Genomic DNA, 71,084 nt, shown 5'->3' with positions numbered 1-71,084 from the left:
CGTCTTTGGTAGATAACTGTTTGTAACGGTTTTCAGTTTCAAACATGTTAGGAATCTATTCTCTTCTGCATCTTTGTTAGATAAATGTCACTAATAGCGATGTTGAATGCGGCGTCCGTCGTAGGTGAGAACTCATGATCTCATCATATTTGAGATGAAGCCATGGAGGTGCAACTAATAAGTGAATATTATGGTTTGCAGCTCATGCATCAGTATTTATGGTCCCATATAGATTCAGAACTATATTAAATCTTAATGTTTTACTAATCAGAGGATTCATAAGTAATTTAAGTTTTCCAAATTATAATTTCTTCAATGACTTTGTGCAGGTGGAAAGAATAGTGCTGATAGATCTCTTCTTATTGATCTTATGTGTTGGGTTTCTCAAAACCCGCCACCTGCGCATCTCTTTCTGATTTCTGGGGATAAAGACTTTGCTGGCATATTGCACCGCTTAAGAATGAATAACTACAACATCCTGCTTGCAACTCCAGGATCAGCTTCTGATGTGCTATGCGCTGCAGCAACTATAATGTGGCACTGGCCATCTTTGCTTAAGGGAGAAGAACTTACTGGAAAGCATTTCAATCATCCTCCAGATGGCCCTGTTGGTTCTTGGTATGGAAATTATAAGGTGCCTCTTGAAAATCCCTTCTCAGCTAGTGAGCAGTCTGCATCTTGTCAAAAAGCAGAAAGCTGTGAATCTCCCCCAATTCCTAAGTCAGTTGCAAGGCAGGTTAGGAAAATATTAAGTTCGCATCCAAAAGGGATGTCCATTACAGATTTTCGTGCGGAGTTGGCTAAAAATAATGTGCAATTGGAGAAATCATTCTATGGACAGAAAAAGTTTTCCCGTTTTCTTCTATCAATACCACACGTACAGCTCAAGCATTTAGGTGAAGGTGTTTATTTTGTGTGTTTGGCTCCCTCAGAGTTTCCCAAACCCCTTGCAAGCAATGATGGGCCATCAAAAACACCTGCTGTTGGGAATGAAGCACCTCAAAAGTTGAATGGTGAGAGTAAAAATACGCCTAGAGATGTAGATAGGACGCCTTCAATGCCCTCATTGCATGAAAGGAGTAGTGCGAAGATTGGGAATATGACTGATGCACAATTGTCTAAGGTTCAACTGCCACAAAAAGACAAGGAAGTTTCACGATTTAAGGCAGATAATGAGATTGTAACGCCTGACGAGATAAGTCTCAATAAATCTGGAAAACCTACTTCATCAGATGACCACTCTGCTCAGAACACATTGGTGGAAAACAATCTTGTTGATGATGAATCTGGAAAATATATAGCTGAGTACAAAAATGAGGGGCCAACTAGAGGGGATGCTGATGAGGTTTGTCAAAGCTCTTATTCTTTGCCAGTTGATGACTTCATGGTTGAGAAGAGGCATGGCGGGAGTGTTGAAACTCATAGCAAAAGTTCAATATTTGGTTGGATTAGAAGTTGGTTTCCATTTTGGAAAAGAAATGCTAAATCTGATGATTTAACCACTAATAAGACCAGCATGGATAGTCACTCTGAGTTTGAGGAGCCCAAGTTATCTCAACTGGACATGGCAGTAAGTCATTCGGAGGAGCCCAAGCTATGTCAACCAGAGATGGCTGTAAGTCATTCGGAGGAGCCCAAGCTATGTCAACCAGACATGGCTATAAGTCATTTGGAAGAGCCCAAGCTATCTCAAGTGGACGAGACTATAAATCATTCTGAGGAGTCCAAGTTATCTGAACAGAACCAGAGTGTTATTCATGCTGAAGAGCCGAAAATATCAGATCAGGCGCCCATGTTATCTGAGCCAAACCAGATTGTTAGTCATTCTGTAGAGACCAAATTATGTGATCGGGACCAGACTGTTTCTCAGTCTGTAGAGGCCAACACATCAGAAGTGAACCAGAATGTTGGTCATTCTGACAAGCCCGAGTTATTTTTTAGAGATTCCTTTTGGAATTACATGGAATCTTTTGTTTTTACCACCCAAGGATCAGTTCTCGTCTCCCTGTCAACAAGCAGGTTGTTACGCATGGTAGTTTTATACAAATATTTTGAAAAATTACCCCTTTTGCTATGGATAACATCTTGTTTTTGTCTCGAAATCTTGATTAGTTCCTCATATAAAATGAAAGTAACAAATCGATTGTATCATGATGTTTTGCTGTTGGAAGTTATGCTTTGATCTTTCTTCTTCATCTTTATTTTTTTTCCCTCCCCTGCCCCCCCCCAAAACGATGATCATCATGTAGGTAATAGCTAATCCTACTTGTTGAAAGAGTAAATTGTAATGCTACTATGTTTGTTTGTCAGGGAGGATTTGGCACAAAAATTACAAAAGGGCGGTCCTGCGGTTCTCGAGTCTCTCACTGAAAAGGATATTCTTCAACTGATTGATTTATTAATAGCAGACAAGAAATGGTTGGAGGTAAGCGGCTCCACAAAATATCCATTTAAGGTGACTCGACCAGTTCAGAAGAACTCATCAATGGGCCTTTCTCATGGTGCGAATGGCCTTCGGTCTCTCTTTTTAAATAGAGCATCACAGTCCAACCTGCAGAAATTACTTGAACATGATGCAGAGAAACACAATCAGAATACTCCTCATACTAGTGTTTTGAAACTTGCCACTGAAAAACTATATGCTGAGAGGTCTAGAAATGATATATTAGTAGACTGCCAAAAAGTTGTGGATGAAATATTGAGAATCCACCCAGAGGGATACAATATTGGTTGTTTCCGAAAACTATTTTATGAGATGTGTGGCTATCATATTAATTTACAGAAGCTCGGTTATAAAAATTTGGCATCCTTATTGCAGACAATGCAGGGAGCTAAATTAGAGTCCACTAATATTTTTCCTTCTGTTCCTGCTGATGTTTGTTATTCTGACCGGGAAACTTCAATCCTCAAAACTCAAGTTACCAGGGCTAGTCATGCAGTCACCTACTCAGATAGTGAATTGTCTGGTTCAGCTCCAAAGGATGATAGCATGGACTCTCCATGGGAAGAATTAGGTCCTATTTCTGCCAAAAATTCTGACCAGAGTGATGTGGAATCAGAATTAAGTAGGAATGCCAAAGAACTGGATAATACCTCAAAGTATCCTGATTATGAACCTGTTGGCTTAGATTATGATCCTTCTGAGTCTGAAGAAGATAGTACCTGTTTAACTCAACCAGAAGAGCAAGGAAAGCGAAGATGTAATGAGCAAGACAGTTCTCTTCTCAAAGTTTTGGATTTCTGGCACTGTAGAAAGGAAGGAGAGAATAGTGCAAAGAATTCAGATAGTGTTGACATCTTTAATAATGATTCTCTGAAAAGGATTTTGAATCCATCGGGCAAGTCATCTCAGGGTGCCCTTTCCAAAATTCCTTCAGGGAACTATAGAGAGAAGCATAGTTCTCGAAAGAGCTATTCATTTGTAGCTGATCCACTTTTATCCCCGAAGGACAAACTGATTGATGGGATGCTTGATGGCTTCAAGAAAACAGATGAGACTAAGATGCAAAATTGAGGAGTTAATGGTGTGAACTAGACCGGATTCTCATCACTCAGGATTACAGTCCCAGACTTTCCTTTTAGCACAAATTGTAGTTTTAGCTGGCCATGGTACTAATAGTTCAATTGAGGATGATTCAAGAAGTTGGTGATTGCAATAGTTGATGGTGCAGCTATGGAAATTCTTTTGGTCGGAACAATTATATTATTATATGCTATTAGTTCTTGAGCTTAGCAATAAGTCACGTAGTTAACCCGGATGTGGTAATTAGGTAAAAAGTGATGAGTCCATTATATATGCAGTATGCTATTGCTGTTGGAATAGATATCTGAGTTTTGATTTCTTGCGTGCTGTCTTGGCATGTGACCATATTATGGTGATGTCCCATACTTTTGAAGGGGCATGAGCCGTACAATGCGATGTTAAGTGTTAACCCATTTTTGTTCCCAAGAATTGTTTACATTAATTTGGAAATTGAGGATGGCTTGACGCTGTCATGATCCAAGTCAAACCCAAGCGCAGCAATAATAGGATTCATTCTTCGTTTTCTAATGATAACAAGCTTGACATGCAACGTGAAGTCAGTTTAAGGACTCCTTCCTTCCGTTTTGGTGGTAGTTTAAGGACTTAATAAATAGTTGTTCATGACTTTCAAAAGTATCAGGCGGGTAAAAACATTTAAACCCCCCCTTAGATTGTCTCAGCCTATATGATAAAACAAACAGCTTTCTTATAAGTTTGCATTTGTGTAATTACCGAAAGCAAAACTGATGGATCTTTGATTAAAGATTAGAGGATATTGTTGCTAAGGTGTGAAAATTACAACTACACTAAATGAACAACTATGCTTAACATACAAATAAATTTTACACATAACATAATCAAATTAAAATCATATTTATATGAAACTTATTTTACATTTTACTGATTTTTTATGTTCAAGAAAAATTTGATGGCTTTTTTCTGTGAATAAATTTGATTTTGTTTCAAAAAAGTTATTTATTCTGTTATAAAAGTTGAACCATTTGGTAGTTAATTATTTATTAAAAACATATATGAAACATTATAAATATACACACAAATATTATAGCTAATTTGTTAATTATTGTTATTATTTTAAAAATATTTTTGGCAACATTAAGCAGTCCTCAACAATAACATCTTTTAATTTGGAAGAAAAGAAAAAGATAAGAGGGGGTTGGGGGGGGGGGGGGAGGTGGAAGCAGCTAAGCATCAATTGCTATAGTAATTAGTACGCATACAATGCTGTACGGGTGTTAAACATAAAAAGTAAAAACATTAACATCTGAGATAGGCATTCTCCCCTCTCCACTCCACATCCTGAAATTGTTCTCAATTCCTTTTCCTGTTTCAAATAGCGGAAATATATTCTTTCCCATTCCCATTCTCCGTAGGGAAAAATTCGTGTTTTTTAAAAATCTAAGCAACTAATTTTATATTTGATAAATAAAAAAGATAATATGTTTGTACTTACAACTTTTAAAAATTATGAACATTTTTGAAAATACTTAAGAAAGATATTTTTTAAAGTTGGATTATGTTTATTAAAATTTAAAAATTTAATATAATTTATATATTAATAAATATTTAAATTTACTCTTATATTTATATTCGGTATAATCTTTTTAAATTTTAAAAGTTATTTTACTAAACACAATTGTTTTTACTTATGCTGATCAAAAATTATTTTTAATTTAATTTTATGAAATATAAGTGCTACAACTTTTAAAAATTTATGTTTTAAAATAATTTTGATAAGCTATTTTCAATAAGTAAAAACTTTATTAAACCAATCCATAGTCCTAGAGAAACCCCACGAAAATTATTCATTTCAATAAAAACCATTAATTCTAGTATAATTAAGATGAAAATGAATTTAATATTTTTGAATTATGTCATATAAAAAAAATAATAAACGTCAAGTACACAAAAAATAACTAAAATATACGATACAATTTTAAAACAAAACAAAAAAAAAACATTATGCATACTAGACAATTCCTATTTAAAATACTTTTTAATCTTTAAGCATTAATATCTTTATCATGAAAAATATTACTATTTGAATTTTATTGTGTAACCTTTTTACTAATTTTTTGCCCCCACTCTCATCCCCATCTCCGAATATCCTCACGAATACCTACGCTTACGGATTTTATTTTCATTGCTATCCCTAATTTGAGTTTTAATTTTATGAGCAATCGTTAAATTCCCCTACACAAACGTTAACCTAAAAATATTGTGAGCTGATTGGTTTAGAAACGACTCAATCCGCCAGAAGGAAAAGTCTGCTATGAGTTTTTCTTAAAATCTGACATTTTAGGTGGCTTAAATTTCTTTTTTTGAAAAGCATTGGGAGCGAAGAGGAAGACTTTTTCATGGTTTGACGTACTTAACAAAACAACAGGAGCAGACAGGCCAATACCACAGAAGATCCAAGCACAGCTCATGTGAACAACCGAATCCTAAAAGACATGTTATGTGTTGCTTGACGTAAAGAAAAGAGCCACGTCGTGCGCATATGTCAACTATGCACTCTTAATAATCTCAACACATTTATTAATTACAGAACCAACTAGGCTCCCACCTACCCAACCCGGTCCCGTGTAAAAACTGTTCATCACTTCTTGAGTCCTTGGCTGATGCTTTCAAAAACAGATGCCTACTATTCATTAACGCAACATACTTGAGACTTCACTCCAAAATTCCCATGGTTTTGTTATTAAATGTATTACTTGAATGATTAAAAACAACCCCTACTCCCCGACCCAAAAACGTTTCCGTTCCATACTACCCTGATTCCTGGCTCAGAAAATCATGTGCGCTTCAAAAAATTGGTTTCGTTAGTTCCCTCTCCAGGAAAAAAATTATTTTGGAATTTCCTTTCTTTCTTTTCGTTGGTTATTATTAAGTAAATAGAAACCACAAGAAAAATAATAGGTTTGGGGATGAAAAATTCACAAGGGGTGAAGCGGGTTTAGGAATTTTCATCCGGCATCACCCCACCCAACAAGGCACAAGCCCCTTCTTTTTCTTAAAACGTTACATGGCTGGCTAGTACCAAGAATCGAACATGGTAATTGGAATCACCATGACCATCACCAGTGCCTTCCCTGAGAACCGCCACTGCCTTTGTTCTTTCCAAAGAAGGCATTCTTGGGTTTTGACTTTGGTAACTCGTGGATGTCCATCACCTGAATCGTTCTTTGCTTTTTCGCTATACACAACCCCACACAACACACCAAACCACCCGTCAGTATATATACGTACTACTAGTACTATGGTAAGAAATTTTTTAAGAAACTATAGAAACGAGAATTCCACCATTTTCAGCCTCTTTGTAGTTCTCTTGAAGCCGCTTCCTTGCCGAAGCAAGCCTCTCCGCGTCAAAATCTCTATCTCTTTGTTCTCTCTGTCTCTGCAATTAATATTCAAAGCAACAACGTGTGAGGAAGAGATTATCAGATTAATAATAACACCCCCATGTCTATGATGCTTTTTCCCCTACGCCCCACATTCATTGCTTTTCTTCGTTTTTTTTTTTAATTTTATTTTCATACTCCGTGATGTTAGCAACAACATTTGGAGGGTTAAGACACTTCCAAAACGGTTATAAAAACATAATAATCACAACCGTACATTTTGGAAGGCGATGGAAGGAGTAGGGACTGAAGGTGGCGGCGTTGGTTTTGGCGGAGCTTCTTTGCGGGGAATCACTTTTGGTTTTGGTTCTGCCTCTGAGGTGTTACGGTCAGACCCAGAACTTCCATCTGTGTCAGCATACAGAAGCAGAAAAGCATTATTGTTCGCCAAAATCCAAAACAACAGAGACACACAAAAAGAAGATTTGAATAAGATGCCCAAGTACTCACTGTGTGGATTTGGCGAGTATGCAAAATCAGGAATCTGCAAAAAACAAATAAAAAGGAATTTCAAAATAGAATATTAATAACGCCAAACAGGGCCTTAAACTTTACCATGACATAAAAAAAAGGTCCAAGAAAGACCTGATGATGCCCGTTTTGGGTGGTTTTCAGCGGTGGAGAGTCCCCATCAGCTGCAAATGTAAATGCAACGCCAACAATTATCATCAAACACTTGGATTTCTAATTCCTTAACTAGGAAAAATCTCCCAAAACATTTGAGTTGAGGTTTGGGTTTACCCATGAGAGAAGCTGCTCCACCCGGTTGATTCAACCTCACCCACTCATCCACAATTTCCTTCCACTTCCTGCAAATAAAACAGCTCAATCAAGTCCACTGCAATTATGATAAGATTAATTCAATTTTGAAAATAAAAACAAAAGTAGTGTTTAATTAACAACCTCACAAGTAGCTTCACCAATCTGCGAACGTCATTGGAGGAATGCTTCCGCAACCGATTCACGTGCCTCCCAATGTCAGTCTCCTGCAAGAAAAACCAAACACCGTTATACAGGAAAATAAAACTAATTCAAAAATAAAAAAAAAGCTAAGTTACCTTTAACGCTTGGAATGTAATATCCATGTCTGCGAGATTTTGCAGCAGCTCCACCAACGATTCTTCAGACTGAGATAATTTTAAGTAAAAACAGAAAAAGAAAAAGGCAAAATAAGCTAAAAATGTATAGAAATTATAACTCATCTAGCATGAAAAAGGCATAAAATAATATTTGAAGAAAAAAAGAACTGATTAATCAGCACCTGGTCAGGTTCTTCGAGCTGCTCTTTAATCTCTAGAATCTTCTTCTGCTCATCATCGAACAAGCCGCCGTAAGGATCCAAATCTTCACGGTCGTCTTCGGCGGCGTCGGCGTCGGCGTGGCCGTTGTCATCATCATCTCCGAGAGACTGCGGCGTTGAGGGAGAAACTGCAGCGGCGGCACCACGGCCACCACGACGTTGCTGGTGGTGGCTGTGTTGTCGCTGAGGGCTAGGGCTAGGGCTGAGGCGTTTCTTGATTTGGTGGCCATTGGACCTCAGGTTACGATCGCCGTCGCAGTTCCGGCACGGCAGAGGAGGTGTTGTGGCAGCGAAGATTCGTTCTATGATTCCATCCCTCCGTCGCCTCAGCTCGTCACCGCAATCCAAGGAGGCGACGGTGATGGCGGTGTCGATGAAGAGCCAAACGTCAACGCCGGCAGTATCCAATATGGATCGGAAATCATCCAAATCCATATTCGGAAACTATAGTTTACTCAGAACCGAAAGAGAAGAAGATTCGTGAAACCGATAATCAATCAGAGAGTGGAGAGGTTGTTCAAGTGGTAGGAGAAGGAGAAGAAAACGGAAACAAAGGCGGAAAGAGAATCTGAGGAAAAAACGGTGGTTCTGTTTCAACAAAACGATAGGGTAGGGTGCGTAGAGAAGTCATGAGATAGATCGAAACGACAAGGGAACAAAAACGGCATAGATCTGAGGGATAGGGTGAGAGATCAGAGGAAAGCGGTGAAGAAAGGGTTAAAGGTTTGGTAGAAATACTTTGAATTGCGATTGATGGAAGGTCAAGTAGAGGATAATGGGTAACATAAACAAACACAAACACACACACTAGCAATCTAGCATACAGAACAGAAGAGGAACCAGTATATTCCAGGAAACAAAAACCCCTCTATTTTTTGCTATTTAATTTGATATTTTTTTTTTCCTCCAAAACAATAACAAGATATATGTACGTACATAAGGGCCCAAGGAGGTGAAGTGGCGAAGAGTAAGAATACAAATACAGATACGAATACGTAATACGTTGGGTGCGTTGCGAAGCTGTTTTCTACTTTTCTATTTGTTTGCTTTGCTGTGGGCAAAGGCAATGCAATTTGCGCAAAGGGAGATGAACGGACCGAAACGAAGGAGAGAGGAAACACTACACTGCACTCTTGAGTATTTTTTAGACTTCAAACTCCGCGCATCAGATTCAACTTCAACTTCAACTCTTTATTTTCTTTCCTTTTTATTTCTTTAAAAAATTACATATATTCCGCGTGGTCTCTACTCTACAGTTGCCACAATAATAATTGCAAGAATATTAGATGTGTGTTTTGTTGCCTAGTGCTTGGTCAGAATAGGTGCGTAGCAAATTTGGCCAGTGACATAGAGCCACGTAAGACTTGCTTCCTCCAATCACCACCTCCGCTCATTAACAAATGACCATCCACTATCTCTATAAGTGGGATTGGGAATGGATAAAGAAATTTATATTTTGTATTTTACCGTTTTTCTGATTATTTTTTAAATAAATAAAATAAATTGATTATTTATTCATATATATCTTTTTAAAAATATTTACACTACCAATGAAATACTAATACTATATTTCGTTCGTTATTATGAATAAGATAAATAATAAAAAATATTACATGTATCTAATTGTTACAGAATTTTTTCGCAAATCAAAATTAAAAGAATTTTATTCGTTGCAAAATACGAATTTTTTATTTTTAATATTGGAGTGGTAGTGGTGTTTTTCTTAAATGTGGGATCGTTTAACTAGAGAAGCAGAAATCAGTGCCAGGGATTTGTGAGAGATACATAAATCGGTGCCAGGAATTTGTGTAGGTACACAAATCGGTGCCAGGGATTTGTGGAGGGTACACAAATCGGTCCCAGGGATTTGTGTTAAAAAAAATTAAAAAATTTTAAGTACAGAAATCGGTGCCAGGGATTTGTGTACTTCCACAGTTTTTAAAAACACCAAAAATTACCATGTTAAAGTATATTACCACTTTTACTTCCATAACAAAAAAAATTAGCCGCAAAATACTTGGGTTGATTTAATATCTAATTTTTAAAACTAAAATTTTTTTGGAGTGTCAGTTTAGTACATCAAAGTATTTTTACTTTGTGAATCATAAAAAAAAGAACCGAATTGATAAATTATATAAAAAGAAACTGACAATACTTAAAGTTGATTTATATAAAACCAAAGTCCATCAAACAAAATAAAAGAGATCTTTATAGAATCTCAAAAGTTTTAACTGAAAATGATGAAATTAATAAAATGCAAACGAAAGAAATTAACTTTGCAATAAAAGTAAATTGCATAATTATAAAATACAAAGTTTGAAAGAAAATACAAAGATGAAAAAAAAATTATAGAAAATTAACTCAAGACAAAGTATCAGAAAGTAACTAAGAAAGTAACTAAGACGTGAGAGTTTGAAAGTTTGTTTGTGAAGAGAATTTTCAACTCTTGTTCATTGGCATCCCGTTAATTTATAGACTAGTTTGTCCAATCATTTGACAACACCTCATTTTTTTCAAATAGTTTGCCAAGTAATTGTCCGCGCCCAATTCACGAGTCAACTATGCCTTCGAACTTGTTTTCGACACTTAGCTTCGACACCTTTCGAGTCATAATCGACTTTGTCTCGTCGACAATCAAATTCAGATCAATCAGATAACAAAATGCCCCTTAGAATCAATAGTTCAAAATCTGACTTCAATGATGAACTTATCGATTCTAATTTCTCGACAAATTTGTAATACATTTCATCAAACTGACCCTTGCAACTAGCACTACCTTGGTAACCGCTCCTTCTGTTATGTCTTTTAAATGCGAGTCCATCACGCACATCTTTCCATTATCTTCGTGCTTTCTCTTTGTTCAAAACTGAAACACCTCATCTTTTCAATTCTTTATAAAAATTCATTTCGACCTCAACTTCACGCTTTTCACAAAGAGAAAAGGGCCTTTCTGATTCCTCTATTTCATCTATTTTCTCCACACAACAATACCCAGTAATGTAAGATATAAGACTCTGAGATGCTAGAGGCAATCCTATAACTTCATATCAAGTATAAGATTCAACTTAAAGCGTAAATAAATTTAAAATCATCACTTTAAAACCATAATGAAATAGGGGAATCTAACTTAGAAAATTTCTAAACTATTCGTTTTACCGCTGTCCCACAGCCTTCGCCAGCCTAACCGCCATGCAATCCCATCGCCACCGCCTTCCAAACCTCCTCAATCACAGTAGAAAACACAATTAATACATACAAGTAAAGCACAAGTAACTATCATGTATATCAAGTAATCCAAGAAGCAATTAAGCATGTTATACAATTAGGAAAACAAAGCAAGTCGGTAAAGCAATCAAACACATAAAAGATGCACATGATGAATACTTGTCCTATTTGGCTCTGATATCACATTGTCGGTTCAACTGCCAACCCGACACATTTCCATAGGAATGTCGCCTTTTGATCACGTATATAGATACGGGAACCCCCATGGATATAGTTCCGGGCACACTCCTGTGATTCGAAAGGATGCGAGCGGGATACTCTGCCACAGACCTCAGATCTCAACGTAAGCGGGATAGGAATGTGTACAAGTCTAAGTATGCTGATTCTCAGTGAAAATAATTTCATTGGGTCTCTTCCTATTTTTGAGAGTAATATGAACCTCAAATATTTACACATAAGCAAGAATAACATCAGTGGACCAATTCCACCAAGTCTAGAAAATTATACAAATCTTGCTGCAATTAACATGTCAATGAACAAACTTACTAGACTCATACCATTTGCACTTGGAAAGCTTGCAAATCTTACGATTTTGGATCTTTCTCACAATAATTTGGAAGGGCCTTTGCCACCACAGCTGTCAAATTGTACAAAAATGGATCATTTTGATGTTGGATTCAATTCCCTAAACGGTTCCTTCCCATTAAGTCTGAGGAACTGGACTGGGATAACCACATTAATTTTAAGAGAGAATCATTTTACAGGTGGTATCCCAAGCTTTTTCTCAGAACTTAGCAAGCTTCGTGAACTACAACTTGGTGGAAATTTAATTGGAGGAACAATTCCTCCATTATTGGGAAAACTGCAGAAGCTGTTCTATGGGTTGAATTTGAGTAGCAATGGATTGACAGGTGTGCTTCCTTTAGAACTTGGGCAACTACAAGAACTGCAAAGTCTGGACATATCACTGAACAATTTGACAGAAAACATAGATGTTCTTACTCAACTACCATTGATTGAGATCAATATTTCATATAATTTCTTGTATGGTCTTGTTCCAATATCCCTCTGCAAGTTTCTGGATTCCTCATCATCTTCTTTCTTGGGCAATCCCCATTTAAATGTCAGTTGTTCTCCTTCTAGTGGCCTGGATTGGACCAATACTTGTAATTTGAAGCCATGTCCCTATCAATTAACTGATCACAAAGGCATCAGCGCATTGGTAATTTTAATGATAGATCTTGGATCCTCACTGTTTGTTTCAGCTATGCTGGTAGCTTTACTTTTGATGTATCTCCGCAAGAAAGAAATGAAGAATTATGTTTATGGTGAAAGAGGAGCAGGAAGGATCAATTTTCTATACAAGGAATAAATGAAGTTCTTCACTAAAAACCAATCAGATTCCCTTCACGACATAGTGATGGGGCTACAGATAACCTAAATGATAAATACATTATTGGCAGAGGAGCTCATGAGATTGCTTATAGAGCTCAACTGGGTTATACAACTTTTGCTGTAAAGAAGTTTGCATTCGAAAGGAACAAGAGGAAGTATTTATATATTATGCGGAAAGAAATTGAAGTGCTAAGAGGGATCAAGCATAGAAACTTGGTCTCTTGTGCAGGCTACTGGATAGGAGAGAACTATGGTATGGTCTTATATAAGTACATGAAGAATGGAAGCCTCCATGATATTTTGCATGAGAAATATCCCCACCACCCTTAAGTTGGAGTATACGGCTTAACATCGTTGTTGGAATTGCACATGGACTAAAATATCTGCATCATGACCACACCACACCTATAGTGTATCGAGACATAAAGCCACATAATATACTTCTTAATGATCAGATGGAGCCTCTTATATCTGATTTTGGTACTTCCCTCTATAGGAACCTTACTGAGCATTCTTATAGTCAATCTCATTCTTGGAAAAAGCTTTCAACATATGTTGTAGGTACTTTTGGTATATCGCACCAGGTACGTAGATCTTTCTCCTAAGCTAGATTAAAGTTTTGGATGTTGATAATTGTTTTTAGTGTTGAGATTAGAGGAAGGATCTTGATGTACTCTGTACTTCTCTCTCTCTAAGTGTTCAAGTGTTTAATTATTTATATAAACTATTAGAACAAAGGAAAAAAAAGAAAAACTTTCTCCTAAATTTTTTAATTGATTTGCATTTTGCACACCACTTTCATAGCTAACAGTAATTTCTGCTTCTCTAACGTGATGATTGATGGATGGAAACATGTCGGTTAAGAATTTCTGATAAAAATAGCGTTGCAAGTACAGCCTTAACTGACAAAATTTTCACTATCAATTTAGAATGTGTCACAATTAATAATAAATAACCGGGAGTAGAATCCGTGTTGTTTCCCTAAGAGTTGACACAGGATACGAATTATTGGTTAGAATTTTTTTCGAGTATTTTTTTGAAATTGGGAACGAAAAAATAAATGGCTAGAAATGAAAGCAATGAATAAATAACAAGGGGTGATATGTGTTCAAAATAAAAGGCCTTGGTCAGGGGAGAGAATTGGAGTTTCTATCCTTGTTGTCTTTCCCAAGTATAATAGTAAATGTTCATTGCTTCCACTTAGTTATCCTCTAACAATTGAAGGAAAGTTAAGTGGGTATCACTAACTCTAGCCCACAAGTCCTAGTCACTTCATGGGGAAGGACTAGAGTTGGTGAGAGTTGAGTTAGCCAGCAATTCTCAATTACAGATCAATACTTGAGTATCACAACTCAAGGAACCCCAATTAATCAACCCCCAAGCCAAGTTGAAAGATCTACTCCATTAACATGAATGTCATTTTCATAAACACATAATAGATATAAATAAAAGACATGATAATTATGAGAAATTAATTAAATTAAAAATTAGCACTAACAATGATTAACCAGAATCAAACACGTACTAAAATTAAACATAAAAATAATTCAATGCATTAATAAAATTAAAAAATAACAAGATCCAAACGTGAATTCAAAGTAATTAAATGGAAAAATAAAAGTAATAAAAGTAATAGAGAAGAAAACTGTAAGAACAATGACTCCAATTGAAGGTAGCAGCAGCTCTCTCTAGATCTAATTCAAAGAAAAATTAAGAATATCAAAAACCCTAGAGCAAAGTAGGTTTTTCTCTCTCTAGAATTCAAAACTAATCAAAAACTAAAATGAAAGTGAAGTGTAGTCAGTCTCAGCTCCTTCCCTACCTCTAGTCTGCATTTTCGGGCTTGAATCTGGGTCCAAATAAGCCCAGAAATTGCCCCCTGCGAGTTCTGTTAAGTGCAGCATGTGACGCTCTGTCACGCGTACGCGTACGCGTCAGTCACGCTTACACGTCGCTGAACGACGCTCCTGGTCACGCGCACGCGTCGGCCATGCATGCGCGTCGCTCCTCGCTTCCCAAGTCTTCAATTTCTTGTGCTCCTTCCACTTTAACATGCTTCATCTTCATCGTTTAAGCCATTTATGCCATGTAAACCTAAAAATAATTAAAAAATACATCACGGCATCGAATGGTAATAACGGAGGATTAAAAATTAGCAATTCTAAGGCCTAGGAAACATATTTTCAATCATACCACAAAATTGGGAAGGAAACTTAAAAACATGCAATTTACATGAATAAGTGTGAGAATAGTTGACAAAACCCACTCAATTCAGTCTAAAATATATCATAAAATAGTGGTTTATCAAATCTCTCGACACTTAAACATTAACATGTCCTTATGCTAAACTCAAGGAAACCAAAAGAGTGAAGAGGAAAAGGTGAGACTTATGCAATGCAACCTATCTATATGAATGCAACTACATGCTAAAATGCTTCTACCTACTTGGTTAAAAGTAAACAAATTCTCCATGAACAAACAACTGGATTCCACTAATTTAAATCTCAAAATAAAGTACAAGTAAACTTGCAAGAAGAAAGCTCATGAAAGCCGGGAACAAAGAATCGAGCATCAAACCCTCCCTGGAAGTGTATACACTCTAATCACTCTAGTGTTTGAAGGTTGATTCTCTCGGTTATCTACTAATCTTGCTTTCCAAGGCTTGATCTTCTTCTAACAATCAACAAAAATTTAATGCACAAATACAAATATCAAGAGGTCTTTTCAAGGGTTGTAATGGGGTTAAGGTCAAGGTAGGAATGTATTTGGTTAAGTGGACTAAAATCCGAATCCTTGATTAACCTAAACTTCCCACCTAACTTAAGACATTCCACGTTATCACAATGTAAAGTCTAGCCACCCATTAACTATTTTTCCACAAATCCATAAACATTGATATCTTTTGAGTATAAATCATATGCGTTAGTTCACTTATTAGGCTTGGGGCATTTTGTCCCCTTTTTATTGCTTTCTCTTTTTCTTTTCTTTTCCTTTCCTTATTATTCATATATATATATATATTTTTTTTTCTTTTTTTTCTTCTTTTTTTCAATGAGTTAATGCATGTGATTAATGTACTAGATGAATGAACAAGTGCCTAACTGTTTTCACATTTTCGATCATATGAGAATATAAAATACCCAATTCCCTAACCAAGTAATTCCCAAATCCAAATCCCCCACACTTAGTTCATATGCATCCTCACTAGTCTAAGCTAACCAAGAATTCAAATTAGAGATATTTTTTTGTTTTTCGCTTAGAGTTAATGATGTGCTAAAATAAAGAATAAATGGGGTACAATAGGCTCAACATTGGGTTGCAATGGAAAATGAAAGGGTAAGGCCATATGGATAAGTGAGCTATAGTGAAACAAGGCCTCAATCAAGTAAGTGCATGTATACATCAAACAATGGAAATATAGAATCAAGCAAGACAAAGATCACAATTTTAGAGAGAACAACACACACCAAAATAAAACATTGGTTGATAAGATGCAACCAATCAAATAGGTTCAAAATCTCACTGGGTTTTGTGTGTTCGAGCTCCAAAACCATGTTCCAAAATAAAATTCTTCAAACAAGTTCAAAAAGTTTTAATTCAAATTAATGAAATGCTTTAAAGCAGCGTCTTGAAAAAGAAATTATCACTTCAACCAAGTAGTACCTAAGTGCAAACAAATAAATACTCATGCAAGTTATCCTATGTAACACAAGAAAAATTAAAGTACTGGTGTTGAGAGAGAGTTGTTACCTTCGGGAGTCAGTTACCGACCTCCCCACACTTAATGCTTGACATGGTCCTCCGTGCCATCAGTGATATGCAAGGTGGGTCTGAAATTGCCACTTCCAATGGCTAAATAATGGGGGAACAGGGGCGCCTCCATGTCCATATCTTGATTGCTCGCCTCGCCATCAATGGAAGTAGAGTCCAAGGTGTCGGGTTCCTCCATAGGTGGGTTAGAACACCCAATGAGCTCCTTCAAGTAGTCATAGCGGCGCTTGTTGCGTCACTCCATCTGCTCTATTCTCCGGCCATGCTGGTCTACCTTCTCGATGAGCTCAAGTAACAACTGGTGGGTGGATAGTGGTGGTGCATGTGGTGTTGATGATGGTAGAGCAGATGATGAAGGGACGTCAAAGGACGGGTCTTCATTCTGGCTCACAGGTGGCGCTGGAGGTCTGATATATTTCCCATTTGGGACATATTCGTCATCCCTAGGAATCATGGTCTTCACATCCCCAGCTAGAGATGAAACTCCTGTCGCAGACACCAAGTCTGTGACCAATGCGGAAAAAGGTAGGTTGCCCGCTATCTGCACCCATCCCATAGCTTGTCGGATCAGTCGTGGCAAGTTGAGAGGTTTCTCTGTGATGATGCACCAGACAAGAACGACCATGTCGGCAGTAAAAGTAGATGCATGAGTGCTCGGAAAGATGTAGTGGGACATGATCTGTGCCCACACTCGAGCCTCCATAGTGAGGTCTTGGGCGGAGATGCTCTTGGGTTAAGTCCAGTATCGCCCATAGATCCAGTCGCTGTCGGGCTGGGCAATGAATCTATGGACGAGGTTCTAGTCAAACTGGAACGTCTGGCGCTCAAGCTGTGCCTCTTGATAACCATCCATCCCATCTGGACTAGGTAAAAGATCAAGTGCTTTCTGAATAGCACCTTCTGAGATAGAGACTTGCTTTTGGCGCACAAAGACTGACTGAAGGGTAGGCAAGTGATAGTTGGCATAGAATTCAACTATCCAAGACAGATTAGCTTCCCGCGGCTGCTTCTTCAAGAATCTCTACTATCTCCTTTCAATTATGGGCACCACAAAATCAAATGAAGTGCTCTGGATGAATGAGGAGGTGCTCATTGTGATAGTTCCTCTTCGCTAAGACGGAGAATACCCGCTCACAATAGCGGTTAGTGAATCATGCGGAGTCCTGTGCAGAAAATTCCTTCTCCGCTTCATCAACTCGGATGGTCCTCTTCACCCGCTTAGTAGGTGGCTTGACCCTTGAAGATGGTTGCACCTTAGCTGGTGCTCTTTTATTTCCCTTCTTCACCGGTGTCTTGTTAGAAGCCTTCTCTTTTCCTCTCTTAATGGCCATCCTGAAAAAGGAAGAAAAAGAAGGAACATAAAACTTAGAAAAATAAACACTGGAAGTAAGAAAGTGCAAGTGATAATGTATGCCAGAGAGAAAGAAAGTATCTTAAATACATAATAGCTACAACATGCACGTAAGACGTCAATAAAAGCATGAAGGCATATTACTAACACTAGATACAAGAGGGATAAAAGCATGCCAGTAAAAATAAGAAGTAAGGTATTCAATCCAAGTATATAGTAGACCCAAAAATAGAATGTCAATTGTCAAAGCACACCTCATAACACGAACAAGCTAAGAAATATAAAAATAATCCACCAAATAAAATTTCAACACCAAAATAAAAATGCAAGAGGAGAAAAGAAATAAAAAAAATTACAAATAACAAAATTAATATGCAAAAAATAATTAAAATATTCGAATGTAAGAAAAAAAAGAATTAAATAGTAGAAGAAAGTAAGAAAAAGAAACCTTGAAAAGAAGATGAAAAGAGGGAGATAAATGGGAGTAAGAAGGAGAGAAGAGGAGTGAGAAGAGAAAAAAGAAAAGGAAAGGAAATTGTGGCTGCTGGAGTTGGTGGTCCGACGATGCTGGAGGAGGGGGAAGAAGAAGAAAGAAGTAAGAAGGAAGGAAGAAGAGAGAAGAATTAGGATTAGAAAAAGAAAATAGGGATTAAAGAAGAAGGGGGGTCTGGGCGGCGCGCTGATTCAATTGGATTCGCGTTGTGACGCGTGCGCGTCATCCACGCATACGCGTGGGTAAGCAGAAATCTCAGTGATGTGTAAGCTTCGGTCACGCGTACGCGTGACTATTCGTCGTGCCAGACGCACGCTTCTAGCATAGTGCCGGCATAAGTCTCGGGTTTTTGTACCAGAGTGTGCCGAAATTACATACGACGCATACGCGTCGCTCACGTACACGTGTGAGATAATGAAATTGCTGGCGATGCATACGCGTGGGGCACGCATACGCGTGGGGTGGGATGTGTGCCAGGCACCCCACCCACACAGTTCCAGCCCAACTCTCAGGAAAATGTACCGGAGAGTGCCAGCATCCATGCGACGCGTGCGCGTCGCTGACGCTTACGCGTGGGATGCTCTCTTTTTTTTATAATACTCAGAACAAAAGGGAAACATGCTGATTTGAAAATTAACAAAGACAACTAAGGAAACAAACGTAAGCAAATAAATAAAATAGAACTTTATAAAGGAAGATCATACCATAGTGGGTTGCCTCCCACATAACACTTTTCTTTAACGTCCTTAAGTTGGATGGTCCATAGGCTCAGTCCTTTTCCTTTGCTGGATCCTTTAAGAGGAAGATCTCCAGCTCCTTGTTGTTCTTCACTTTCGCACCATGATATAGCTTTAAACGGTGGCCATTGACTTTGAAGAAGGTAGGGCTTGAGGGGTGAGTTAAGTGGACAACTCCATACGGTTCTACCTTCTCCACCACGTAGGGGCCATCCCATCTTGACCTCAGTTTGCCCGGCATTAACCTCAACTGTGAGTTGTAGAGAAGGACTTGATCCCCAGCTCTAGACTCTCTTCTCTTGATGTTCTTGTCATGTACCGCCTTCACCTTTTCTTTGTAGAGCCTTGAGTTTTCATATGCTTCTAGCTGAAGGCACTCTAATTCCTCCAGTTGCAATTTTCTTTCAATTCCGGCTCCTCCCAATCCTGAGTTGCATTCCTTCATAGCCCAGTAAGCTTTGTGTTCCACCTCTACCGGAAGGTGACAAGCCTTTCCGTAGACTAGGCGGAACGGACTCATGCCGATGGGTGTCTTGTAAGCTGTCCGATAAGGCCATAGCGCATCTCCAAGCCTAGAGTTCCAGTCCCTTCTATGAGGTTTAACAATCTTCTCGAGTATGCGCTTGATCTCTCTATTAGACACCTCAGCTTGGCCATTTGTTTGGGGATGGTAAGCCGTCACTACTTTGTGAATGATGCCATGTTTCTTCAACAAACCTGTCATTTTCCTGTTACAAAAATATAAGAAACCATTCGAGTTTGGAAATGGACCCATGAAGTCAATACCCCAAACATAAAAAATTTCACAAAACAACATGAGTTGTTGGGGCATCTCATCCCTCTTGGATATGTTTCCAAACCTTTGGCATTGGTGGCAAGAGTCACATAAAAGATGAGCATCCTTAAAAAGTGTGGGCCACCAAAATCCGCAGTCTAAAACTTTTCTTGCTGTTCTTTGAGGACTAAAGTGTCCACCACTCTCAGAAGAGTGGCATGCCTCTAAAATAGACTGGATTTTGGATTGTAAAACACACCTTCTAATTATTTGGTCAGCACCACATCTCCATAAATATGGGTCATCCCATATGTAATACTTGGACTCACTCTTGAGCTTGTCCTTTTGATGTTTAGAAAAATTTGGAGGAAAGGTGCGACTAACCAAATAATTAGCTATGGGTGCATATCAAGGAACCACCTTAGATATTGCTTGCAAGCTATCAAGTGGAAATTCATCATTGATAGGAGTGGAGTCACTTTTAATATGTTCTAGGTGACTCAAGTGGTCCGCCACCAAATTTTGGGAACCACTCCTATCTTTGATCTCTAAATCGAACTCTTGCAATAGTAATATCCAACGGATTAACCTTGGTTTAGACTCTTTCTTAGCTAGCAAGTATTTCAAAGCCGCATGGTCTAAATATACTACCACTTTTGTTCCAAGTAAATAAGCCCAGAATTCTACGTCAAATGCTTCCATGCAGTCTTCACTCAAGTCAAATTCTATGTCTTTCTGCAGCAGACAAGAAAGGGGTAGTGCAACCTTACTGAAGTCCTTGATAAAACGCCGGTAGAAACCTGCATGACCAAGAAAAGAACGGATTTCCTCACAGAGGAGGGGTAAGGTAAACCAAAAATAATATCAACCTTTGTAGGATCAACAGATATACCAATATTATAAATAACATGGCCTAGAACAATACCTTACTTCACCATAAAATGACATTTTTCAAAATTAAGCACAAGATTTGAACTACCACATCTTTCTAATACTCTAGTAAGATTATCCAAACAAAGATAGAAAGAATCACCATAGACACTAAAGTCATCCATAAATACTTCTATACAATGCTAAAAAAGATCTGAAAAGATACTCATCATGCACCTTTGAAATGTAGCTAGTGCATTACATAAACCGAAAGGCATTCTTTTATATGCATACGTTCCAAAGGGGGATGTGAAATCTGGAGCAATATGGATCTGAAAATAACCAGTATAACCATCTAAAAAATAATAGCGTGATTTACCTAACAGGCGATCACGTATTTGATCGATGAAAGGTAGTGGATAGTGATCCTTGCTAGTGGCCAAGTTCAAGTGCCTGTAGTCGATGCACACTCTCCAGGAATTCTGCACCCTTGTGGTCATGAGTTCCCCATTCTTATTCTTCACTATTGTGACACCGGACTTCTTCAGAACCACTTGTACTAGACTAACCCATTCACTATCCGAGATTGGATAGATAATGTCGGCTTTAAGTAGTCGGGTCACTTCCTTCTTCACAACTTCCGGAATTGTGGGGTTCAACCGCCTTTGAGGTTGACGGATAGGCTTGGCTCCCTCCTCTAGAAAAATGCGGTGCTCACAAACTTGAGGGCTTATACCAACTATGTCCGCCAAACTCCACCCAATAGCTTTCTTCTTTCTTCTCAGTATATTAAGCAGTCGTTCATCTTGTTAGGAAGTAAGCTACTTTGCAATGATCACTGGGAGCTTTTGATTATCTTCAAGATAACCATACTTTAGGTAAGGTGGAAGGGACTTCAACTCCATGTTTAGCTCATGGCTTGGCATTTGATCATCCGGAACCACTGGAGGTGGCAAGGTGTCTTCAGTATACTCAGAAGGTTTCTCCACACTTGCACCTTGAACCATGTTCTTCTCATCAACTGTCTCTTGGTGAACTTCAGCCATAGTTTCATCAATAATATCACACTGGAAGATAGAGTGGTCTTCCGGTGGATGTCTCATAGCTTCATCAAGGTTGAAACTCACTGCTCTTCCATCAATCTCAAAGGAATATGTACCCAAGAAGGCATCCAATTTAAACTGAGAAGTCTTCAAAAATGGCCTTCCGAGCAAGATAGATGATGGTCTTCCTGGGTCATTAGGGGGCATCTCTAGACTGTGGAAATCAATAGGAAAAATCGACCTCTTAATGCTCACCAAGACGTCTTTCGCAATGCCAACCACTGAGATTATGCTTTTATCTGCCAACACAAAACGGGCTGCCGACCTTCTCAATGGTGGAAGCTTCAAAGCATCATAAACAGATAATGGCATAATACTGATACAGGCAACTAAGTCACACATGCAATCAACAAACTGTACCCCACCTATAGTGCATATAACCATACAAGGACCGGGATCACCACATTTCTCCGGTATAGCACCCATCAGAGCAAAAATCGAGCTACCCGAAGGAATAGTTTCTAAATCATAGATCTTTTCCTTATTCATGCACAAATCCTTTAGAAACTTAACATACTTAGGAACTTGACGAATAGCGTAAAAAAGGAGAATAGTTACCTCAACCTTTTTGAAGATATCCACCATCTTGGGGTCTAGCTCCACTTGCTTTTTAATCCTCCTAGCTAGGTATGGAAAAAGAATGGGAATAGCTTATTTCAAAACATTGTCTTCCTTAGATACTCCACCCTTTGGTTGAGCAACTTTTTCTTCAACTGCCTCTTGTACCTCATCCTCGTCTTCAACATTTTCTACCTCAACAACTTCTTCATCTTGAATGTCTTCTCTTGAGCTTGGCTCCTCGGGACTCCTCTCTTGCAAGGTAGTATCGGACATCAAAGTGATGGTATTGATTCCACCCTTGGGGTTAGGTAAAGGTTGAGAGGGAAGTACACTAGAGCTTGAAGGTTGAGTGTTGGAGGTAGAGGGTGGGTCCATACGGGATAGAAGAGCTTGGATGGTAGAGGTAAGACCGGTGATGCTAGAGTTAACTGAAGTTTGAAGCTTTTTTTGTGCTTGAAGAATAGAATGGAGTGTTTCGTCTTGGTTGGAGAAAGAAGGAGGGTAGGTAATTTGTGGGACTTGTGGTTGGTTGAATTGAGGTGCTTGGGCTTGCCTTTGGTGAGGTGATTGGTATCTTTGGCCTTGGCTTTGTTGTTGGTATGGAGGGTTTTGTTGATACCAGTTTTGTTGGTAGTTGTTATTCCACCTTTGATTTCCACCATTGTCTCTGCCTCCTTGGTTATAGTTGTCTCTCTATCCTTGGTTGGGATTGTCTTGCCAACCTTGATTGTAGTTACCACCTTGATTATAGTTACCGCCTTATTGATAGTACCTTTGATTCGGACGGTTGTAATAAGCATTGGTAGCCACCAAGGTGTTGTCCTCTTGGAGTTGTGGACATTTACCAGTATAGTGAGAATAGCAAGCGCAAATTCTACATACTCTCTGAGGGACTAACTGTTGACAGTGTTGTTGTGGAGGGGGTGGAGGTTGTTGCTGATTGAGTTGGAGTTGTTTGAGTATATTGGTCATCTCTCCCAAAGTCTTAGTGAGTGCCACAGTCTCACTGCTAGAAGAAACTTCCGCAATAGCCTTGGTATGATTATTCCTTTGCCTTGCATGTTGAGTAGACTCGGCTAAATCGGTGATCAGTTGCCACGCTTCTGTCGCCGTCTTGTACTTTGTCAGAGAGCCATTACTCACAGCATCCAAGAGGGTCTTGTCTCGAGACTTCACGCCTTGGCAGAAGTAGCTAATTAACACCAACTAGTCAATCATGTGATGGGGGCACGAGTCAAGGAGATTCCTAAAGTGTTCCCAATACTCATAGAGAGTCTCTGATTCACCTTGAATGACGTAGGAAATTTCCTTCCTCAATCTATCTGTGACCTCCGGTAGAAAGAACTTGTCCAAGAATTTCCTTCTAAGCAAATCTCAATTAGTAACAACAGCTTTAGGTTGAGTGTAGAACCACTCCTTTGCCTTTTCCTCAAGAGAAAATGGGAAGGCATATAACCAAACAGCAGCCTCATCCGCACCATGCCGCCTAGTAGTTGAACAAGCTGTTTGAAAGTCTCTAAGGTGCTTGATGGGCTCTTGAGCGGGTAAACTATGAAATTTAGGCAGTAGATTAATCAATGTGGTCTTCAGTTCAAAATCAGCAGTTAAAGTCGGATGACGCGCTTGAAGGGGTTGAAGAGTAAAATCCGGAGCTCCCGCTTCCTTGAGAGTGATCCTTCTAGGAGCTGCCATAGTATCTGCACCTAAATCAACAGAAGAGATGTCAATGGACTTAGTAGGAGAGGAGTTAGTTTCTTCCTCAAATGACGCTTCAAACTCTACCTCGAGTAAGGTTGGTGAATTGGGTGAAACCCCTTCACCACCCTCGGAGGCTAACCGACGCCGAGCTCGCCTAATATGTGAAATGATTTTTTCAATTTCAGGATCAAATGCGGCTAGGCTCGGATCTGGTAATGAACGCGTCATTCAATAAAAGAAACATAGAGCTCATGGCAACAAAATATACTAAGAAAAATAAATAATAAATACTACTAATAAACAAAAAAACACAAATAAAAAAATACAATTATGTAAATATAAATATATTTACACCAATCAATAACTTAGCACACATATGCAACTCCCCGGCAATAGCGCCAAAAATTGATGGGTGGAAAAATGCCGGTTAAAAAATTTCTGGTAAAAATAGCATTGCAAGTACAGCCTTAACCAATGAAATTTTGACTATCAATTTAGAATGTGTCACAATTAATAATAAATAATCGGGAGTAGAATCCTAGGTTATTTCCCTAAGAGTTGACATAGGATACAAATTATTGGTTAGGATTTTTTTCGAGTATTTTTTTGAAATTGGGAACAGAAAAATAAATGGCTAGGAATTAAAGCAATGAATAAATAACAAGAGGTGATATGTATTCAAAATAAAAGGCCTTGGTCAGGGGAGAGAATTGGAGTTTCTATCCTTGTTGTCTTTCCCAAGTATAATAGTAAATGTTCATTGCTTCCACTTAGTTATCCTCTAGCAATTGAAGAAAAGTTGATGAGCGGATAATTTATACGCTTTTTGGCATTGTTTTTAGTATGTTTTTAGTACATTTTAGTTAGTTTTTATTATGTTTTTATTAGTTTTTAAATAAAAATCACTTTTCTGGGCTTTACTATGAGTTTGTGTATTTTTCTGTGATTTCAGGTATTTTCTGGCTGAAATTGAGGGACCTGAGCAAAAATCTGATTCAGAGGCTGAAAAAGGACTGCAGATGCTGTTGGATTCTGACCTCCCTGCACTCAAAGTGGACTTTCTGGAGCTACAAAAGCCCAATTGGCGCGCTCTTAATTGCGTTGGAAAGTAGATATCCTGGGCTTTCCAAAAATATATAATAGTCCATATTTTGCCCAAGATTTGATGGCCCAAACTGGCGTTTCAAGTCAGCTCAAGAATTCTGTCGTTTAACTCCAAAACTGGCACAAAAGCTGGAGTTAAACGCCCAAACTGGCACAAAAGCTGGCGTTTAACTCCAAGAAAAGTCTCTACACATGGAAGCTTCAATGCTCAGCTCAAGCACACACCAAGTGGGCCCGGAAGAAGATTTCTGCATTAATTACTGATTTCTATAAACCCTAGGCTACTAGTTCTCTATAAATAGGACCTTTCACTATTGTATTTTTACACATCTTTGGAAGTTTAGTCCCTAGACCTTGGAGGCTGGCCATTCGGCCATGCTTACACCATTATCACTTTTGTATTTTCAACGGTGGAGTTTCTACACACCATAGATTAAGGTGTGGAGCTCTGCTGTTCTTCATGAATTAATACAAAGTACTATTGTTTTTCTATTCAACTCAAGTCTATTTCTTCTCCAAGATATTCATTCATTCTTCAACTTGATGAATGTGATGATCCGTGACACTCATCATCATTCTCACCTATGAACATGTGCCTGACAACCACCTCTGTTCTACTAGCAATGGCTTGAATGCGTATCTCTTGGGTTTCTAATCTAAGATTGGAACCTTCGTGGTATAGGCTAGAATTATTGGCGGCCATTCCTGAGATCCGGAAAGTCTAAACCTTGTATGTGGTATTCCGAGTAGGATCTGGGAAGGGATGACTGTGACGAGCTTCAAACTCGCGATTGTGGGGCGTGTGACAGACGCAAAAGGATCAATGGATCCTATTCCGACGTGATCGAGAACCGACAGCTGATTAGCCGATGTTCTGACAAAGCATCAGGACCATTTTCACTAAGAGGACGGGATGTAGCCATTGACAACGGTGATGCCCAACATAAAGCTTGCCATGGAAAGGAGTATGAATGATTGGAAGAAGGCAATAGGAAAGCAGAGGTTCAAGGGGAACAAAGCATCTTCATACGCTTATCTGAAATCCACCAATGAATTACATAAGTATCTCTATCTTTATTTTATGTTTTATTCATCTTTTAATTATCAATCCTCCATCACCAATTGAATCTGCCTGACTGAGATTTACAAGATGACCATAGCTTGCTTCAAGCCGACAATCTCCGTGGGATCGACCCTTACTCACGTAAGGTTTATTACTTGGACGACCCAGTGCACTTGCTGGTTAGTTGTGCGGAATTGTGACAAAGTGTGATTCACGTTTGAGAGCTCCAAGTCTTTGGCGCCATTGTTAATGATCACAATTTCATGCACCAAGTTTTTGGCGCCGTTGCCGGGGATTGTTCGAGTTTGGACAACTGATGGTTCATCTTGTTGGTTAGATTAGGTATCTTTTCTTCAGAATTTTTAAGAATGAATTCTAGAGTTTCAAGGTGATGTTCCCACCATCACAAAAGCTGATTGATTCTCATCAATTTAGCTATTGAATGTAATGTCCTGCTGAAGCTTGGCCAAACATGTCTAATCCTTTTTAGACTGAAGCTTTAGACTAACATTGCATGATTCCTGGAATTCTTATTAAAAGTTTTGATTCTCTTTATTTTCTTTTCTATATAATTTTCGAAAAAAATACAAAAAAAAATTTTAAAATCATAAAACCAAAAATATTTCATGTTTCTTGTTTGAGTCTAGTATCAATTTTTAAGTTTGGTGTCAATTGCATGTTTTTATTCTTCTTGCATTTTTCGAATTTATACATATTGTTCTTCATTGATCTTCAAGTTGTTCTTGATGATTTCATTGCTCTAATCTTTAAATGCTCTTGTTTTGTGTGTTTTGTTGTTTCTTACATGCATTTTTACATTGTTATAGTCCTTACTATACAAACTTTTAAGTTTGGTGTCTTACATGCATTGTTTATTTGATCTTAGTTGCATTTTTGTTGATTCCCATCATCAAAAATTCAAAAATTTTTAAAACTATGTCTTTTCAAGTCAATAATACAGAGAATTGAATATTCAGAACATTCAGCAGAGGAATCAAATAGAAAAAGCTGGGCGTTCAAAACGCCCAGTGAAGAAAGAAAACTGGCGTTTAACGCCCAAAAAGGTAGAGATTTGGGCGTTAAACACCAGAATGAGCACCATTCTGGGCGTTTAACGCCAGGATGACACTAGAGGGAAGATCTTGTTTTTAATTTACATTTTTTTTCAAGTTCTCATAATTTTTCAAAATTAAATCTTTTTCAAATCATATCTTTTCAATCATATCTCTTTCAAAATCAATTTCTTTCCATTTTATAATTATTTTTACTATTTTCAAAAATCCTTGCTTCAATTCATGATTTACTTCAAAAATTTTCAAGTTGTTACTTGCCTATTAAGAAAGGATCAAATTTTAAATTTTAGAATCATATCTTTTAATTTCTTGTTAGTCAAGTAATCAACTTTAGTTTTAAAACTTTCTCCTTTTAATTTGATTTTCAATCATGTCTTCTCAATCATATCTTTTCAATCACATCTTTTTCAAAATTAATTTTCAATCATATCTTTTTCATTTCTAATTTCAAAATCTCTTTCAAAATCACTTAATTTCTTTCCCAAACTTAATTTTCAAAAATCTCAATCAAATTTTCAAAATTTTCTTTTTATTATTTCAAAATCTTTTATTTTCGAAAATTCTTCCCCTTTTTTCACATCCTTCTATTTAAGGGGCTAACACTCCTCCTCAAGGTGCAATTCAAACCATATTTCTTTAATAAGTTCGAATTCTCTCATCTCTACCTCCTCCTTCTATTCTTCTTTTCCTCTGACACCTCAAGGAATCTCTATACTGTGACATAGAAGATTCCCTACTTTCTTGTTCTCTTCTCTTTCATACGAGCAGGAGCAAAGATAAAAGCATTCTTGTTGAAGCTGATCCTAAACCTGAAAGGACCTTGAAGAGAAAGCTAAGAGAAACCAAAACACAACTCTCTCTAGAGGGCCTAACAAAGCTTTTCAAAGAAGAAGAAACCATGGCAGCCGAAAACAACAACAATGTCAACAATGCAAGGAAGGTGCTTGGTGACTTTACTGCACCTACTCCCGATTTCTATGGGAGAAGCATCTCAATCCCTGCCATTGGAGCAAACAACTTTGAGCTTAAGCCTCAATTAGTTTCTCTAATGCAACAGAACTGCAAGTTTCATGGACTTCCATTGGAAGATCCTCATCAGTTCTTAGCTGAGTTCTTGCAAATTTGTGACACTGTCAAGACCAATGGGGTTGACTCTGAAGTCTACAGACTTATGCTCTTTCCTTTTGCTGTAAGAGACAGAGCTAGGATATGGTTGGATTCACAACCTAAGGAAAGCCTGAACTCTTGGGAAAAGCTAGTCAATGCCTTCTTGGCAAAGTTCTTTCCACCTCAAAAATTGAGTAAGCTTAGAGTAGAAGTCCAAACCTTTAGACAGAAGGAAGGAGAATCCCTCTATGAAGCTTGGAAAAGATACAAGCAATTGATCAGAAGATGCCCTTCTGACATGCTTTCAGAATGGAGCATCATAGGAATCTTCTATGATGGTCTGTCTGAACTATCCAAGATGTCATTGGATAGCTCTGCTAGAGGATCTCTTCATCTGAAGAAGACTCCTGCAGAAGCTCAAGAACTCATTGAAATGGTTGCAAATAACCAATTCATGTATACCTCTGAAAGGAATCCTGTGAATAATGGGACAACTCAGAAGAAAGGAGTTCTTGAGATTGATACTTTGAATGCCATATTGGCTCAGAATAAAATATTGACCCAACAAGTCAATGTGATTTCTCAGAGTCTGTCTGGAATGCAAGCAGCAACAGGCAGTACTAAGGAAGCTTCCTCTGAAGAAGAAGCTTATGATCCTGAGAACCAAGCAATGGAAGAGGTGAATTACATGGGAGAACCCTATGGAAACACCTATAATCCTTTATAGAGAAATCATCCAAATCTCTTATGGAAGGATCAACAGAGACCTCAACAAGGTTTCAACAACAGTAATGGTGGAAGAAATAGGTTTAGCAATGGCAAGCCTTTTCCATCATCTTTTCAGCAACAGACAGAGAATTCTAAGCAAAGCCACTCTGACTTAGCAACCATTGTCTCTGATCTAATCAAAACCACTCAAAGTTTCATGACTGAAACAAGGTCCTCCATTAGAAATTTGGAGGCACAAGTGGGTCAGCTGAGTAAGAAAATTATTGAACTCCCTCCTGGCACTCTCCCTAGTAATACAGAAGTGAATCCAAAAAGAGAGTGCAAGGCCATAACCACATCTCAAATGTCCGAACATGGAGAGGAGGAAGAGGCGGTGATCTCCACTGAGGAAGACCTCAATGGACATCCACTGACCTCCGTGGAGTTCCCTAATGAGGAACCATGGGAATCTGAGGCTCACACTGAGACCATAGAGATTCCATTAAATTTACTTTTGCCATTCATGAGCTCTGATGAGTATTCTTCCTCTGAAGAGGATGAAGATGTCACTGAAGAGCAAGTTGCTAAGTACCTTGGAGCAATCATGAAGCTAAATGCCAAGTTGTTTGGTAATGAGACTTGGGAGGATGAACCTCCATTGCTCATCAAAGAACTGGATGACTTGACTAGGCAGAGATCACCTATGAAGAAACAAGATCCTGGAAAATTCTTAATACCTTGTACCATAGGCACCATGACCTTTGAGAAGGCTCTGTGTGACCTAGGGTCAAGCATAAACCTTATGCCTCTCTCCGTAATAGAGAAGCTAGGGATCATTGAGGTACAAGCTGCTAGAATCTCACTGGAGATGGCAGACAATTCAAAGAAACAAGCTTATGGACTTGTAGAGGATGTCTTGGCAAAGGTTGAAGACCATTACATCTCTGCTGATTTCATAGTCCTAGAAATTGGGAAGTGTATGGATGAATCCATCATCCTTGGCAGACCCTTCCTAGCCATAGTAAAAGCTGTGATTGATGTTGACAGAGGAGAATTGATCATTCAAGTGAATGAAGACTCCCTTGTGTTTAAAGCTCAAGGATATCCCTCTGTAACCATGGAAAGGAAGCATGAAGAGCTTCTCTCAATACAGAGTCAAACAGAGGCCCCACAGTCAAACTCTAAGTTTGGTGTTGGGAGGTTCTAACATTACTCTAAATATCTGTGAGGCTCCATGAGAGCCCACTGTGAAGCTATTGACATTAAAGAAGCGCTTATTGGGAGGCAACCCAATCGTTACTATTCTATGATAATTTTCTATTTTCTATTGTTATTTTATATTTTCTGTAGGTTGATGATCATGTAAAGTCACAAAAACAATTGAAAAAGTAAAAACAAAGTGAAAAACAGAACACCCTGGAAGAGATAGTTACTGGCATTTAAACGCCAGTAAAGGTAGCAGAATGGGCGTTAAACGCCCAGTCTGGCACCATTCTGGGCGTTTAACGCCAGAAAAGGGCACCAGACTGGCGTTTAACGCCAGGAATGGGCAAGAAGCTGGCGTTAAACGCCAGAAATGGGCAGCAGCCTGGCGTTTAACGCCAGGATTGGCAGAAAAGGGGCATTTTACACGCCACATGGTGCAGGGATGAGAAATCCTTGACACTTCAGGATCTGTGAACCCCACAGGATCCCCACCTACCCCACCACTCTCTCTCTTCTTCACCCATTCACCAATCACCTCAATACCTCTTCCCCAAAAACCCCTCACCTATCAAATCCCACCATTCTCTTCACCACTCACATCCATCCTTCATAAAACCCCACCTACCTCACCATTCAAATTCAAACCACTTTCCCTCCCAAACCCACCCATAATGGCCAAACCATACCTCCCCTCTCACTCCTATATAAACCCATCTTCACTCCTTCATTTTCACACAACCTAAACACCACTTCTCCCCCTTGGCCGAATCACAAAGCCCACTCCATCTCCTCTATTTCTTCTTCTTCTACTCTCGTCTTTCTTCTTTTGCTCGAGGACGAGCAACCTTCTAAGTTTGGTGTGGTAAAAGCTAAAGCTTTTTATTTTTCCATAACCATTTATGGCACCAAAGGCCGGAGAAACCTCTAGAAAGAGGAAAGGGAAGGCAAAAGCTTCCACCTCCGAGTCATGGGAGATGGAGAGATTCCTCTCAAAGGTGCATCAAGACCACTTCTATGAAGTTGTGGCTAAGAAGAAGGTGATCCCCGAGGTCCCTTTTAAGCTCAAAAAGGGCGAATATCCGGAGATCCGACATGAGATCCGAAGAAGAGGTTGGGAAGTTCTCACCAATCCCATTCAACAAGTCGGAATCTTAATGGTTCAAGAGTTCTATGCCAATGCATGGATCACCAAGAACCATGATCAAAGTGTGAACCCAGACCCTAAGAATTGGCTTACAATGGTCCGAGGGAAATATTTAGATTTTAGTCCGGAAAATGTAAGGTTGGCATTCAACTTGCCCATGATGCAAGGAGATGCACACCCATACACTAGAAGGGTCAACTTTGATCAAAGGTTGGACCAAGTCCTCATGGACATCTGTGAAGAGGGCGCTCAATGGAAGAGATATTCAAGAGGGAAGCCGGTTCAACTAAAAAGGCATGAGCTCAAGCCCATGGCTAGGGGATGGTTGGAGTTCATCCAACGCTCAATCATTCCTACTAGTAACCGATCTGAAGTTACTATAGACCGGGCTATCATGATTCATAGCATCATGATTAGAGAGGAAGTAGAAGTTCATGAGGTTATATCCCAAGAACTCTATAAGGTGGCGAACAAGTCCTCTCCTTTGGCAAGGTTAGCCTTCCCTCATCTCATTTGTCACCTTTGCAATTCGGTTGGAATTGACATAGAGGGAGACATTCTCATTGATGAAGGCAAACCCATCACTAAGAAAAGGATGGAGAAAACAAGAGAACCTCATCAAGAGCATGAGGAAATTCCTCATCATGAAATCTCTGAGATACCTCAAGGGATGCATCTTCCTCCACAAAACTATTGGGAGCAAATCAACACCTCCCTAGGAGAATTAAGTTCCAACATGGGACAACTAAGGGTGGAGCACCAAGAGCATTCCACCCTCCTCCATGAAATTAGAGAAGATCAAAGAACCATGAGAGAGGAGCAACAAAGGCAAGGAAGAGACATTGAGGAGTTCAAGCACTCCATAAGATCTTCAAGAGGAAGAACAAGCCGCCATCACTAAGGTGGACCCGTTCTTTAACTTCCTTGTTCTTTATTTTCCTGTTTTTCGAAAATTGTGCTTATGTTTATTTATGTTTATTTCTTTATTACATGATCATTAGTGTCTAAGTATCTATGCCTTAAAGCTATGAAAATGAATCCATCACCTTTCTTAAATGAAAAATATTTTTAATTGAAAAAGAAAAAGAAGTGCATGAATTTCAAATTTTAAAACAGTTTAATTATTTTGATGTGGTGGCAAGACTATTGTCTTTCTAAATGAATGCTTGAACAGTGCATATTTTTGAATTTGATTGTTTATGAATCTTAAAATTGTTGTCTCTTGAAAGAATGATAGAAAAGGAGAAATGTTATCTGATGATCTGAAAAATCATAAAATTGATTCTTGAAGCAAGAAAAAGCAGTGAAAAGCTTGCAAAAAAAAAAGAAAAAAAAAGAAGAGAAAAAAAAAGAAAGAAAAAGAAAAGCAAGCAGAAAAAGCCAATACCCCTTTAAACCAAAAGGCAAGGGTGATAAAAAAGAATCCAAGGCTTTGAGCATCAGTGGATAGGAGGGCCCACAGGAATAAAATCCTGGTCTAAGCGGCTAAACCAAGCTGTCCCTAACCATGTGCTTGTGGCGTGAAGGTGTCAAGTGAAAACTTGAGACTGAGCGGTTAAAGTCGAGGTCCAAAGCAAAAAAGAAGAGTGTGCTTAAGAACCCTGGACACCTCTAATTGGGGACTCTAGCAAAGCTGAGTCACAATCTGAAAAGGTTCACCCAGTTATGTGTTTGTGGCATTTATGTATCCGGTGGTAATACTGGAAAACAAAGTGCTTTGGGCCACGGCAAAGACTCATAAAGTAGCTGTGTTCAAGAATCAACATACTTAACTAGGAGAATCAATAACACTATCTGGATTCTGAGTTCTTATAGATGCCAATCATTCTGAACTTCAAGGAATAAAGTGAGATGCCAAAATTGTTCAGAAGCAAAAAGCTAAAAGCCCCGCTCATCTAATTAATACTGATCTTCATAGATGTTTTTGGGATTCATTGTATATTCTCTTTTTTTTATCCTATATTAATTTCAGTTGCTTGGGGACAAGCAACAATTTAAGTTTGGTGTTGTGATGAGCGGATAATTTATACGCTTTTTGGCATTATTTTTAGTATATTTTTAGTACATTTTAGTTAGTTTTTATTATGTTTTTATTAGTTTTTAAATAAAAATCACTTTTCTAGGATTTACTATGAGTTTGTGTGTTTTTCTATGATTTCACGTATTTTCTGGCTGAAATTAAGGGACCTGAGCAAAAATCTGATTCAGAGGCTGAAAAAGGACTGCAGATGCTGTTGGATTCTGACCTTCCTGCACTCAAAGTGGATTTTCTGGAGCTACAAAAGCCCAATTGGTGCGCTCTCAATTGTGTTGGAAAGTAGACATCCTGGGCTTTCCAGCAATATATAATAGTCCATACTTTGCCCAAGATTTGATGGCCCAAACCGGTGTTCCAAGTCAGCTCAAGAATTCTGGCGTTTAACTCCAAAACTGGCACAAAAGCTGGAGTTAAACGCCCAAACTGGCACAAAAGCTGGCGTTTAACTCCAAGAAAAGTCTCTACACATGGAAGTTTCAATGCTCAGCCCAAGCACACACCAAGTGGGCCCGTAAGAAGATTTCTGCATTAATTACTGATTTCTGTAAACCCTAGGCTACTCGTTCTCTATAAATAGGACCTTTCACTATTGTATTTTTACACATCTTTGGACGTTTAGTCCCTAGACCTTGGAGGCTGGCCATTTGGCCATGCTTACACCATTATCACTTTTGTATTTTCAACGGTGGAGTTTCTACACACCATAGATTAAGGTGTGGAGCTCTACTGTTCTTCATGAATTAATACAAAGTACTATTGTTTTTCTATTCAACTCAAGTGTATTTCTTCTCCAAGATATTCATTCGTTCTTTAACTTGATGAATGTGATTATCCGTGACACTCATCATCATTCTCACCTATGAACATGTGCCTGACAACCACCTCTGTTCTACTAGCAATGGCTTGAATGCGTATCTCTTCGGTTTCTAATCTAAGATTGGAACCTTCGTGGTATAGGCTAGAATTATTGGTGGCCATTCCTGAGATCCAGAAAGTCTAAACCTTGTCTGTGGTATTCCGAGTAGGATTTGGGAAGGGATGACTGTGACGAGCTTCAAACTCGCGATTGTGGGGCGTGTGACAGACGCAAAAGGATCAATGGATCCTATTCCGACATGATCGAGAACCGACAGCTGATTAGCCGATGTTGTGACAGAGCATCAGGACCATTTTCACTGAGAGGACGGGATGTAGCCATTGACAACGGTGATGCCCAACATAAAGCTTGCCATGGAAAGGAGTATGAATGATTGGAAGAAGGCAATAGGAAAACAGAGGTTCAAGAGGAACAAAGCATCTTCATACGCTTATCTGAAATCCACCAATGAATTACATAAGTATCTCTATCTTTATTTTATGTTTATTTTCATCACCTTAAACTCCATAACCATTTAAATCCGCCTGACTGAGATTTACAAGATGACCATAGCTTGCTTCAAGCCGACAATCTCCGTGGGATCAACCCTTACTCACGTAAGGTTTATTACTTGGACGACCCAGTGCACTTGCTGGTTAGTTGTGCGGAATTGTGACAAAGTGTGATTCACGTTTGAGAGCTCCAAGTCTTTGGCGCCATTGTTGATGATCACAATTTTGTGCATCAAAAGTCAAGTGGGTATCACTAACTCTAGCCCACAAGTCCTAGTCACTTCATGGGGAAGGACTAGAGTTGGTGAGAGTTGAGTTAGCCAGCAATTCCCAATTACAGATCAATACTTGAGTATCACAACTCAAGGGACCCTAATTAATCAACCCCCAAGCCAAGTTGGAAGATCTACTCCATTAACATGAATGTCATTTTCATAAACACATAATAGATGTAAATAAAAGACATGATAATTATGAGAAATTAATTAAATCAAAATTGGCACTAACAATGATTAACCAGAATCAAACATGTACTAAAATTAAACATAAAAATAATTCAATGCATTAATAAAATTCAAAAATAACAAGATCCAAACGTGAATTCAAAGCAATTAAATGGAAAAACAAAAGTAACAGAAGTAATAGAGAAGAAAACTGTAAGAACAATGACTCCAATTGAAGGTAGCAACAGCTCTCTCTAGATCCAATTCAAAGAAAAATTAAGAATATTAAAAATCCTAGAGAAAAGTAGGTGTTTCTTTCTCTAGAATTCAAACCTAATAAAAAACTAAAGTGAAAGTGAAGTGTAGTCAGTCTCAGCTCCTTCCCTGCCTCTAGTCTACGTTTTCGGTCTTGAATCTGGGTCCAAATCAGCCCATAAATCCCCTCTAGCGAGTTCTGTTAAGTGCAGCACGTGACGCTCTATCACGCGTACGCGTCACTGAACCTTGCACCTGGCCACGCGTACGCGTCACTGAACGACGCTCCTGGTCACGCGCACGTGTCGGCCATGCGTGCATGGCGCTCCTCGCTTTCCAAGTCTTCAATTTCTTGTGCTCTTTCCACTTTAACATGCTTCATCTTCATCCTTTAAGCCATTTATGTCCTGTAAACCTGAAAACACTTAACAAACACATCACGGCATCGAATGGTAATAAAGGAGGATTAAAAATTAGCAATTTTAAGGCCTAGGAAACATGTTTTCAATCATACCACAAAATTGGGAAGGAAACTTAAAAATATGCAATTTACATGTATAAGTGTGAGAATAGTTGACAAAAACCCACTCAATTCAGTCCAAAATATATCATAAAATAGTGGTTTATCAATGATACATGCATAGTATCTCTATAACATGGCTATGTTGTCCCCTGATACAGAGAATGCATATGTAATAGTGCAGAGCTGAAAGTCTGATGTGTACAGCCATGGGGCAATTCTGCTTGAGTTACTAACAAGAAAGAGAGTGGATATTGAGGAGGAAAGTAATGTGACCAGTTTAGTTAGTTGGGTTAGATTTATCTGGTTAGAAATAGGCAAAATTGACGAGATTGTTGATCCAGACATTGCAAATGCATTTCCCAATTCAAGAGTATTAGCAAGGCAAGTCACTGAGGTGCTTTTATTGGCATTAAGATGCACCAAGAGGAAGCCTTGTGAGAGACCAACCATGAAAGACATTACTAGCTTCTATCAGAAAAACATATTCAGGTTAAGTTGTGATGATGTGGATATGGTTAATGAAGATGTTGTTGATGTGGCACCACAACCATACAGTGTTCCATTTTTCAGTACTAATCCAGTTTCTGACGCTTAGAGTGACTCCTATCTGCATGGTAAAACTAGTGAGGATCAGAGGATGCAATGCTAAGACATAACAAATTTGCATTATATGTGGAGAATGAACCTCAAGATTCTAATGGTTTTATCTGGTGGTGGCAAGATCTTAGTCAATTTGAAGATTCTTTGGTTGATTGGAATGTGATGGCTACAACTAAAACTGTTGTTGATGGATTCATAGTTAAATTAACAGGCAATGGTAAGATATATACTGAATAGGTAGTAGTAACTGCTCTTTTTGTTCATAAAGTAACTTTTACTTGACCTTATTTGATCTTCCTTCCAACTGTGGCTGGACCAATAATTACTCAATCCTTCAACTGGTTTTTTTCTCTCTTGTTAGATTCAGTATATGTACCAGTAGAAATTCTTAAAATCACAGCTCATGTCCTGCTTTATAGCAGCTATAAAGGACTCTTCATCTTGTGTTATTGTGTGTAACAATGAAGTAAATGGTTGACGAGTCATGGGAAGAAAATTCTATTAACGCATGTTAAAATTTAGTCTTAATATGAAATATAAATACTAATATTTTTTTCTTACAGATTTTAGATTAATTTACCAATTTAATCTCTCACAAGTTACAGGTACTATCTTGGCAAAGCTAAATATAAAATAAAAATATCCTTTCTTGCTGAGATCTGACATATAATTACTATGATAATTAATCTGTCATCTTTTTAATTATTATATCTACATTCTTGATTAAGCTTGAGCAAGTAGAGTGTAACTATATTTTGGATTTAGTTAATAATTTCTCTGAAAACTACAAATTTTAATTTTTTTTAAAGCATTTATTGTATAAGAACTATAACATGTTTTCAAAATAAATAATTTTAACTAGAACCCTTAGGACATTTGTAAGCAAAACTCATATTTTTTATGAGTACATTCAATGTACTTATTAGATGTGGTTTGGAAATATATATTAAGTTAGAATAGAATGATTTCTTTTTTTTATTATTTTAAATATAACTTTACTGCATAAAATCTTGATTCAGTTGGAACTTACTACCAATGGTATCTCACTATTCCCCACCATGATGATGTCAGATGAGATAACATTTTCATCTAATTTACTAATTGCTTTAACTCATCCAAGTCAATCTTAAACTACACCACTCTAGGGAGATAACATTCTCACTAATTGCTTAGTTTTTCTTTCTAGCAAGAACAATGCAGCTTATTATGTTCTTCTTGTAAGTTAGCTAGTTGTGTTGAGCTTGTTAACTTGTCTCTATGAGTGTCATCACACTCCTCTTGTTGATTCTTTGCTTTTTTGCCTTATTATTACTTTCTGGTTCTGCTCTTGTCTCTGATGGGATAACTCTGCTGTCATTGTTGTCACACTGGACCTTTGTTCCTCCCATTATCAACTCCACCTGGAATCCATCTGATTCCATTCCATGCTCATGGGTTGGAGTCCATTGTAACCATGAGCACAATGTGCTCTCCTTTAACCTTACTGACCATGGGATTCTCGGTCAATTTGGACCTGAGATAAGACAATTGCATCACTTGCAGACTCTTGTATTGGCCAATAATGGTTTCTTAGGAACGGTACCTTCAGAGCTAATTAACTGTAGTTTGCTTCAGCTCTTAGACCTTTCTAATAATAACTTTAGCGGACAGATACCATATAGCTTCAAGAAGTTGCAAAATCTGCAGTATATGAGCTTGTCATTCAATTTTTTGAGTGGTGAGATTCCAGATTCCTTGTTTCAAATTCCTCAACTGCAAGAAGTGAACCTTCACTCTAACCATCTCAATGGTCCTATCCTAACCAGCATAGACAACTTGACTGAGCTATTGAGGTTGGATCTACATAGTAATAGGTTGACAGGTATTATTCCTTCATCCATTGGTAATTGCATGAAATTAGAGGATTTGGTTTCGAATGAGAACAAGCTCGAAGGTGAACTACCATTGGTGATGGTTAATCTCAAGCAACTGAAAAATATCTCACTGTTTGACAATTAATTATCTGGATTTATACCTCAAAGCTTGGGAATTAATAGCAGCCTAGTGAAGCTTGACCTTACAATGAATTATTTCACTGGTAATATCCCACCCAATCTCTGCCTTAGAAAATAATTACGTGTTCTGAATATGGGATTCAATAAACTTTAAGGTAGCATACCTTCTGAGGTAGGAAGATGTGAAACTCTAAGCATGTTAATTCTCAGTGAGAATCATTTAACCGGCTCTCTTTCAGAGTTCGCGAGTAATCTGAACCTCAAGATTATGGACGTGAGCAAGAACAGAATTAGTGGAACTATACCATCAAGTTTGGAGAAGTGCACTAATCTTATCGAAAAAATTTGTCAATGAACAAATTTATTGGCCTCATACCATCATAGCTTGGAAACAATTCATAGCTTGGAAACAATTCATAGCTTGTATCAGTTTAATTAAATACTTACATTTAATGTTATCCTTCCTACCTTTAGGTAGAAGATAAGCAAACTTCATTCAATGTTAAGAAAATTGATGTGCGCCCATTAACCCACCTGCCAAAGCAGCCGAATGGATTTAGCACAAATATTTTTTTATGAATTAAACTTTTAAATCTAATCTACCTTAAATGGAGCTCGGTACACGATGAATTAATCTTTTGATTTATCGAACTGGAGATAAATTGTGGTTAACGAAAAAATATCTAATCTGCCTTTTTAAAATAAGGCTTTTATTTTTTGTCAAGGAATAAGGTTTAAATGGACCGATTCAAAATCAGGGTAAGGAATGCTAAGTTGGTGTTTTATATCTACGTTATACAACTTATAATTCATTACTATGCCAAAAGTAATTACTCACTTAATCATCCTATGTTTGGAATTCGCTACTTAAATCGAACATCAAAGTGTGTTTGGATTATATTTTGCAAACAAAAATTTGCATAAAATTGATTTTGTAAACTTAAGTTTGATGAAAAGTAAGTTTGTGTTAACGTGTTTTATGTTTGGCAATTTTTATATTAAAATGGATTATAGTAAATTTCTCACCTAATTTTTTAATGGTAATCAGCCTTCCCCAACGTGAACGCAAAAGCTAGAATTTTTAGCTTGGCGTGAACGTATTTTCAGAGGTAAAAGCACTTCGGGGTTCAGAATTCAAAAGATTGCTAAACATAGAGATGAAACGTTCAAGACACTCAAACAGACTTCTCTCTTTCTCAATGTGAATCCCAAACATACCTTTTTTTGTGAAGAAATACAAGGTGTCAATGTATTACGTATACGGAAAAAAATGGAAACCGATTAAACTTTATTCAAATAGAATAAATAAATAGATAGAAATACCAGATCATTCAGCAAAGTTTCCTCTTGGACAAAGATACTATATGTATTCACAAGAATATCAACCTTTCGTCAACACTTGAATAAAATTTGTTGAAGGGAAAAGAAACCTTGTACTTAAGAGTTATACCCAGGTTTATTAATCAATGGTTACAAATATATATAGAGGCCTAAAAGATTCAGTTTTTTGTTATCTTTTTATCACTTAATTTTGAATATTTTAAAAATTCTTATCTTATCTGTGCAATAGAAAAGATTAATTCAAATCAAGATTAAATTCAATTTAATTTTTGAATTTGAATTTTAAATCTAATTTTAAATTTATTATCAAGATATATATATATATATATATATAAAATAAACACAAAACAACTATGAGTTTTGTGTAAGAAGATTTATATATATATAAAAAATCAGTTCAATCCTCTTACAAATTAAATGCAGCTCAACTCAACCAACCAAGATGCATTGATAGTTTGATTAAATTATTAATGTTTTATGTATTGTTATTAAATTATGAATATTTTATCTACTATTTTTATCTACTGGCTTCTGAATCTTAAGGTTTTGAATCTTGCATATAACAGCCTGGAAAGTGCTTTGCAAAATCAGTTGTCAAATTATACTAAAATGGATAGTTTTGATGTTGGATTCAATTCCCTCAAAGGATCATTCCTATCAAGTTTGCGGAGTTAGACGGGTTTAACAACATTGATTTTAAGAGAGAATCATTTTACAGGGGGTTTTCCAACTTTTCTTTTAGAATTTAACAAGCTTCACGAGGTACAGCTTGGTGGAAATTTATTTGGTGGAAAAATTCCTCTCTCATTATGAAAGTTGAAGAATCTGATCTATGGATTGAATCTGAGTGCTAATGGATTGACAGATGAAATTCTATTTGAAATTGGGAAGCTAAAAGTACTGTCTAGTCTGGATTTATCCTCAAACAATTTGACAGGAAGTATGGATGTTCTTGGTGAACTTTCGTTAGACAACTTGAATGTTTCATACAATTTCTTGCATGGTCATGTACCAGAAACTCTGATGAATTTATTAAATTCCTCGCCCTCTTCATTCCTGGGCAATCCCTATCTCTGTGTCAGTTTTTCAGCTTCTCATAGCTCAAATCGCACCAAAACTAGTTACTTGAAGCCATGTGTCTACAAATCAACTTATCATTTAGGAATCAATATAAGTGCAATGGTGATGATGGAAGCCTTCATGATATTTTGCATAGGAACATTCTATCACCACCCTTAATCTGGGATGTTCGGCTTAAGATAGCTGATGAAATTGCACAGGGACTAAAATACATGCATTATGATTATGATCCGCCGATAGTGCACTGAGACATCAAACCACATAATATTCTCTTTGATGTTGAGATGGAGCTTCATATTTCAGATTTTGGTACTGCCAACATCAGGAACCTAGCTGAGGATTCTTATACTCATTCTGATTTCCCTTGGCAAAAGCTTTCAGCACGTATAGCTGGTACTACTGGCTATATGGCACTAGGTAACTAAACCTTTTTCTACACCTACTATCAATTTGTATGCCATGCTGCCAACACTGCCTAATGCTTGCTATAATGTAGGGATACTTTTTGTTTGTTACAGCTTGAAAGAATAGTTAATGTAAAATAATATCTTCCTAACATCGTTGCATCATCCATTCTTACAGAGTGTGCATATGCAACAGTGCCAAGCAGAACTTTTGACGTATATAGCTATGGAGTAGTGTTGCTTGAGCTAATAACCGGAAAAAGAGCATTAGTTTATGAAAATAAACATATAGTGAGTTGGGTTAGATCTGTCTCGGATGATAAAACAAACAAAATTGACAAGATTGTTGTTTCATACCTTGCAGCTTCATTTCCCAATTCAGCAGTGTTGGAAAGCCAAGTAACTGCATTGCTTTCATTGGAATTGAGATGCACATAGAGAGATCAACGCAATCGACCAATGATGATAGATGTGGTCAACTTCTACAGAAAAAGCATATTCAAGTAGAGGTGTGATCATATAGATAATGATAATAATGATAGTGCTGAAGTTGCTGTAGATGTAGCACCACAATCACCATTCAATAATGAACCAGATATTAGTACTAATCCAGTTTTCAACACTCAGGGTGAGGGAGACTCCTATGTGCTTGAATAAAGTAATGAACCACAAGATGTCTATGCTTTAGATGATTTGAGGCTTGTGTCTACACCTAAAATTGGTGTTAATGGACTCATAATTAAGGTAATAGGCAATGGTAAGTTACATGTTGAATAAGTTGCAGTGAAAACTGCACTGGTTGTTCCTAAAGTGACCTACACTTGGCCTTATTTGAAGTTCTTTCCAACAGTGATGGGACCAATAGTTACAATACTTTTCAACTGGTTTTTCCTCTCTTCATGGGTTCAATATATGTACCAGAAGAGTTCCTTAAAATTACACCTCAATTTCTTCTTTATAGCACCTATCAAGGACTGATGGTCTTGATTGCATAACACTGGATGATTGGTGTGGAAATGCTTTACATGGCTTCTTTTTTCTGGTATTGGCTTTACATGGCTTGTCTACACCACTCTTTAGCTCTCATTTTTTTACCGAGCCTTTTCTTCTTGGGCTTCACTTCTGGACAGGAGCATTTGCATTAATCGAAACTTGGGCTTAAACCCCAGAACAAGCCCAATTTTGGTCCATTGTTAAACTCGAGCTTTTTGAGTTTTGAGCCATTGGACTCTCGAGAATTTGTTGTTCAGTTTTAGTAGTTTTTGAAGGGCTACGGGTAAGAATTTCATTTTATTTACTTGCTCATGATGTGTTTGATGAAATGCCTGAACTACATGTACTTTGCAAATTAGTTTATTGTGTGGAATATTGTTTTAGTGAGATCATGGTTGCTACTTACACTAATGGTTCCTTGCTCTTATCATTCCTTAATCTCTTGATTTCTAGTTTTGTTGTTTGAATATGTTCATGAATTTTTTCAATGTAATTGAATAAGTGGATTGAAGGTTGATTCCTTGTTTACCTATTTGGGTAATGTTCATAAGCTAGGTGACATGTTATATTCATATTTGAGATTTTTATAGTTTGATACATTTTATCTGCTATGTCACGCTCATTGTACTACTCTTCATGGTTTTAAATTTTAGTGTATCAATGTTGTTATGCACTTGAGATGCTTCATTTTGTTATGCATAAATGTTGCTTTTATGTATAATTTTAGATTTAGTGGTGTATCCTTTATGTTTATTACTCCTAAATCCTAATAATTAATTTGCAACCAAGAATGTTAATGACCTGTTTGCAATCAAGACATTGGTTTCTCCTTTCATTATGCGAGGCATTGCTTTTAGTCATTCCTTTCATTTTTGTTAAACTAATTTGTGTGCTTAATTTTCTATCTGCCATTAGATAACTAAAGAATGACTATTTTGAAGCGGCGTGCTGAGAATATTCATATCATTGAAACACATTACGGCAAACGTTGTGGATAAAAACCATGGTCATATTGTAGCAACATCCTCCACAGCGGAGCACTCTATTAAACATACATTATTTTAATTGAGTCTTTAATTTTTGTTTTCTTCTTCTTCAATTTTTTCGAAAAAATTAAAACCTTTTCAAACATATTTTTCTTCTCTTTGTTAAATCTATGTTCTTGTTAAAACTTTGATTTTTGCAAGAGTATAATTTTGATTAAAGTCCTTTATTTTTCTTCTTCAAATTTTTTGAAAATTTCAAAACCCTTTTCAAAAATATTTTTCTTTTCTTTGTTTAATCCTTGTTTCTTGAATGTGTCTATGTTCTTGGTAATTTCATGTCCTATGAGTCTTTCTTTGTAAAAATTTTCAAAAATATTTTCTTTGGTTTAATCTTGTGTCATCTTTAAGTTTGGTGTTTTTGTGTTTGTGTTCTTTTAATTTTCGAAAGTTGTGATTTGGTTTTCTAAAAATTTTAAGTTTGGTGTTCTTGTTATATTCTTGTGTTCTTTGAGTCTTTAAATTTTGTTCTTGGTGTTCTTGTGTTTTTCAAAGTGTTCTTGAATCTTGTATGTGTCTTGATCTTAAAATTTTTAAGTTTGGTGTCCCTTGGTGTTTCCCTCCAAATTTTCGAAAAACAAGAGTGCTAGATCTAAAAATTTTAAGTCTTGTGTCTTTTTTGTATTTTTCTCTTTCATCAAAAAATTTAAAAAAATATATCTTTTCTAACCATAATTTTCGAAAATTACATATAAAATTTAGATTTCAATTTTAAAATTTTATCTTATCATATCTTAGTTATCAAGTTTTCAAAAATCAATTTTTTTTCAAAATTAAAAATCATATCTTTTTCAAAAATCTTTTCTTTTTCAAAACTGATCATATCTTTTTCAAAATTTAAAAATCTTATCTTATCTTTTTCAAAATTCAAATTTTTAAATCATATCTTTTTTAAAATCAAATTTCAAAATCTTATCTTTTTAAAATCAATTCTAAATCTTTTTAATTGCATATCTTATCTTTTTATAATTTCAAATTCTAATTTCAAAATCTTTTCTTATCTTACTTTTTATCTTATTTTAAATTTAATATCTTTTTCTTATCTTATTTTTTGTTTTCTACTTTTTATTTTTATTTTTATCTTTTCTTAATTAATATCTTATCTTCTCTCTCATCTTTTTCAAAACCTCCTAACTAACTCTTCCCTCCTTAATTTTCGAAAATATCTCTCCTTCTTCTCTCTCTTCTTTTTCAAAACTTCCTAACTAACTCTCATCTCTCTCAATTTTTGAAAATTCATCTCTCTTCTATTTTTCGAAATTTACATTTAAAATTTAAATTCTTTTTAAATTATTAACATAATTTTCGAAAACTTAATTTAATTAATTAATTAAATAAAAATAAAAATATTTTAATTCTTATTTACTCTTTCTATTTATACTACTCTTCATCTCACATCTATGTTATTCTAACTCTACTTCCTTCTCTTGGTCTACCTCAACTTCTTTATCTTCTTTCCTTTCTCTTCACATTTCACTTGGAGCTTCTTGCCAATTGGCACAGAAAGCTTTCTTGTGATTTCTCTTCCATCTTCACTTCTTCTATCTACTTTTATTTTTTTTATCTACTATATCCAAGGTATTTTTTCTTTACTTATTTTATTTATTTATTTTTATTTTTATTTTTATTTTTTATCTTCTTCTTATTTCTCTACTTCTGACTTTAAGGAGGAGCTTCTTGCCTATTAGCGTGGTCTCTTCTTCTTTCTTTCTTTTCTTCTTGTTTATAACCAGGAACAGGGATAAAGAATCCCTCTTGATTCCTGATCCTGAACCTGAGAAGACTCTGAGGAGGTATTTACAACAAGCTAAAGCACAACACTCCGGAAGAGACCTTTCAGAAAGTTTTGAACAAGAACAAGGAGACATGGCCGAACCACAAGAGGAGCCTAGAAAGGTCCTTGGTGACTTCACCATGCCTACCTTTGACTTTTATGGCAAAAGCATTGTTGTACCTGCCATTGGAGCTAACAATTTTGAGCTTAAGCCTCAGTTAGTCTCTCTTCTGCAGCAGAACTGCAAATTCCATGGACTTCCACTGGAAGATCCACATCAGTTCTTAGCAGAGTTCTTACATATCTGTGATACTATAAAGACTAATGGAGTTGATCCTGAAGTTTATAAGTTGATGCTTTTCCCCTTTGCTTTAAGAGACAGAGCTAAGTTTTGGTTGGATGCCCAACCAAGAGAGAGTCTTGGCTCTTGGGAAAAGCTTGTAAATGCTTTTCTGGCTAAGTTCTTTCCTCCTCAAAGGATGAACAAGATTAGAGTGGAAGTTCAAACTTTCAGACAAAGAGAAGGTGAATAACTCTATGAAGCTTGGGAAAAATACAAACAACTGATCAGGAGATGTCCTCCTGACATGCTCTCAGAATGGTCCATCATAGGCGTGTTCTATGATGGCTTGTCTGAGATATCCAAGATTTCCTTGGATAGTTCTGTAGGTGGATCCCTCCACTTGAAGAAAACACCTACAAAAGCAAGAGAACTCATTGAAATGGTTGCTAACAACCAGTTCATGTACACTTCTGAAAGAAATCCTGTTAATCATGGAATCTCTCAGAAGAAATGAGTTCATGAAGTTGAGACTCTGAATGCCATCCTAGCTCAGAATAAGATCTTGACCCAACAAGTCAACATGATCTCTCAACATCTCACTGGGATGCAAACTGCACCTGGCAGTAATCAGGAAGCTTCTCTTGAAGAAGAAGCTTATGATCCTGATCAACCCACCATGGAGGAGGTGAATTACATGGGAGAATCCTATGGAAACACTTACAACCCTTCATGGAGGAAGCATCCTAACTTTTCATGGAAGGATCAACAGAAACCTCAGCAAGGTTTCAATAACAACCAAGGTGGTAGGAACCTGAATAGGTTCAATAACAGACCATCCTTCCCATCTTCTCAAGGGAATATGGAGACCTCTAAGTAGAGCCTCTCTGACTTAGCCACTCTAGTCTTCAGCCTCACTAAGACCACTCATAGTTTCATTAATGAAACAAGGTCCTCCATTAGAAATTTGGAGGTACAGGTTGGTCAACTGAGCAAGAGGATTCCTGAGATTCCTCCTGACACTCTTCCTAGTAATATTGAGGTTAATACTAGAGAAGAGTGCAAGGCCATAACCATGGAGGTTGAGGCCAAATTGGAGGAGAATGGGAAGGCATTGAACGCCACTGGGCGTTCAACACCCAGAATGGCAGCAAGCCTGGCGTTAAACGCCAGTGAGGAAGCCCTCACTAGGTGTTTGAACGCCCAAACAGGAAGGCTTTCTGGCGCTGAACGCTAGTGAGGAACCCCTCACTGGGCGTTCAACGCCCACCAGCTCAGGGAAGCTGGCGTTGAACACCAGCAAGGACATCCCTGCTGGGCGTTCAACGCCCAGAATGCTAGGGGGACTGGCGTTTAACGCCAGTCAGGGTGGACAGCAAGGGCGTTCAATGCCCAATAAGCTAACAGAGTTGGCGTTGAACACCAACCAAAGCACAACCATTGAGTGCCTGAATCCCACTCAAGAACCCTCTAGCCTAGAATCAAAGGAAACCATAAAGACTATAGAGGTTCCTTTGAATGCACTTCTGCAGTGCATAAGTTCTGATGACTACTCATCCTCAAGTGAGGATGAAGACACTAGGGAAGAGCAAGTTGCTCGTTTCGTAGAAGCTCTAATGAAGCTAAATACCAAGCTATTTGGTATAAAGCCTCTAGAGGAAGAACCTCCACTGCTTACCAAAGAAATCCATGCTTTGGTTCAGCAAGAGCTACCTCAGAAGCTTAGGGGTGAGCACGGGTAGCGGGTACCCGATTATCCATCCGAACCCGAACCGAACCAATTAAATTGGTTCTAAAACCAATGAGTAATCGGGTCCAACCCGAACCAAACCGATGGCTTTTGTTAGTGATTGGTTCGGGTATCGATTTTGGGGGTGCGGAACCCGAACCAACCCGCGAACCTGATCATATATTAATTAAATAAAAAATAAAAAAAAATATATATATATGGCTTTTTCATTAGACAATGATTATTCATTATTAATATGTTTGGATTTTAATGAGTTTAGTTTTTAATGTATTTGGTGTTTAACATGTTTGGATTATTTCTATTGATGTTAAATGTTTACTGTACTTGTTGAATTTTTAAGATAAAAATTTGGTTTTTTTTTATGAATTTCAAAGTCATCGGGTACCCAATTACCGAACCGAACCAATCCGTTCTTAATCAGTTTGGTTTGGTTTGGGTACATGTACAAAAAAATGTAAATCCAAACCAAACCAAACCAATTATATTTTGATCGGTTCGGTTCTTATTTTACCATAAATCCGAATCAAACTGACCCGTGCTCACCCCTACAGAAGCTTCCAGACCCTGGACGCTTTCTGATTCCTTGCACCATAGGCACTATGACCTTTGAAAAGGCTCTATGTGACCTAGGGTCAAGCATCAACCTCATGCCACTCTCAGTAATGGAGAAATTGGGAATCCTTGAGGTACAAGCTGCACAAATCTCTTTAGAGATGGTAGACAAGACCATGAAGAAGCCATATGGCTTAGTGGAGGATGTCTTGGTTAAAGTTGAAAACCACTACATTCCTGCAAACTTCATTATCTTGGACATTGGAGAGGATGATGATGACTGTGTCATCCTTGGAAGACCCTTTTTAGCTACTGTAAAAGCTTTGATTAACGTAGCTAAGGGAGAAATGGTTTTCCAATTAGGAGATGACTACATCTTATTTAAGATGTCCAATCCTAATTTTCCCTCTAATAAGAAAGAGACAACTGTGCAACACCTAGTGTGCCAATCCTCTCTTTCTATGCAGAGCTTTACTGAGCCCCCAGACATCAATTCTAAGTTTGGTGTTGGGAAACCTTCAAGAAGCTCTAAGCACAAAGGTACTAAGAAGAAAGTACCTAAAGGCTGGAGGGACAAGAAAGTCCCAACTGAAGGCCTCTCACTTGGCATGAAAGTTGTCTTCACTAAGAATCCATTCCTACCACATATAGTGAGTCGTGTCCTATCTCTAGAGTATGTAGAGCTCATTCATGAGAGGACAGGAAGAAAATTCACTGTTAGGGGCAAAAATCTGAGCCCTTACTCACCTCCTTAAGGAGCTAAAAGTCAAGCTAGTGACTTTAAAAGAGCGCTTGTTGGGAGGCAACCCAACTTTACTCAACCATATTTATTTTTTTTCATTTTGTTTTTCTTTCAGTTGTCAGAGTCATGATCATGTGCACTAGTCAAGAGACAGAATTCACAATAGTGAAACAGAACACTCCAGAAAGAGTGTTAAAGTTGAACGTCAGCCAGAGTACCCCTGCTGGGCGTTCAACGCCCCAAGAGGGGAGCATTACTGGCGTTGAACGCTAGCCAGGGAGCAGCCCCTGGGCATTCAAACACCAATGCAGAGAAGCAGGGAATTTGGAATTCCCTAGCCTCTCAGGACCAAGAGGTCCCACAGAAGCTCCACCTACCCCACCTTCTTCCCCATTGATCATATTTGCTCGAGGATGAGCAAAACTCTTAAGTTTGATGTTGCAAAAGCTTTGCTTTGTGACTTCTACCACTCTTAAGTATACAAGAAGAGGATGGAGTAAACTAGAGAGCATGCACATAAACTTGTGCAGCCGCCTCAACAGAGACAAAGGAGTGACATAGAAGAGATCAAGCATTACATTGGATCCTCAAGGAGGAGTAGTAGCCATCATCATCCAGGTGGATTTATTCTCTTTATCTCCTTGTCTATTATTTTTCTGTTTTCTGTCTATTTTATTTTCTGTTTTCTTACTCTAGTTGCATGATCATTTGCATTGATGTCTTTAAGTTGTAAAATGTTCCATATATCTCTCACCTTGCTTAAATAAAAATTTTTATTGAAAAGAATTGAGAGATGCATGAATTTCAAGTTTAAAATAAGATTAGTTTAATTAGTTTGATGTGGTGTCATCTGCTTTTATTTTCTGAATGTATGAAATAAACAGTGCATATTTGAAGTTGAAATTTATAAATGTTGGCTCTTGAAAGAATAAGAAAAAAGGAAAAGTATTATTGGTGATCTGAAAATTCTATAAATTGATTCTTGAAGCAAGAAAAAGCAGCAAACAGAAAAAGAAAAAGCTTGCATGCGAAAAAAAAGTGGCAAAAAATAAAAAAAAAATTAAAAAGCAAGTAGAAAAAGCCAATAACCCTATAAACTAAAAGGCAAGGGTAAAAGAGCGCAAGGCTTTGAGCATCAGTGGTTAGGAGGGCCCAAAGGAATAAAATCCTGGCCTAAGCGGCTAAACCAAGCTGTCCCTAACCATGTGCTTGTGACGTGAAGGTGTCAAGTGAAAAGCTTGAGACTGAGCGATTAAAGTCATGGTCCAAAGCAAAAAGAGTGTGCTTAAGAACTCTGGACACCTTTATTTGGGGACTTTAGCAAAGCTGAGTCACAATCTGAAAAGGTTCACCTAGTTAAAGTGTCTGTAGCATGAATGTATCCGGTGGTAATGTTGAAAAACAGAGTGCTTAGGGTCACGGCCAAGACTCAGAAAGCTGTGTTCAAGAATCAAAATAAGCTTAACTAAGAGAGTCAATAATATCATCCAGATTCTAAGTTCCTAAAGATGCCAACATCTCTGAGTTTCAATGGATAGTGAGATGCCAAAACTATTCAGAGGCAAAAAGCTACTAAGTCCCGCTCATCTGATTGTAACTAAGCTTCATTTAAAACTTATAAATTTATTGTATCTTAATTTTCTTTTCTATCCTACTGTGTTTTTAGTTGTTTGAGGATAAGCAACGGTTTAAGTTTGGTGTTGTGATGAGCAGATATTTTATCTGCTTTTTGGCATCACTTTCATATAGTTTTTAGTAGTTTTTGTTTAGTTTTTATTTAGTTTTTATAGGTTTTAGTGTTAAATTCACATTTTTGGATTCCACTGAGTTTTTGTGTTTTGGACAATTTCAAGTAATTTTTGGCTGAAATTGAGGAGCTGGAGTAGAAGTCTGATTTAGAGACAGAGAAAGCACTGCAGATGTTGTCTAGATCTGACCTGCCTGCATTCGGAAGAGCTTTTCTGGAGAGATAGAAGTTCAAATGGAGCGCTCTCAACAGCTATGGAAAGCTGACTTCCAGAGCTTTCCAGCAATATATAATAGTTCATACTTTGCTTTGGATTAGAAGGCCCAAAATCGGCGTCCAACACCAGCTTCCTGCCCCCTTCCAAGCGTCCAGCGCCCAAAGAGCAGAGCCCAGCGTCCAAAGGCCCAAAGAGGACCCCCTAGCTGGCGTACCACGCCCAAGAAACCTCATAGCACGTGGATCTCATCAAAGCTCAGTCCAAACACTCACCAAGTGGGCCCTAGAAGTGAATTTTAGCACTAAATAGACTGTTGTACCTTTACTAGTCATCTATTTAGTATTTAAAGTGTATTTTACATGATTTTCAGAGACATCATACACCATTCAGCATTATTCACATTTTTCCATAGTATTTTTCTCTTCAGCATGAGTTTCTAAACCTCCTAGATTGAGGGGAGGAGCCCTGCTAAATCCTATGAATGAATAAAAGTATTACTGTTTCTCTTCGATCCGTATTTGATTAATTCTAAGATGTATATTCGTTCTTCATCAATACGAATGCGTTGAACTGGCATAAGGTTATCACATTCTACATGGGTTCAGAGTGCGTCTTTCATCGGACAATGATGAACCACCAGCTTGAATACACGTCTCTCAGACGGCTAATGCACGACTTCGTTGGGGACTTCTTGAGACATCAGTTCAGCCGATTTACGAGGAGATTAGGGCCTTTGTGGTAGAGGCTAGAACCTAAGGTGCAGCATCCTCAGATCCGGAAGATTTGACCTTGTCTGTGGCGTTTTGAGTAGGATCATCAAGGAGAATGAACTGCAGAAGCTTCACCCTCAATCAGAATAGACCCGCACTAAACCTGGGGTTCAGATCTGGAGGAGTATTGGCAGCTGCTCAAACCAGTGTCAATCACATACAGCCTGCCATTGAAGAAATCACTCACAAGCAAAGAGAGCAGTAATACCGAAGTTAATTCAGAAAGACAAATCAACTCCAAGCCTCATCCATCACAGATATTCATCTAGGTTTTGAGATTATCTTTATAATTCCATCTTCCAAATCCAATTCTTCTATCCACCTGACTAAGACCTGCAAGATAACCATAGCTTGCTTCAAGCCACAATCCTCCTGGGATCGACCCTAACTCGTTCAGGTATTACTTGGACGACCCAGTGCACTTGCTGGTACAGCTGTACGAAGGTGTGGGGATTTGTGCACCACCAGCCAAGACTGACCATGACCACTGTCTCTTGGACTTTTCTAAGGGAAAATCAAGGGAGCTTGAAATTAGTGATGATAGGTAGGTATACTTAGCATGAAAATTTTTAACTTCCAAATTAAAGGATGAGCATTGTATTTCATCCCTTCCTGCCTCAAAAATGATTTTTTTAAATGGCAATTTATATTGATTGCCACTGAAATTTGACTAAACTCATTGTACCTCTTTTCTATTTATTTAAGTGACATTAATTTCTCTTTATGAAAGATAGTGATATTTTGAAATATTTTATTTTTTAATTTGTATAATAATTAAGGAAGTGTAAGTAAATACTTTTGGAACTGGAACCATTTTCATAAATATTTTTTATTTCTATCTTCCAATTTGGTATAAAAAGTCTTTGGCTCCCTCTCAAAGTATTTTTGACTTAAAATCAATGTATATTTTGGTCTATTGTTAAACTCCAGCTTTTGAGTTTTGAGCTATTGGACTCTCGAGAATTCGTTGTTCAGTTTTAGTAGTTTTTGAATGGCTACGGTAAGCGTTTCATTTTATTTACTTGCTCATGATGTGTTTGATGAAATGCCTTAACTACATGTGCTTTGCAAAATTAGTTTATTGTGTGGAGTATTGTTTTAGTGAGATCATGGTTACTACTTACACTAATGGTTCCTTATTCTTATTATTCCTTGATCTCTTGATTTCTAGTTTTGTTGTTTGAATAAGTGGATTGAAGGTTGATTCCTTGTTTACCTATTTGGGTAATGTTCATAAGCTATGTGACATGTTATATCCATATTTGAGATTTTCATAGTTTGATACATTTTATCTGCTATGTCACGCTCATTGTACTACTCTTCATGATTTTAAATTTTAGTGTGTCAATGATGTTATGCACTTGAGATATTTCATTTCGTTATGTAAATGTTGCTTTTATGTATAATTTCAGATTTAGTGGTGTATCCTTCATGTTTATTACTCCTAATCAATGTTCTGAAAATCGGACCGGACTAGTCAGTCGAATTGGTCCAACCGGGAACCGATGATAAAACAGTCCAATCTTTTGTTTATAACCGTCCTTTTGTGAACCGTTCAAAAACCGCTGAACTGGCCGGTTCAGAATAAATGACACTGTTTTGAGTTTTTTTTTTAAAAGAAAAGAAAATCCAACCCGTGCCACCTTCATTCGTGAACAAGGTTGCGAGAACCGAACCGGTCAATGAATTGGTAAAGTGACTGGTTCAATAATTCGACCTAGGTTCAACCGGGGTTTAAACTGTTTAATTAAATATTAAATAAAATTATTAAAAATTCAATATATAATTTTAAATATTTAAATTTAATAATTTATAAACTAATAAAATTAAACATTTTACATAATAAATTATACATAATTTATCAATAAAATTTCATAAATAATTTCAAACATCAAAATTTATAACTAAAATAGATCAAGATGCACCTAAATGACACACATAATGTTCTACCAAAAAAACCATTGTTTTGAAAACCGAACCGAATCAGACAAATCAACCGGGTTAATCGAGAACCGGTCAACTAACCGATTCGGTTGAAGCAAAAAACCGTCTAACAAAAAACCTATAAAAAATCGATTGAACCGGCGATTAACCGGTAAACCGTTTGAACCGAACGGTTTTTTTCCGGTTATTTATTTTTAAAAAATGAAAAAAATAAAAAAAATATATAAACCCTCCCCTCACTCGCACACAAGTCCACGGAACCCAGCCCCCTCTCTCTCTCCACCCACGGAACCCTGGCCCCTTTTTCTTTCTCTCTCCCAGCCAACAGCAGCAGGAGGCCAGGAGCCACCGCCCAGTGCCCAGCGCCGTCGTCGCCGACAAACTCGTCTCCTCAGCCAGCGTCCAGCCTCGCCGTCGCCGATCCTCTTCTCCTGGATCCCATCTCCTCGCGTCGCTAGGTCTCATCGCCGAACGAGTGGACGGTGCTGTCGCCGCCGGGCGGAACTGACCGTGGTGGTATTAGGAATCATCGCCTGTGGAAGCTCAACCCCGCAGCCCCGTCGCCTGTGGAAGCTCGGCGCCGTCGCAGGAGCTTGACGTCGTCCCCTCTGTTGGAGCGCTGGAGCGCGCTCTCTGTGTTCACCGTGCCTCCGTCACCGTGTCCTAATTCTTGTGATTACAGGTTCTGAAATTTCTGATTTCATATTCTAGTTACTTTTTGTGTCTTAATTACAATGTTCATCACCTTTGTGATGTTATATTATATCTTATCTTCTGTCACTAGGAATCATTTAGTTTGGTTAATTACTTAATTTTGTTCATGATTTTTGTTAATTGGATTTTGAATTTTGTTTGCTGTGACTTGGAACCATTTTATTTTGTTCATGATATTGAACATTTTCCTCTGTTAGATACTTTGGTAGTTGATGATTATGCCAAGCTAGAATGATCAGAGGGAAATAATGATCAACATTCCAATTTGAGGTAAAAGTTCTACATTTTGTATCTATGCCAAATTTGGTGACCTTGCCCAGTAACTTCAAGGATCTATAAAGCCATTACAGTATTTGTTGGTTTCAAGATGCATCAATCTTGTGGTGCTTCTTGAGTGGCTCCCAACTATGGATTCAATTTTATTTTTGTTGCTGATGTGTATTTTGATTCAGAAATCAGGATTATGGGAATTGTTGCTGATTTTCTGATTATGGTATTGAAATGATGTTGCTGATTATGGGAATTGTTGCTGATTTTTTTAGTTTTGATGATTAGTACTTTTGTTAAGTTGAAAACTTGATTGTTGATTTTGTTTTCTTCAAGGTTCTGAAAACCGGACCGGTTATCAATCCGTTCTAGTCACTGGTTTATTAGTTCACAGGTTCAACCGGTCTAACCGTGGTTCAACCGGTAAAACCGTTTTATAAATTCTTCAAATTATACGAAACTGAATTCTTCAAACCCCCCTTTGACTGTAGCAGTGTTCAAATTGGTACCAAATCAAAACCCTAGTTCCTCCTCAACCGTTCTGCTGCCGTGCCGCCGCCGTCCGTGTTGTCGGCCTCCGCTTCTTCCTCCTTCCCCGTGTCCTGAACCCAGGCTCTCTTTTGTAGCTCTGCACGTCGTCCCCATCCTCCCTGACTTCTCTGTTCGAGGCTTGGAGCAGCTCGCCATCGGGTCACCGCTCGCCATCCTTCTCTCCGTCGAAGGTTAGTGGCCCTGCTTTCACTTCTTCAGTTCTTCTTCTTCCTTTTATGCTCTGTTTACTGATTTCTTGGTTCTGTTTAGTGTGGTCTGGTGTTTATTGAAATCCATAACTAAATGCTGATTGTTCTTTGATTGGGTTTATCAATTGAGAGCTGCTGTTAGTGTGGTCTGGTGTTTATTGTTGATTTACACAATTTATTTGTCATAGAAGTTATCTCACAGTTCAGGGAGATAGATTTGCCACTAGTACACAAGCCTCAGCCACACTTTCCCATCCCTTAATCAAATATTTCTCAAAATCAAATAAATGAATATGGCAATTTTCAAATTGGACCTGAAAATAATAGGCAGCAATCTTAAACCTATATAAAAAAAAAGTAAGGTAACAAATACAATTCTTGTCATAACAATACAATGACTTAATTCTTTGATAATAGTTAAGTAAAAAAAATTCTAATCGTAAACTCACATTAAACAATAATCTTAGGGAAGGAAAAGATTCCTTTTGTGATCAACTATGCAACTTCAAGTGTTAGAATATCAAGAGGCATAATTACCATTTACTGTACTCTGAACTCAGGTTTTCATTTTATGATACTATCCTCAAATTTAAGAGTTCATCCTAATCTTCAGGTTGAATAAGGACTTTGCCACGTTGATATATCAGAGAGAAGATCACGCAGTTGATCAATGAGTATCTTTAGGTGCACGTTCTTGTTGGCAAGCACCTATATTAACGAACAGATATTCAAATGTTAAACACAATAAATATAATTTGAAAAACAAAATACCTTGTTTCAGCAAACTAAAGTTATTGACCCAATTAAGTTGTTTCAGCAGTATTAACCAGTTAGGTTGGCAAGCCCCTAGAAGAATAAAATAGCTTCCAGGAAACTTAGCTGACATAACATGGATCCCTCAATACACAAAATTTGAGCCCAAAGTGACAATTATTAGTTAGTTTATTTATATTGGGAATTTTGAGTTATATATTTCTTACTCCTAAAAAGCATTGTTGTTAAAAGTATACAATAAATATCTATTTATGGTTTCTTAAATTTATTCCTTGTCTTCTATTCAGGTGGATGAATGGTCAGCATTTAAGGGCACGACCATCACAGGAAGTGACCCAATTTATTGGAGATCGCTGGAAGGCATCTGACTTATTCATAGTATCAGCAGGGCCCTTTGTTGATGTGAGATTTGATTCCATATGTCTTGATTTAGTCTCATTCTAAGTTGAATTCTATTTAATCATTTTCCAAGGCACTTGAATTTATTTAGTATGATTTTGTTGTGACTTAAAACATTAGACTCAAGTATGGCAGGTTTCCTATCATTGGCTTGGAAACTGTCAAGAAAATCAAGCATGGTTATGTTTGGTGGCTTTGGAAAATATGCCTCCGCATTATATGTTGCAGCAGTGAAAGCCAATTTAGTCGAAAAGGTTGAATCCGAGATTCTTCAGTTTGTTGAGGCAGTTAAGAATAGTACTATAATTTCCTAGGTTATAAGTGACTTGTCTGTGAAGAAAGATCATAAGATTTGATTGATGATATTTCATGTAATGCTTTAAATTTAGAAGATATTTTAAAGTTCATATTAAACTATAATTATGTTTTAGAGTGTTTATTTATAATTTATTTATTATTTTTATTATAAAACGGTTTTACCGGTTGAACCACGATTAGACTGGTTGAGCCTATGAACCAATAAACCAGTGACTAGAATGGATTGATGACCGGTTCGGTTTTCAGAACCTTGCTTCTAATAATTAATTTGCAACCAAGAATGTTAATGACTTGTTTGTAATCAAGACATTGGTTTCTCCTTTCATTATGTGTGGCATTGCTTTTAGTCATCCCTTTCATTTTTATTAAACTAATTTGTGTGCTTAATTTTCTATCTGCCATTAGATAACTGAAGAATGACTGTTTTGAAGCGGTACGTGCTGAGAATATTCATATCATTGAAACACATTACGGCAAATGTTGTGGATAGAAACCATGGTCATGTTGTAGCAACCTCCTCCACAGCGGAGCACTCCATTAAACAGTCACTTGAGAGTGGCCGGTCCTGCAATGCGAAAGCAGCTGCTGTTGTTGGGGAGATATTGGCCATGCGTCTCAAAGTTGAAGGACTTAAGGATGGACAAGGAAGAGGAATTTATGTCAATGTAACTAAGGAAATAAAGAAGAAGGGATTTAAGAGCCAAACCAAGGTTTGGGCTATTGTTAATGCCCTTAAAAACAATGGTGTTAAACTCATAGATGAAGATGATGGTAATGATTCTTCTCCTAGTCATTCATAAGATGTCTTTTGTATATCTATAAATATATTAGAATGTTTTTGTATCCAATGATAATATAGGAATGCAGTGATTTTTGTACTAAGAACATCTTTTCAATATACAAATACACCTATCTTCTGCTGTTATATTGATAGTAAATGTAAATCAGAATAATGTGTACTAGATGCTGTCATTTTTGTCACTTAGTTCTGTATTTTGGGCTGCCACTTTCATTTGGCATGCATATACTGTAGTAGCTACATCATTCACAGAAAGTTTATGTCCAAACAAAAATAGGTAATGATACCTACAATGAAAAAATATATATATATCATAACAGGTCCATCATACAAAGTTTCAGTGTTTACACTTTACAGTGCTTATCCTGCACAACTCTATAGTTTTATTGAGTCTTTCATGAAAATATGTTAGACAAAAATCATAGAGTTGACCAGACTTATCAAGAATTAAGAAGTGAGAGGGAAAATGATATATTTGTAAGGTTGCTAATTGAAATTAGTGATGATAGGTAGGTATACTTAGCATGGAAATTTTTAACTTCCAGATTAAAGGATGAGCATTGTATTTCATCCTTTTTTGCCTCTGAAATGTTTTTTTTTTAAATGGCAATTTATATTGATTTCCTCTGAAATTTGACAAAAATCATTGTACAGTTTGATAAAAATCATTGTACTTCTTTTCTATTTATTTAAGTGACATTAACTTCTCTTTATAAAAGATAGTAGTATTTTGAAAGATTTTATTTTCTAATTTGTATAATAATTAAGGAAATGTGAGTAAATACTTTTTGAACTAGGACTATCTTCATAAATGATTTTGATTTCTATCTTCCAATTTGGTATAAAAAATCATTGGCTCCCTCTCGAAGTGTTTTTGACTTAAAATCAATGTATAATAGTAGACTCCAATGATCTTATGCAAAAGAAAGGTGACATTAAACTTTGGATGTTACACGGTTTTAACATAATAGATTGGACAGGCTTTTTTTCATACATTGATTGAATCCACAACCCGTATTGCAAGTTGCTTAATTCCTACAAGTTTCTTGGTTGTCCTTGCTATTTAGCTTTCACAATTTGTCCTATACCATCATCCTTTGGGGCCAGGGGCCACTACCCTGAAGCCAGGTTCGTTAGCTTCCACATACATTAATTTGATTCCACATATAATATATATTTTTTTAACCAATTTACATTGTCTTAACAAATTAAACAGCTGTGAAAGTGGGGAGAGATTCCAAATTTTTTTTTGTCATTTACAATGGCATTATAGCTAATAACAAATCCTGATTTGGAGTATTAGTTACTTTTAATCACAAGTCACAAGCATTAAAAAAAAAAAAAAACAAAAAAAGCTTCCATGAAAAAGGAAAATAGAGTGTCTCTATTGGGTATCCCTAAAGAGCATGATGATAACCATGATGACGATGAGGATGATCACATGAGAGAGCAAGCATGTGGGTTCTCATCACTGAAGATCTGAGGTGGTGGTGGTGGTGCATGCAAGTGAAACTGCTCCGGGTACGTATATACAGGCATATAGCTGTAACCGCCATGATGATGTGGATGCATAACAGGAGCATATCCATATCCATATGCAGATGGAAATAGAACATGTGGAGCTGCCATATACTCCATTCTATATTCTGCTCCATCATCACCATTTCTTCATTATTATTATTACCACCACCACCACCGCCTCCCTTGTTCTTCTTGCCATCACCGCCACCAACACCACCATTGTTCTCCTTGTTGTCTGGTTTCTTAGGTGGGACCACCTCCACCTTCCTCTTGAGCTTCTCCGTTAGATTCGCAGCCAGAGCTCACCGTAAATAATATAATAGTCATCTTGTGACCATCTCCTCTAAATACTAAAGCTGTTACTTGCATGGTTCTTTGACAGCTAAAAAGACTTATCCTACTAGGTGAGATTCATCAATCAAATGACACAATACATTTTTCTTGATATCCAAAATAGTTCAAACAATTTTTATTATTCCAACATATTTATCATGTTCCCTTCTTTCATTTAAGGTTCATCTCAAAAGGCCAGGGAAATACCTTCATGTTTGTTTTCTCTCTTAAGTATTGCTGAGTACCTAAGCACCAAGATACAGGTTAAGTTCTTGCATTAAGTGCTTCTAGTAGAGGGAAATGCAGGTTTACATGAGAAATACAATTTCAAGTGAATTTCAAAGGGCAGTGCTTCATCTTTCATTTGGAGAAGTCTATTTTAGCCTTGGTCTTGTTGCATTGGTCATTGGTGAGGCCTTATTACTTCGTAAATTACATTTTTGTTTCAAAATATAATTTTTTTTTTATTGAAGATATATAATATAAAGTTCAAATTTATCCATGCTTGCAATCAATGTGCTTTGGAGGAGGCACTTGGGAAATGTTTAGATTCAGATATGGGCTTTTGGTGATATTTAAATTTAACAATTATTATGCTTGCCTTATTGACTGATATCAAGATTCCATTTTATATTGTTGTCTTGGGATCCTTAACTTCCGTAGATATGATCTGCCGTCTGGCAGACTTTTCAACCACACAATTTATCACAACAACATTCCGCCCAGAGCTTGTGAAAGTTGCTGACAAGATCTACGGAGTAACGCATAAAAGCCGGGTTAGCCGTGTTAATGTTGTATCCAAGGACGATGCTCTAGAATTTATCGAGCATGATCAGATGCAAAATGCTGAATAAGGTTAGAGAACCTCATAACATTTCTGCTATGGAGTTAAAGGTTTTGAAAATAACATGAAACATTTTTATAATAGCTGCGGCTGTTGATCTTGCTAGGATGGAAAATTTTCCTTCTGGTGGCACTTAGTGACTATTGGTATTCTACTAAGCTAACTCACGCTATATAGGGAGAGGTCCAAGTGAGAGGAGTGCTTTTATGAGAGAAATAAATTTGGGTTATATCTTTTACATCAATGGTCAAGATTAAAGTTGCATGAATTCTTAATTGGTCATATGGTCTTTTTAACAATTCTTAATCTTGACTATCTATATATGGTTATGTGGTCCAGATTATATACATATATAGGAGATTTATTTAGCAAGAGTAGTAGTCTTATATGAATGCGAGAGACACAAATCCAGACTGCAAATTATAGCCATATATGGATAGTTAGGATTAAAAGATGTTAAAAAGTCATTTAGCACCTAAAAAACTTATTCCATCTGCATCTATCTATCTATCTATCAATTTTATCTATATAAAAGTTGATACTAAAATCATTCTATATTCAACTAATTACATATAGATTTTTTTAAAAATTTGCCATGTCAGCATGTTAGTATAGATGTAATTTTATTGTGAAACCAAATATATATTTTCTTTCAACCTCAATGTTAATTGTTGTATCAGTTTTCATAATAATTAACAAGGTAATCTTTCCAATTAAAATCTCTTTTTAATAATTTTAAATGTCTTTATTATTCAATTCATATTTAATAACTATTCTCACAATAATTAGAGACACATGAAATAAGTTGATTATTCATTTGTTTTTACAATTGCATTTTTTATAAAATAATTTATGGAAAATAAGTGTGCTAGATTGTTTCAAAAATTAAAAATCAAAAGTAAAAAACAAATAGGTGGCTAATCTTTTTAAACGTGGATATTTTCGTCCCTCAAGATTGAAAAATACATTTAAATTCCTCACCTTATAAAACGCGTGACAATTATACCTCTCCGTCGAGTTGGGCCTCAAAACGACAACGGAGAACATTGACCTGGAGGGGTGGAGTCTGAGCTGTCCGTTTTGACTGATGATGTGGATGGGGAACAAATTCTTAATGAACAAATTAGTCCTTATGCCCCAAAACGACGCCGTTATATGGCATGGAGATAATTAAGAGTAATCCCGGGTCGACAACAAGAGTTGATGTGAAACCTATCCCTCAATCCCTCCCTGTGTTATATGCTTCGAGGGCTGTAAGCAAGGATTTAAGGTTGGATGTAAGCCTTTCATCCATCTAGATGGAGCTTTTCTTAAGACATACCACGGAGACCAACTACTTTCAGCAGCGGCACAGGATGCGAATAACCAATTCTGTGTAGTGGCGTACGAGGTTGCCAGATCTGAGACCAAGAAATCGTGGAAATGGTTCCTCACACCGCTTCAAGAGGATCTGGGTGTTGCCAGTCAATTTGGTTGGAACTTTATGTCTGACCAGCAAAAGGTCATACTTCTAAACTGTTTATTTTTGGGTAGATTAGGCTAGTATGTTTTGGGCTAGCATATTAAATTACTCCCTACTGTCTTTACTACCAAGCACATTAGGCTGTTAGAGCACCATACTGGAAAGCTTGCACCAGTCTAAGAGAAAAGGTTACAGAGGCGGATAAAACTTAGCAACAGGTGGATTGCTGAGTGGGTGGGAGACAACGAAAGAAAAGATTTGAAGTTAGCAGAAAGAAGACCAAAGTGGATGTGGATCTGATCAAATACACATGTTCATGCAACATATGGCAATTGACTGGTAATGCTATTTAATTAGAAAGATTTTCTTTTCGTATGTTCTGATGTAATGCTATTTAATATGTGAATTGTTTTGGATTCAGGCATGCCATGCATTCATGCTATTGCTGCAATCAGAAAGAGGCATGACCAACCACAGGATTATATGCATCTTTGGCTGAGTATGAAATCCATTCATAAGACATATGCACATTGCATAAAACCAGTTCCTAGTGAGAAATTCTGGACTGAAGGAGACTAGTTCAGGCCTACTCCACCACCCATCAAGCGACCTATTGGGAGGCCAAAGGTGCACTGTCGCAACAAGGACACTGCTGAGGCTCATATTTAGGGGGACAAGCTGAAGAGAAGCTTTCAAGTTACATATAGCAAGTGCAACGAGAAAGGACATAACTACAAGACTTGTAAAGGAGCACCAAGCAACCCAAACTGAAAACCAAAAAGGAAAAAAGCTAAGAAGACTATTGATAATACATAAGCTTTGGTGTTGCTTTCCCTTTCACAATCAGCCCCTCAACTAGAGGTAAGTAAGCACAATTTATGCATAAGGATAATTTTTTACCTTTTAAAATTCGTCAGTGGTTATGGTGTCATTATACTTCTTTCTTAGGGACTAATTTGTCCATTTGGTTACCTTGCTGGACTATTGTCAGGCCCCCAACAAGTGTAAATCCACCATCAAATCCACCACCAAATCCACTCCCAAATACAGCACAAACTCAAAGCACCAATACTAGTGGGGGACCATCAAAGGAGACCTTGAAAGCAGCTAACAGTGGGACCACAAGAATTTTCAAATTCATCCTAACTCCTGGATCCAACAATCAGAAGAACTGAACACAACTGCATGGAATTCTGTTTTTTGTCCTAGTCATTAGCATGAATTAAACAATGCTTTCTAGTTAACATAGTTTGAAAAACTTGTTTACATGTCAACCAGACGTTTTGTTATTTTGTGGCAAACTTATGCTGTTATGTAATGTTTGGGATTAAGCCAAATATAATGTTGTTTCTATTTTGGTTATAATCTATGTAGGATTACTACCTTATATAATACTTGACTTGTAATATTTCTTAGTTGTTCAAACTTGATAGAAAATTGGATTCAATCCAAAATAGATTTCTCATTAAACAGCCAGCAGTGACAATTTTCATTACAACATCACCATTTAGATCAAATCATATTCAGCCCTTTAAGAAATATACATCAACAATAACAACAACTACACTAATCACAGTAATATGTCACAAACTCCTGGGCTTTTTCTTTTCAATACATAATAGTTTCCTTTCCAACTCTTCCATTTTTTTTTCCAATTCCTGACTTTAAAACAGTTGATCTTCAGCGTCTATTCCCTCAGCATCATCCACAGCACCCAATGCTTGAGACTCTATGGTGCTAATTTTTTTTCAGGTGTTCATCAAGCCAGAAAAAGTACCGACAGTAACATTCTTTAACCTGGAGTAAATTTTTGGAGAATCACTTAATTAGACACATTACAGTCTCATCCAACTATTGACAAATAGTAACTTACCTTGAAGAATGGACAACTGAGAAACATTCTATTAGGGTTAGTTGCTGTTCTAGACTTGTAAAGAATGGCATATACGCCGCAGAAGCACTTTAGCGCAATCCCATCTCAATCACATCCTCCTGGCACGGCGCATGAAGATCCCCCTCCAGGTCTTGTGCATGAAGAACCCCCTTCACTCGTCATGGATGATCGCACCATCAACGACCATGGGTTTGACCATGCATTTCGATCAAATAGGGCTCAATGATGGTAACAACGTCGTTTTGGGGCATAAGGACCAATTTGTCCATTAAGAATTTGTTCTCCATCCACATCATCAGCCAAAACGGATAGCTCAGACTCCACCTCTCCAGGTCAGTATTCTCCATTGCCGTTTTGAGGCTCAACTCGATAGAGGGGTATAATTGTCACGCGTTTTATAAAGTGAAGGATTTAAATGTATTTTTCAATCTTGAGGGACGAAAATGTCCACATTTAAAAAGGTCAGAGACCTATTTATCTTTTACTCAAAAACCAATGAACGATTTATACTATAGTTGAAAGACGTCAAGCTACTCTTATATAGTTTCTTCTATAGAAAAAAAAAATATTATTGCTAATTCATAGTTTTAGATTATCACAATTAACTTTATGCCTAATAGTCCATTACTTTTTTGCATTTACTTTAATAGTAGGGTAAATTATATTTTCTGTTTATGAAATTTGTCCAAAATTTTAAAAATACTCATAAGTTTTATTTTGCTTCAATTTTGTCTCTGAAGTTTTTGATTTGCATCAAATATAAATTTTTAGAAAGTTTAGGATTAATCCAGCAATAATGCATGACAACTATCTAATTTACTTGTGTTGAAGGCTGATTTTGTGAAACTGTTGCTAAATTTGGTCTTAAATTTTTTTTTTTGAATTAAAGGGAGCTCAACACAACAGAGTGGAGCAAAGAAAAGAGCTGAAAGTCCTAAAAAATAAATTACAAAACAACTCCTAGTTATCTTTGATAATCCATTCCTCAGCAAACGCAAATGACTTGTTTATAATTTCCCGCAAGCTGGATACCTGATTTCGAAACAGTCTGCTATTCCTTTCTAGCCATATTGTCCAGACAACAGCAAAGAACCCAATGAACCACCGCTTTCTCTCGATCTTCCATATTGCCATGTGTAACCAGCTTTCGAAGTGGTCCTTAAGATTACCAGGGGGACACCAACTCCTTCCAAACGCAAGCAGCCAAGCACACCACACCTGCCACGTGATATCACAACCAAGAAACAAATGGAATACAGTTTCCTCAGCCTTAGAACATAGCACACACTGCTTGTCATTCTGATCAAGAACACGTAGTCTACACAGGTGATCCTTCGTATTCACCCTCCCAATAAGCACAAACCAAGACAATAACTCAATTCTTGGAGGGACGAGCCCTTTCCATATGGCACGAGTGAAGCTATAACTTGTAATTTCAGCCGGAAGAACTTCCGCCTGCATCATCTGAGTCAAGGAGCTCGTTGAATAAGTACCTGTGTTATCAAATTTCCATGTCACCGTGTCCTCTCTTTCGTTTGTAGGCTTAACTGACTGCAATGTCTCATGAAGTTGTCCTACCAAATCCAGCTCCCACTGAAACAGCTCCCTCCTCCACTGGAAACTCCAAATCCAGTCTAATCCATCCCAAAACCCACAATCCCCAATGACGGCTTCGGTGAGGGTTGAAACCGAGAAGAGCCTAGGAAACTTATCTTTCAACGCCCCATTAGGCAACCAGCTATCCTCCCAGAATCGGATCATTCTATCGTTCCCGAGCTCCATAGACAACCCGCTTATTAACTTTTCTCTCAGTCGCGGCTCCCAGACTTGAAGCTGACAGATATCCTTCCAGGGACCTCCTCGTGTGGGCACAGGCTGGTCTCGCAACATCACCGCAGGATCCATATTGGTACAAGAGCAGACCACCTTCTTCCATAAGGGACAGTCTTCTCTTGAGAACCTCCACCACCACTTAAACAGCAATGCTGTATTTCGAATAACTGCATCCCCGACCCCCAGTCCACCTGCTTTCTTCGGAGCCATAATAACTTCCCATTTTACAAGAGGCAACCCTTGCTTACCCCCATCTGTACTCCACAAGAACTGCCGTTGTAAAGAAATCAGCTTCTCTGCCGCTGACTTTGGCATCTTGTATAAGCTGAGATAGTAAATAGGTAAGCTATTAAGCACCGATTTAATTAGGACCAGCTTGCCTGCCTTGTTTAGAGTCTTTGCTTTCCACAAGCTCAGCTTCTCCTCAACCTTATCAATTACTGGTTTCCATGTCTTCACCCTTCTCGGATTTGCACCCAGGGGGATGCCTAGATATCTGATTGGTAAAGACGCCTCTGTACATCCCAGTAACAGACACATCCTACGGACCCACAAGCTATCACAGTTGACCGGGATAATGTTGGACTTCTCAAAATTTATGCTCAGGCCAGACATCAGTTCAAAACACCGCAGCAGTCTCTGATAATTTCTAATGGTCGCCTCCTCAGGTGGGCAGAATAGTATAGTATCATTGGCAAACTGCAAGTGAGACAACTCAATGCTATCCTTCCCAACCAACACCGGAGATATGCGTCCGTTCCTCACTGCCTCGCCAATCATCCTATGCAGAACATCCACAACTAACACAAACAGGAATGGTGACAGGGGATCTCCTTGCCTCAACCCCCTCTCCATTTTAAATGGCTTCGACGGTGATCCATTGATAAGAACCGACATAGAGGCAGAGCATACGCATTCCCTGATCCACCCCCTCCATCTCTGGCCAAACCCCATCTTCTGCAAAACAATATCCACAAAGGCCCACTTGACTCTATCATAAGCCTTTTGGAAGTCCAGCTTGATTATCACGGAGCTCCTTTTCTGTGATTTCAACCAGTGCACAGTCTCACAGGCAATCAACGCTCCATCATGTATTTTCCTGCCCTTCACGAATGCGCTTTGAGTCTCCCCTACAAGACCCGGCATTACCTTCCGCATTCTCCGAACCAGAACCTTAGATATCACCTTATAAACACAACCCACCATACTAATTGGCCTTAGATCCTTGATTTCTCTTGCGCCAGTAAATTTTGGCGCCAGCGCCACCCAAGTGACATTCGACTCACTAGGTAGTTTACCAGACTGGAAGAACCCTGTCACCGCGTCAGTGAATTCACCACCTAATTCCCCCCAACACTTCTTTATAAAATTCATATTATATCCATCACTTCCTGATGCCTTTGTTGCCTCACAGTCCCATACTGCCTCCTTAATTTCTGCAAGTGTTGGCATCCGCTCTAGCTCCGTTGCCTCTTCCTCCAGAATTTGCTTTACGAGCCCATCCCTAAACCCAATAGTCGGCGATGGTTCCTGATGGTACAAGTCCTTATAGAAATTTCTTATGGCAATCTTTATCCTTGCTTGATTCCTTACCAGCCTCCCATTAACCATTAGAGCATCAATCCGATTGGATCTTCTCCGCGATGAAGCTAGAGCGTGAAAGTAGCGTGTGTTTTTATCCATCTCCTTCGCATGGCGAGACCTTGACATCTGCTTCCAATGTAATTCCTGTCGTATGTACCATTTTTTACAACAACTTACAAGCGCCTTTCTCCTAGCTTCAACAGTCCCATCAGCCACTCCAGAGCCTGTCAAATCATCCACTTTTTTTATTTCATCCTCAAACTGTGTAATCCTTTTATCCATGTCTCCAAAATTCTTCTTATGCCATCTGCTCAGTGGAACCGTCAAACTCTTCAATTTGTCCATGAACTGCCTGTCACCCAAAGCCCTCCACTCCTCTTTTACCATCCTCAGAAACCCATCATGCGTGAACCAAGAATCTAGACTCCGAAACGGTCTTGGCCCTCCTCTCAACTGAGAGACCTCCAAGATCAACGGACAGTGGTCAGATAACCCTCTTGGTCCACCTCGTAGCCTGGTTTCCAGAAACACTTCTAACTACTCCAAACTCACCAGAACCCTATCAATGCGACTGCAGGACTGCCCTCTGAACCAGGTGAACAATCGGTCAGTGATTGCCAAGTCCACTAACTCCATATCCTGTATCCATGCTTTAAACTCCGTGGCAGACACCGTCAAAGAATCAGCCCCCTTCCTATCCTCTACTTGAGTTATTTCATTGAAATCTCCCAGGTAGCAAAACGGGACTTGACACAACCCAAATAGGAAGCTCAATTCTTCCCAAGTAGCAAGCTTGGCCCCCCTCTCATGCGGGCCATAAACCAGGCAGAAAGCGCAGGAAAAATTATTTCGAAGTAACACACCCTCCACACACAACCAACGACTTCCTTTATAGCATGTATTCATCTGAAATACCGTCTCCTCCCACATCAGTAACAGGCCTCCAGAAGCACCACTCGACCCAACATATTCCCATTTAACAGCACCAGCACCCCACAATTACACTACATCAAATGTTGTCACAACTTTTTTTTTTGTCTCAATCAAGCGTAGCATATTTAACTTAAATTTCCTACGAAAGTTCTTTAGCATGCTCAATTTACCAACTCCCGCCAACCCCCTAATATTCCAGGAACTAAAAATCATTTTAAAGCACTTACACACACCTTTCTCCGAGTTTTCGGTCTACTCCATCGTGCTTTCTCCTTCTGCCTAGCCAGTCTTTTCTTCTCCGCAAGTGCCTCGTTCTGTGCCTGAAGTATTGCCATGATGTCATCTTCCTCATCATACTGCACAGCTCCGGATTCCATAGCAAGCTTCCATGCTTCCCGGTTTTCCTCCATTTCAGCTACTCTTCTACTACTATCAGTCATTTCCGGTTCGGGCTCTCGCCCAATCTCAACGGGGTCATTCATCAAGACTGTCAAGTGTTCCCCTATACCCCCCAAAGCTGAACTTGCAACCCCCTTTGAGCCCCCGCTGCCATTATCCTCCCCATAATCCTCTCCCTCCGGACCACGCCTATGCTTCCCTACCCCACCCCCCTTTAATATTATTTCCACCCGTGGGTTTCCCAGGCTTAATCCATCCCTTACCATCTCGCCGCACGCCATAGGCTTCCGGCATCCTGCGTCCAGGCCAACAACGACCAACCCCGAATCCGTTCCTCCACTAGAAGGCAGCATCACCAAACCATCATCTAGCAACACCGTTCCCTTACACCAACCCCCCCCAGATCCGACCTCCCTTAACGCGTCCCGACTCCCAGGCTGGTCGAGCCCCGTCTTCCCTCTTCGAGACTCATTGCCCGAAGTACTCAGATCCAGGTCCAGCGATCCCAACCGAACCCCATCACCCGCAGACCGAGCCCTCCCCGGCGGCGCGTCCCCTGTCGGCAGACCCATCAGCACGCCCACACCCTCCACGACGAAGGGTCTGCCACCCGCATCACACCGGGGCATCGTCTTCGCGGAACTCCGAGATGCACAGGTTTCCCTTATGCTTCCCACACCAAGCACACCGTCACTGCCCGTATCCCTCTCACTATCAACCCAACAGCTCTCCAATGGACCACTCCCTCCAACCCGACCCGACCGAATGCTCCACTGCCCATTGCCTTCATTCAGCTCCTTTGAAGGCCCATTACTCAGACCCACTTCCAACCCATCTAAAGTGGCAACAGATGGGCCTTGTGCATTTGGTTCCAAGCCTACCACCGTTGGCTTAGGTAACCCCATTTGGGCCCCACTCATAATTCTCTTCCTACCCGACCCATTAGCCTGCACTCCTACCTGCACCTTACCTGTGATCCCATTCCCATTCTGCACCCTATCATTTAATACCGTAACTACACCAGGATCAGCCATATCCTTTCTAGGAGAAAAATCCGCACTTGTTGCCGTTGTATTGTTCGAATTCAAAAAATCGTTACCCCATTCGTTCAAGATCTCAGGCTGAATTCCCGTTCTACCCTCCTGCATCTCCTCCAGCCTATGCGGTACGACTATCAACTCAGCCGTCATGTCCCACCCCTCCACCGTTCTCGGAGTTTGGCACCGGTCAGGCAGACCGGCATTGTTTTTATTATTTCGCTCCACAGCATCCAGCGCCATGTCCCCTGACGATCCATCCGCAGCCTTGCCCATCTCCGTAACATACACATCGAAGCCACACGACCCTACCAGGAGGCTGAGACTTTCAGAGATAGGATCAAACCTCCAAGTATCCACTAGCACACGTCCTTCCCAGAACGACGTGCCTGAGCATGTTCCGGCATCAACCTCAATCACTTCACCCCACTGTGTCCCAATTGCACAAAAGGTATCTGCCGTCCAAGCATACAGTGGAATACCATAACACGTAAGCCACACCCTTCTCCTGGCGTACCGTTCGTGTTCTTGCCATCGGCATACATGATGAAAAAGCTGCCGGCTCCCATCCCCAGAATTTTCCAACGCTTCCTCCGCGCTTCGGGTGCTATCAAAAACCAGCAAAGCCTTATACCTCCCCACATCACAGATTTGGACAACGTGCGGCCACACCTTCCGGATAGAGTCGGCCAAGGATCGAAAATCAATTGCTCTCCTGGCACTCCCAACAACACTCCTACTCAGCCAATCCAAATTATTCTTGGACGCAACTACCTCCAATCCCTTCGTCGCTACCACCTTCGGTCCCTCTATGAGTGTATGGGGTGAGTTGGCGATAGACGTCTGACCAACCCCCTGTCCCCCGTGGTCACCCGACGTGAATTCCCCTGCACACACCTCCACACCAGTATTGACTTCATGCTGCTTAGGCTGGACCTGTCTCCCACCCATCCCCCCAACAGGAACTTCCCGCCCCTTAGAATCGTCTCTCCTATATTTGGCCTCCCTTACAAACATCTCCGATCCCCTTAGTCGCACGTGATTCATCTCAGCAATCGCTTTCAGAGCTCTCCCCTTCGTGGTATACCTTATGAATGCGAAAAGGTAGACAACCCCATTCCTCATCTTCCTTGAAAGATAAATGTCGTTAATCCGCCCCGTCCAAGAGAAAAGCTCAAATAACTCTCGTTTCGAAATATCACCTGGTAATCTGTCCACAAATACACTGAACGAATCCCGCTCTAGGCGTACGTACTCCTCCCGATTCCACACTCTTGGCTCCTTCTCCACCCTGGTGGAAACCCGCCACCTTCCCTGTGCGGTGTTTCCCCATCCGTCGCTCTCTCTCTTGGACCTGGCTCTCATCCCTTAGATGTCCCTTAAATTTGGTCTTAAATTTTTTGAAAAATTAGCCGTCAGGGATATATTTGATGCAAATCGAAAATTTTTGAGACAAAATTGAAACAAAATAAAACTTAGGGATATTCTTAAAACTTTTAACAAACTTTAAGGATAAGAAATATATTTTATCTTCATAGTATTATAAAACACACCAATAAATATAACAAATTTAGATAAAATTATAATTTGTATTCGGTCTATACAACGTTTACTTTTAAATTGATTCAAATTATGGTAATATTTATGTTTTAGTGATAAATATATGCTCGATTTTTTGATTGCGCCTCGCTCATAATGCATTTGAATTCAGTCATAATCAGGCAATTCAGATCTATATACCAGTTTGCA

At 38.2% G+C, this 71,084-nt stretch overlaps 4 protein-coding genes, 1 long non-coding RNA gene, 1 other non-coding gene and 4 pseudogenes across 19 annotated transcripts in view; 7 read left to right on the top strand and 3 right to left on the bottom strand.

Annotated features, from left to right (window-relative positions):
- Positions 1-4,007, top strand: part of LOC107621011 (uncharacterized) — a 4,751-nt gene extending 744 nt beyond the window's left edge. The window contains exons 3-4 of the mRNA XM_088509621.1: positions 330-2,019; positions 2,311-4,007. Coding sequence (XP_088365747.1) covers positions 330-2,019; positions 2,311-3,514 — 2,894 coding nt within the window. The 3' untranslated portion in view covers positions 3,515-4,007. The remainder of the gene's footprint in view (positions 1-329; positions 2,020-2,310) is intronic.
- Positions 4,008-6,390: 2,383 nt separating this feature from the next.
- LOC107622503 (putative mediator of RNA polymerase II transcription subunit 26c) lies at positions 6,391-9,496 on the bottom strand. Its single transcript, XM_016324427.3, has 9 exons — positions 8,204-9,496; positions 8,001-8,069; positions 7,846-7,928; positions 7,684-7,751; positions 7,528-7,577; positions 7,393-7,426; positions 7,160-7,290; positions 6,845-6,938; positions 6,391-6,737 (listed from the first exon to the last, which is right to left on the bottom strand). Exons 1-9 carry the CDS (start codon positions 8,675-8,677, stop codon positions 6,619-6,621), a joined length of 1,122 nt encoding a protein of 373 aa, XP_016179913.1. The 5' UTR covers positions 8,678-9,496; the 3' UTR covers positions 6,391-6,618.
- A 2,329-nt stretch (positions 9,497-11,825) lies between these two features.
- LOC107621012 (leucine-rich repeat receptor-like protein kinase PEPR1) lies at positions 11,826-37,214 on the top strand (annotated as a pseudogene).
- On the bottom strand, positions 28,765-28,872 carry LOC148581404 (small nucleolar RNA R71). The gene has a single exon (XR_015896292.1). It is a non-coding gene; the product is annotated as a small nucleolar RNA R71 (small nucleolar RNA).
- On the top strand, positions 28,867-30,483 carry LOC148581403 (uncharacterized; annotated as a pseudogene).
- An 896-nt stretch (positions 37,215-38,110) lies between the features above and the next one.
- On the top strand, positions 38,111-41,516 carry LOC107621013 (uncharacterized; annotated as a pseudogene).
- A 36-nt stretch (positions 41,517-41,552) lies between these two features.
- On the top strand, positions 41,553-55,286 carry LOC110268450 (uncharacterized; annotated as a pseudogene).
- On the top strand, positions 53,739-57,621 carry LOC107623504 (uncharacterized). Of its 14 annotated transcripts, none has more exons than XM_088509601.1 (6): positions 53,739-54,166; positions 54,396-54,468; positions 54,960-55,187; positions 56,267-56,381; positions 56,514-56,632; positions 57,128-57,621. In XM_088509601.1, exons 5-6 carry the CDS (start codon positions 56,555-56,557, stop codon positions 57,494-57,496), a joined length of 447 nt encoding a protein of 148 aa, XP_088365727.1. In that variant the 5' UTR covers positions 53,739-54,166; positions 54,396-54,468; positions 54,960-55,187; positions 56,267-56,381; positions 56,514-56,554; the 3' UTR covers positions 57,497-57,621. The 14 variants fall into 14 exon arrangements, with proteins under 14 accessions (XP_088365727.1, XP_088365700.1, XP_088365705.1 ...); XM_088509574.1 differs by having other exon boundaries at positions 56,499-56,632; XM_088509579.1 differs by having other exon boundaries at positions 54,957-55,187; positions 56,499-56,632.
- A 1,250-nt stretch (positions 57,622-58,871) lies between these two features.
- Positions 58,872-59,713, bottom strand: LOC148581402 (uncharacterized). The gene is made up of 3 exons (XM_088492370.1): positions 59,662-59,713; positions 59,180-59,317; positions 58,872-59,141 (listed from the first exon to the last, which is right to left on the bottom strand). Exons 1-3 carry the CDS (start codon positions 59,711-59,713, stop codon positions 58,933-58,935), a joined length of 399 nt encoding a protein of 132 aa, XP_088348496.1. The 3' UTR covers positions 58,872-58,932.
- Positions 59,714-61,059: 1,346 nt separating this feature from the next.
- Positions 61,060-62,961, top strand: LOC110268176 (uncharacterized). Its single transcript, XR_002356276.2, has 4 exons — positions 61,060-61,694; positions 61,796-61,994; positions 62,077-62,516; positions 62,647-62,961. It is a non-coding gene; the product is annotated as an uncharacterized LOC110268176 (long non-coding RNA).
- Positions 62,962-71,084: the final 8,123 nt, after the last annotated feature.

Source organism: Arachis ipaensis, chromosome B10, assembly GCF_059453495.1.
Source record: "Arachis ipaensis isolate K30076 ecotype BB chromosome B10, ASM5945349v1, whole genome shotgun sequence".
Classification (NCBI taxonomy): Eukaryota; Viridiplantae; Streptophyta; class Magnoliopsida; order Fabales; family Fabaceae; genus Arachis; species Arachis ipaensis.
Note: the sequence above shows the minus strand (reverse complement) of the source record. Positions and strands in the feature narration are given on the sequence as shown.

What these genes read in the sequence shown, in the direction of transcription:
- LOC107622503 (XM_016324427.3), bottom strand. Translation starts at nt 8,677, where the DNA reads ATGGATTTGGATGATTTCCGATCCATATTGGATACTGCCGGCGTTGAC. An exon ending in AGCTCGAAGAACCTGACCAG is followed by an intron (nt 8,070 to 8,203) that starts GTGCTGATTAAT and finishes AAATTATCTCAG; the next exon opens with TCTGAAGAATCGTTGGTGGA. An exon ending in TTGGTGAAGCTACTTGTGAG is followed by an intron (nt 7,752 to 7,845) that starts GTTGTTAATTAA and finishes TTTTATTTGCAG; the next exon opens with GAAGTGGAAGGAAATTGTGG.
- LOC107623504 (XM_088509574.1), top strand. Translation starts at nt 56,507, where the DNA reads ATGGCAGGTTTCCTATCATTGGCTTGGAAACTGTCAAGAAAATCAAGC. An exon ending in AAGCCAATTTAGTCGAAAAG is followed by an intron (nt 56,633 to 57,127) that starts GTTGAATCCGAG and finishes ACTGTTTTGAAG; the next exon opens with CGGTACGTGCTGAGAATATT.
- LOC148581402 (XM_088492370.1), bottom strand. Translation starts at nt 59,713, where the DNA reads ATGAAAGATGAAGCACTGCCCTTTGAAATTCACTTGAAATTGTATTTC. An exon ending in CTTGAAATTGTATTTCTCAT is followed by an intron (nt 59,318 to 59,661) that starts GTAAACCTGCAT and finishes ATTTACGGTGAG; the next exon opens with CTCTGGCTGCGAATCTAACG. An exon ending in GGGAGGCGGTGGTGGTGGTG is followed by an intron (nt 59,142 to 59,179) that starts GTAATAATAATA and finishes ATGATGGAGCAG; the next exon opens with AATATAGAATGGAGTATATG.